The sequence below is a fragment of the Vulpes vulpes genome, chromosome 3 (genome assembly GCF_048418805.1).
Source record: "Vulpes vulpes isolate BD-2025 chromosome 3, VulVul3, whole genome shotgun sequence".
Lineage (NCBI taxonomy): Eukaryota > Metazoa > Chordata > Mammalia > Carnivora > Canidae > Vulpes > Vulpes vulpes.
Window position 1 is genome coordinate 66,775,027 of NC_132782.1, and position 69,877 is coordinate 66,844,903.

A 69,877-nucleotide genomic window follows, 5' to 3' on the forward strand; every position below is an offset into this window, starting at 1 on the left:
CCGCCGCCGCCGCCGCGGCCCCCGCGCCCGCCCCGCGCCGCCTGAAGGCCGCCCGCCAGGCCCGAGCGCCCGCCGCCGCGGCCTGCCCCGGCCCGACCCCGGCCCCGGCCCGGCCCGGCCCGGCCCGGCCCGACGGGAGCCGCCGCCGCCGCCGCCAGCCGCGGGCACAGCCCCGCGCGCCCGAGTGCCCGTGCGTCCGTCCGTCCGTCCGTCGGTCCGTGCGCCGCGCGGCCGGGCTCGGGGCGCGGCGGGGGCGGGGCCGCGGCGGGGCGGGCGGGCGCGCGGGCCCGCGGGGCGGCGCGTGGATGGATCCGCGCGTGGCCTGGATCCAGCCCGAGCAGAAGGGGCCGGCCAATGCCCTGTGGATGCAGATCTGGGAGACGTCGCAGGGCGTGGGCCGCGGCGGCTCGGGCTTCGCGTCCTACTTCTGCCTCAACTCGCCCGCGCTGGACACGGCGGCCGCGGCGGGAGGGGGCGCGGGCGCGGGCGCGGGGGCGGCGGGGCCGGGCGGCGGCGGCGGCGGCGGCGGCGGCCTGGCGGGGCCCGCGCTCCCCGCGCTCCCCGCGCTCCCCGCCGCGTCGCCCCCGCCGCCCGCGCCCGGCCCCGCCGCGCTGCCCCCCGCGCTGCTGACGGCGCTCGGGCCCGCGGCCGAGGGCGCCCGGCGCCTGCACAAGTCGCCGTCGCTGTCGTCGTCGTCGTCGTCCTCGTCCAACGCCGAGTCGGGCACCGAGAGCCCCGGCTGCTCGTCGTCGTCCTCCAGCAGCGCCTCGCTCGGCCGGGCGGGCGGCGGCGGCGGCGGCGGCGGCGGGGGCGGGGGCGGGGGCGGCGGCCGCGGCGGCGCCTTCTTCCACTTCGCCGACGGCCCCCCGAGCGCCCCCGGCGCGGCCAACGGGCACCCCGGGCCGCGCGGCCCCGCGCCCGCCGGCTCCCCGCCGCAGCACCAGTTCCACCCGGGCCGCCGGAAACGCGAGAACAAGGCCAGCACCTACGGCCTCAACTACCTGCTGTCGGGCAGCCGCGCGGCCGCGCTGAGCGGAGGGGGCGGCCCCGGGCCCCAGGCGCCGCGGCCCGGGACGCCGTGGAAGAGCCGCGCCTACAGCCCGGGCATCCAGGGGTGAGTGCCCCGCGGGGGGGGGGGCGGGGGTCGGGGGGGCGGGGGCGCGCCGGGGGCCGGGGGCACGGCCGGAGCGCGCCGGGAGTGTCGACTTTTTATCTTTCTGAGAAGAGCCTTTTGGAAAAGGATTCCTTGTGCTTTTTTTTTGTTTTTGTTTGTTTGTTTTCTTCCGGTAGTGATACAGTTTAACCAACAGGGAGTTTAGAAGTGATATTTTTTTTTTTTTTTTGGATGACGTCTTGTGCGTTGGGATTTGATTTTATGCAGAAATTTACATAAAAAGCGTCTTTTGCAGTCTTTGGAAAAAGCGTTTAATAGCACCCAGAAGAAAATAAAAACGTTTGCAGCACGTATTCTTTGGAAGATGCCACCTATGTTTTAAATCTTTGCATGTTAGTTCACAGGGGATTACGAATCAGATTTAGCTTTAGTGCAATCACAAATGACAAGGACGGCTTGAAAGAGAAAACCAAAAACCTGAAGCAGTTCCAGGTGAGGCTGCGCAGGTGGGAATGCCACTTACCCAGCCCTTTTGCTGCCCTTTTCTCAGCACCTGCACACAAAGCACTTGTCCATAGGTTTTATGTATTTCGAGACTGAAATCATGAACTTTCATCGCAAGTTGCATGCTCTTTGAAGAACTATGTAAGGATTTTCCAGGATTTTAGGGTTTTTACAAATACTAAGAGTTCTATGAATCTGGCAATTGCTACATATTGAAGTTACTTCTTAAAGTAACTTTGTTTTCTTCTAAAACGTTTGTTCAAGTTGGAAGACGCTTAAGTTGGTACTATTTTAAAGCATGTGAGATATACCCTCAGAGCTCATGTCCTACAATTTGTTTCACCTGGTTTGACTGAGAAGTGTTACTTTCTCTAAGTTCCCTGAAGCCCCCAGCTTGCATTTCAGTCCCAAGTGGGAGCCATTCTCCTCCCGCCTCTGTCTCTCTCTCCAGTCCTTACTTGTCAAACTGTCCAAGAAGAGGTGTTGGGGGAACTGATTTCTTGATGTATAGCATTCATACCTGAGTTCCTTGGTTTTGGTGGTGGTTGGGGGGTGGTGGTGCAGGTTTCCAGCTGATCATGTCACCGGAACTGACTGTGTCTTGGCACTAGGAAAATAAGACATGTGGTCTTCACTTGAAGAGCGTTTCGGGGGTCCAGACAGTCCCAAGTCTTGCTTTTTCCATGAGCTACTAGGCAGTGGCAGCATCATGCCCTTCCACAAAAAATTCAGGCCCTGGAAGAAGCTGTTTCCTTGCCCCTGGGCTTCTAGTAAGCTTCAATATATACGTGGCTGTTTTTTTTTTTTTTTTTTTTTTTTTTTTTTTTTTTTTAAGTAGAGAAAACACGAGTGGCTGGGCTGGGGTAAGGCAGTGGGAGAGAGAGAGAAGCAGTCTCCTGGGGCTTGATCCCAGCACCCTAGGATCTTGACCTGAGCCCAAGGCAGAAGCTTAACTGAATGAACCACCCAGGAGCCCCTGTTGCTTTTATTAGTAAACAAGCCCACCATGTACCACTTTCTTTGCTAGGATCTGAGGCAGTGGTTGGCCTGGAAGAGGATCAAGAGTTTCTTGATCCTGACTCTGAACCCTGCCCCTGTCCAGCACACACTAGCACGGTCTGTCCTGTGCAGGTGTGCCGACCTTCGCTCCTCCTGTCTGTCTTTCATCAGATCCTCCATACCTTCTCTTTATCCTCGTGCAGGTTTGTCCCCTCTGGTGGAGATTGCTCCAGTGGCCAGAGATGGTCATCTTACACGCACTGTTGCTGGTCTCTGGGCCTCTCCCAGAACTGACTGCCAGTGGCATATTATGGCATGAAAGAGGGCCAGTGAGATAATCTCTTCCATCAGGTTTGGTTAGGCCCTCCCCAATTAGAACCCGATGGCACCCAGTGTCCTCTTGAGGTTAAAGACTAAAGCCTGAGACTCTTAGCCTACCTCTAGGGCACAACTGCCTGGGGGTCTGCTGAGGGATCCTACCCCGTCAACCCCTGCTGGCCTGTTAGAACTCTGCTCAGAGGCCACGAGGAGGGTTGCAGAGTAGGTTCTGAAGCAGTGGAGGTCCACATTTTAACTTACCTAAGTAGAGGCCCTGCAGTAATGATCTTGGTATTAATGTTCCTTTTTTCTCCCTCTTTTGCTGCCCACCCTTCTTTCCTGTGTCTTTGGGTGCTGTGTACCGCTCCGGGTCTAGCCACTTATTGCCATCTCCGCCTGGAGGAGGAGCCTGCTAGGATTGTCTGCCATGTGTCTAGGAGGGTGGGGTGCCTCCTATTGGTTTGCTACTCTGAATGCTACTAGCAGGCCACCCTTTCAGGAGGGACAGAGCAGAGGAATAGTAAGGCAGAGCAGAACTTGAGCAGTTGAGCTGTGTCTGTAGTCAGAGGTGGGAGATGTTTCTCATGATCTTTCCGTTGAGGATCTTTCCGTTGAGGTTATTATGGCAGCTCATTTTTTGGTATCAAGAAATAGCTTAGTCTAGAACTTGCTCCTGGCCACCAGCTTACTCGGAGTGATGGGAAGACCACCACCGAGTGTCTGTAGTTTAGAAGGGGAAAGAACTGTGATGAGAGAGCCCTTAGCCTGGGCAGGAGAAAGGAAGCTTGTTGATGAGCAGCTGCTCAGATTTACCGTGCAGTCTCGGGACAGGCCATTCTGGAAGGACCGTGTCTGCTGTCCTCAAGAAAGGATAAGCAGTTCCCTGACGCTGTGGGAGGTTGAGTAACATCAGCCAAAGCCAGTTGGGCATTTGCGTGGTACCCCGTGTAGCAACCTGCAGTGTTTCTTCTTTTCTGGGGTGGAGGACTCTGCCCTTAGAAACGTGACTGGTGGTGTGGCTTCAGGAGGCTGCCAGCCGTTTCATCCTTGGCTGAGGTGAACGGAAAACAAGTGGAGGAGAGCAGGGATCAGGATGGGAACCCTCAAAGCAGTGAAGGTGAAGTGCTTGCTTTGGAGCCGCTCTAGTGCTCGTTCTGTATTTTGGTTGGACACTCAAACTTTTGTTTTGGGAGCCGTGTGAAATGTGCTCTGTACCTGGGCTTAGAGACTTAGAGACGTGGGCAGGTGCAGACTGGCTCCTGGGCCCTGTGCGTCCCAACCTCTGGCCCCTGCCGCTTTCACAGGCCCTCACCTCCACCACCCTGGCCCAGCAGAGTACTGTTACTCCGTCCTGGTCAGTCCTGGCAGCTTCAGAAACCTCAGCTTCAAGGCAGAAGTCCCAGGTGAGGAAGGGTGGGAGACTGGATCCAGCTACATTGCTGCATCCTTACTAGTGTCCCGTAGAGCCCCAGGAAGAGCATAGTGAGATAGAGGAGGCCCCCATGGCCCTGGCCAGGTATCCGAGTGGGCTTTGGCCTTCTGCAGGTTGTCCTCTGGAATGCTGATAGCGTGTAGCAGTCTTGCAGCATCCTTTCTGCAGGTGCCTCAACAGTGTTTTAATTTTTGACATCGTTGTACCCTCAAAGAAAATTCAGTTCTTCCTCTGGTGAGAAATGGACATGTGTCTTTCACAGGATGTGGTTAGCCACACCCCTCAGGACCCCAGGTAGTCTTACCCCATGTGGGTGTGTTCTCTTCACTCTGTTCCAAGAGTCGGAGCCTGGAGGAGGAGTGTCCAAGAACACCACCACTCCTCTCCCCCAACCCCCCCCCCCCATGCTTCCAGCCTGACTTGGCCCTTCCTCAAGTACCGTGCCTATGCCTCCCTTCCCCAGCATGTCCTCGTGGGGACCCAGTGGGAGGGCGCAGGTGAAAGCCCGGCAGGGCTCGTGGTAGACTACAGCATCGTCACTCCTGTACAGGCCTTGCTCTGTCTCCCACCTCTGCCTGTAAACATCGTGGGACACACAGGAGAGGTTATTGCGAGACCTGCCTCGTGAGGTAGTGGTGGCACACACAGGGTGTTGATTTCTCAGTGTGCATCATTTGCGACCCCACGGGCGTGAGATTGTGGATGGAAACAGCAATGACCACACCGTGCACACGTTAGCTGCTGCACTGACCCCATGAAATTAGCTCCTATTCGGAGGTTCCTCCCGCCCCTTAATAATAGCATTGCTTGTTTCTGCCCAGTCTACCACGGCCTGTCACTGCCAGGTGAAATCGAAAATCTAGCGCAGGATGCTGGTCATGACGAAGTTGGGGAAGGTTGCGCCTAGTCACAGATAAACGTGACCAGGGGCACAGTTAGGACTGCTGACGGGTAAATATGACCAGGGGCACAGTTAGAGCTGCTGACACACTGAAAAGGGGTTGCTGCAGAAGAGGAGGGCAGGATAGATGCTCTGGAACAGGATTGGAATGTTAAACAGGCTGGAGGGGATCCTTGGGGAAAATAGAGACCTCAAATTTTTTTTTTTTTGCAGAAAATGGCCTTGTTAATGCTCATGCTGTGGAAGTCAGAGTAGGGTGGAGTGGACCACATCTTGTTGCTGGGGGCTTGTGATGGAGAAGCAGTAAGCAGGGCCGTTTGCTTCTTAGAAATTGTGATCAAGTGCCGTTGAAAATAATCTTTACGTGAATGTTTTAAAGTATCAATTTTTTATAACTTTAAGATTTGTTTTTCAGGGTAAAGCCTCAGACCTTCTTTAGGTCACTATTTAATACAGAATTTTTGTCTCCCATTGTCAGTGGAGTCCTGTACCTGCGATGGGAGGAGGCATGATAGTTACCCCAGGAAAATGAGGACTTTTTGTGTGTTAGGGTAGGTCGGTATCGTTTAGGATCTGCTTTTTTAGTTATGGCATGAAAGAGGGCTGTAAACAAAACAGAACAAATAGCACACTGTGATGTTGAAGTTGAGAAACCTGCACAAGAACACAGCCTGACAGGTGAGGGGTCACGGTGTCGTGCTCACTGGATCCCGAGGAGATTACTGTTGGCCGTGGCTCTGGAGAGGCTGCTCGGGAGGCTCTGGTCTTGTAAGGCTGCCGAGGGGGTGTGGCACCAGAGTAAAGGCGTAAAGGCAGGTGGGTGATCTTGGTGATTAAGACGGTTGCCCAAGACACCTGCTCTCCACCCCAACCCCGTGCCAGTACGTGTCCCAGGTGAGGTGGTCAGGGGTGTATCTTTCTACAGTGTGGGACTTGCACTGCAAATTAAATGTCTTTCTCTGAGATTTCTGTCCCGCAATGGTAGTTTGTTGCTGTGTGACAAATGAGCACAAATTTAACGGTTTAAACCAGTACTCATTTACTCTTTTGCGGACTCTGCGTATCAGAAGCTGGGATGGCTGGGTTGGCTTCCTGCTCAGGCTCTCACCAGGCTGCAGGCAAGGTGTTGGCTGCTGTGTTCTGGGCTGGAGCTCAGGGTCCTCCTGCAAACTATTCCTGTTGGCAGAATTCAGTTCCTTGCTGTTGTAGGACTTAGGTCCCTGATTCTTTGCTAGCTGCCAGCTGGGGGCCTGTCTCAGTTCCCTAGAGCCATCTCTGCCTTCCTTGACTTATGGTTCCTCCATCTTCACACTAGTAATAGGGCTTTGAATCTCTCTGACCGTGTCCCTGCCAGCTGGAGGAAGCCCTCTGCTTTCAGGGCTTATGTATTTGCCTACCCAGGTCATTGTCTCTTTTAAGGGCATGCTGTAGTACAGCATGATGACAGGAGTGATGATGATTTTGTCCTGGCCACAGGTTCTGGGGATTGGGGTGTGGAATATCTTCTGGAGGCTTCCTGCCTCGCATGGAGGTGTGCTCCTGTAGGTAATGAGGAGGATGTGGTTTTCTTTTCCAGCAGTTCTCTCCTTTGACTGGACTCCAGCCCATCATGATGACTCTGGTATTGCTGGTCCTGTCCTCTGGTTTTGTCTTCACAACTGAACTCTGGCAACCAGAGTGACTAGCTCCCAGTGCTTTTCTGTGCCTCTCTCATAGGTCATCTAAGAGTGGTTTAATTGAAAGCCATGTGAATGAAAACATGAGAATGACAGCGATCGAAGAGTCCCATTTGTGAGACACCCTGCATTGGCCAGCTTAGGAAAGCTGTCATTCTTGTGTGTTGGGCAGGTAGGCGGGGATGCCAGGTGATTCATTCCAGTAGCCTCTGGAATTTAGGTGTAAGTACATAGTAGTCTGTCTTGGTTTGCACAAAACCCCACCAGTTGTATGGCAGCCCAAGTTAGTGGGAGAGCCCTGTGCCTCCTGCGGGCAGAGCAAGAACACTGCTCCTCTGCTCTTCCCTGGTCCCTTCCTGTGGAGTGACTGCTACTCTTACACAGGTGACAGCTGACCCTTGTTCTCTCACATCCCCTTAGGGTGAAGGGGCTGTGTCTTTGCCTGTACCCAGTGCCAAGCACGAGCTGCTGCTAGCTACCTCTGAGTAAGCGAGGAAGCTTCTGATGAACAGTGAATGAGCAAGCGAAAGGGTCTGCTAGCTTACATGAACACGGGAGGGGTGGCCAAGCTTCATGGTTTAAGTCAAATGCTAGAGGTAACTTTTGTTGTTTGTTTTGGAATTTTTGAAGACTTGATTGCCAACTCTGAAGTTAGTTAAAAGCAGAATGTTAAAATTGATTGCAGTTTATCTGCTTGTTTCTCCCAAGGAGTGCGGTTAAACCAGTTTTATACCTTGCAGTGCAGAACTCAAAAGCAGAAAGCTATCAAAAAATTCTGTATTTGAAAGACATCACCATTTAGATTTAGTTGGTTTCTCTGTTATTATAAAACTAATACCTATCCAGGCAAAGTTAGAAAACTCTGGAAAGTATGAAGATACGTTGCCTATCCTTCAGCCACCTGATGGGTGTCCTGTGATCGATCAAGCTAGGGGAGGCCTGAGCTCCATTTGCCAGAGAAAAGGAGGAGGCACCCAAGCTCCCTCCAGACACACCAGGTGTCTGCACAGAGGTTTGTCTGTTTCCACATGGACAGACGGGGCAGACTCGGTGGGAGCGTCTCTGAGGTTCCCGTTGTCAGAGAATGTCTTTCATTGTCAGCAACATGCCTTTTTATTGTGGGTTTGTGCTCTTTTTTAATTCCCAGATCAGCTGCTCTGCAGAACCATTTAGGCTCTCCTGTGGTTTAAGATTGGAGTTAATTTCCTAAGTGATAACATGTGGATGTAGGTGGTTTCTGTCTTTCTATATTGGAGAGAGATTTCAGATGATCATCATGTTTCTGGAATTCTGTGGATCTGAAGCAGTGGCTAGGATGCAGGAGTCAAAGGGAAATGAAAAATCAAATCATTTCATTTTTGCTTAGAGCTCTTTGGCTGGCATGTGTCTCCCACCGTTTGGGAGGCATGCCTGTGGCCTTGGGCTTGCTCCGTTAGCCTGCATCCTGCACCCCTGGAGCCTCCTTCACAGGCCCGTTTTTCACTGGTTGCATCATGGGTTCTGGCTTCTGAGGCTCAGCTTCTCCACCCGTGAAGCTAAGTGTCCGTACGACATCCCCCCTGGTAGGACACGCTACATAAAGGAGACTAGGAAGTGCCGTGTGAATTGTCACGTGGAGGTTTGAGAAGGCCACTCCTTTTCTTCCCCTTTCTCCTCTCTTCTCTGAGGAAATTGAAACCAAAAATTAGGTGGGGCTCATTGCCAACTGGACAGATAAAAGCTTTTTGCTCTGAGTTTGAAAATACAACTTTCCCTCTCAGGCTAGAGCTTTTCTCTGAGAAACTGTTAAAGCCTAAAGTTCCAAGTCTTCAGGGACCAATGCGATGTTGTGAGGATACTTCTCCCTTTGAGTCAAGGCATCCTTTTCTGATTTTGAAAATCTAACCAGTGCCCAAGTAATGTGTTCTGAAGGTTTTAAATACATATCTTTCCAGAGCTTCTTAGGCCCTGCTGTCATATTTCATCAGGTGTGTTATCATGTGTGACTTGTTGAAAGTTGTTGAGGATTTTTTTTGTTGTTGTCGTTCTGTGCACTTAGTAGGAGTGAATGTTATTTCTCTGAGCCCTTTGCAGCTTCTAACTTCTGTGTACAGCAAAGAAAACAAAAGTAAGGGACAGGGCACTGCAGAGCTAGAGCACGCTGGTAGCGGCTTGCTCTGTGAAGGTGGAAGAGCTCTGGTTTTGTGCGGTCCAGTACAGAGGCCACTAGGATATGTGGCCATTGAGCACCTGTCATGTGACTAATGCAACTGTGGAATTGAATTTTAATTGCATTTAATTTTAATGAAAACTTAAATAGCCTTATGTTTGGACAGCACCAACCTAGAGTAACTTTAGACTCTTTATTTGAAACACAGTGTTTGATTCAGTAACTGCTGCCTAAATAAATCCAAATGGGAACAACAGCAAAAGCTGTAGTACTCAGCAAGCCACCACTGGAAAGCTCTAGAACTGGTGTTTCTGAGTTTCTGGTGTATATTCTTTTCAAAGGGCTGCTGTTTCAATAGCACAGGAAGCATAGTCTCGGTTCATGGCAGAGGGCAACACGGAACAAGCTCGGTACGGCTCAGAGCATCTAGTCCAGCCTGGAGGTGGTGGCCTGGCGCTCCTGCCTACAGTCTCTTGCCGACCGCTCTTCTCAGGCACACAGTGGCTGCCACAGCTCCCAGGGCAGGGGGCTCTACAGGGCTCTGCTCTCTGCATCACTTTCCTCCCTGTGTTCTTAGAGCAGGCTCAGGAAATGGGTAGCACCACTCCCCTTCAGCAGATAGAAAACAGATGCCTAGCCAGGCTCACAGCCTTCCAGCGCTGATGTCTGGGAGCTCCAGCAGTGTTCACTGAAGGAGACCTCTTCAAGACGTGCGGGAGGGGGGTTAGCAACTCCCAGCCTCAGTGAGTCTATAGAGGGCCCTTTGCTTTTTTGTTTTTCTGAAGAGAGGTCATATTAGGGGAGAGGGAGCACTGAGGTTCTCCTGTAAGGACTTGGACGGTCAAATGACGAAGATGCTGGAGGTGGGGTTGGAGGAGTTTTATGCCAGTCCTGCTGCCATAGTATGCTGAAATTCCTGCTTTCTGCAGACACTCCAGGACTGGCCTGGGAGGTGAGGTGGTCCTGAAGGGAGCAGGACTCCTCCTATCTGGATTTTTTTCTTACAAGTTGTTATCTAGGAAAAATGGAGTATTTGATGAGTTGCTATTGTAACTGAAGACTACTGGGAGATGAAAGCAGGACTAGTAAGCGTTTGTTGACTGCCTCCTCCCATTTCTTCTTGTCAGTAGCTCGTTTTAAAGAGAGAGTAAGCTTTTGTAGATAGAACATCTTGCCCAAGGTGCAACCAGAAAATAGGAGAACTGTAGCTTCCCAGCAGGACCAGACAACAGCTTCCCTGCTGGACCGGACAGCCTGTGCCACCGCTGCCTCCCCACGATGGGAACAGGTGTGCCCGAATCCAGAGCAAGAATCAGGAACATGGAGAACTGGCAGAGATGGGAGCCATAGTGCAACGCAGTAGAGTATTTAGACACCTCTGAATTTAAGCAAAGAAATTTTAAAAATTGAAGGACAACTCTGAAGAGATAGCCAGCATATGTAAAAGAGGATACCTTAGGTGGCCTGTGAAATGTGGAGATCCTAAAGTGTTGTGATAAGTTATCTTGTGGAAGGAAATTGATGATGAATCAGTCTAGAGAGAATGTGGCTCCATCAGACACTGACTCACGGGAGACTGATGTACAGTCCTACGTGCAAGCATGATGTAAACAGAACATAGAACGGAGACCAAATTCCAAAGAATGGGAACCTGCAAGAATAGTCACAGGTTAAGGTTTGGAATGAACTGAAGCTTGCAAAATTGTTAAGAGTGAAAATGGCCTTATAGGAGTGCTTTTGGGGTAAGACTGTTGGAAGTAAGAAGTTTATGGTTGGGAAGATGGCCCCTTGTTCTCGGCACCTTCCTTTGCAGGTGGATGTGTCAGCCTTTCCTTTTTTCCTGTCAAGTGAGGGGTTTTCAGCACTTGTCACTGTCATCATCATCACTGGCCTGTTGAGCTCGCACCCCTGCATGCAGCATATTGGGCAGCCCTCCTGGTACGCGGGGGGTGGGGAGCATACTACAGAGCAGAATGGGCCCACTGCCTCACCCAGCTGGTGGGTGCAGTGCCGGTGTTGGATCCCAGGCAGTCTGTTTCCACAGCACAATTTTTTTTTTTTTTTTAAGATTTTGTTTATTCATGAGAGACAGAGGCAGAGACACAGGCAGAGACAGAAGCAGGCTCCATGCAGGGAGCCTGATGTGGAACTCGATCGTGGGTCCTCAGGATCACGCCCTGGGCTGAAGGCGGTGCTAAACCACTGAGCCACCCAGACTGCCCCACAGCACATCTTTTTAACCACTAGACATGTGGAGTAAAGAAGGGATTGTTCAAAGAGGTGTGGTAATAGGGAGAAAATAATTATATGAGTTCTTATCTCTGGGTAGAGGGACATGATCCTCTCAGGTTGCAGAGAGCATCGTGAAATCATTGGGCTCTAAACAGTGCAGGTACCCCAAAATGGACATCTTTGTCCTGATCTCCCCAAGAGGAGTCTGGACTAGTTTCTCACAAACCAGGCATGAGGCCTGGTGCTTCATCCTATGTTTCCAGAGTGACTTCTTTACGTGGTCAGTGATGCCACTACCCTGTGTGACACCGTGCATCTTATAGTTCTGTGTACTAATTGCTAAGAGTGCTTTCTGTGGATTTCTAAATCATTATTTTCATTAAATGGATTTGTGTGTGTGTGTGTGTCTGTGTGTGTTTGTTTGTTTAAAAAAAGAAAGCTTCAAAATCATGAGTCTACCACCCAGAGATCACCAAAGTGCTGTTAGGTGACTGCCGTTGTGGACCTCTCTCTAAGCCCACATGGATGAATCAGCAGGACTTCTTCTGTTACAATTCATGTTCTCTCTAAATACAGCTTGCTAAATTATTAATTTTGCTTGAAAGTGAAGGTAACATGGAACTTCCTAGATGGAAATACTAGTTTCTAGGAGGAATTGCTGAGACCAAGAATGGAAGAAAATGATGAAGGGCACCTGGGTGGGCCAGTCCATCAAGTGTCTGTCTGACTCTTGGTTTCAGCTCAGGTCATGATCTCAGGGTTGTGACATTGAGCATGGAGTCAGGCTGGGCTCTGGGGGGTGGAGTCAGCTTGAGACTCTCTCTCTCCCTCTTCCTCGGCCCCTCCCCCTCGGCTTGTGCTCTTGCTTGCTCTTTCTCTCTCTCAAGTGAATAAATTTTTAAAAAATTATTAAAAAAAAAAAAAAAGGCAGCCATCTGCAGGCCAGGAAAGGGGCTCTCGCCGGAACCTGACAGTGCCCAGGCCCTGATCTTGGACTTGCAGCGTCCAGAATTGTGAGAAATAAATGTCTGTTGTTTAAATTGCCTAGTCTGTGGTGTCCTGTTACAGCGGCCTGAGCGGACTAAAATAGCCTTTTACGTCCTGATTTGCGTTACATTATTTGTCACCATGAGTTAAGCGTTTATATTTTGTTCTGTAATTATAATTGCTGCCATTTATTGAGCCTTTCCGGAGTGCCAGGTCCTTTTCTGCATAATCTGTCGGGACTTACTAAATCTTGATGTCAGCACCCAATGGGGCACCATCCGTATATCCTGCTGGGTGTCTGACCCCGGGTGGCCTGGGCTCCTGGTGGCTCTGCAGTCCTGCCTGGACGCAGGAAACCAGTTTGCAGTTGATTAGTCTTGGTTTTGTCTTTACAGAGCCCTCATGCTCACCCCAGGCTCTTCTGGGATGCCATCAGATGTCTGGGTTCCCCGCATGGTCCCTGTTTCTGCTGGGCTTTGTTGAGGGGGCGTCTACCCCGCCAGAGCTCGCGGAGCCATCTCCTTGCCTTTGTGTGCTGCCGTGAGCCTTGCAGGGCGGCCTGTGTGCCGCTCTGGCTGTGACCCCGGCCTCACTCCCCATCCGCTGGCCAGGGCGCCCAGGGCCTGAACCTGGTGGAGCGCCTGGGGCCCCGAAGCCCCAGCCCGGGGCTGAGTCACCGGCTCTGCCCCTGGAGGCCTGTGTCAGTGTCTTCCTGTTGTGTGTGTGCGGTCAGGGTTGTAAAGGGAGCTGATGGTGCTGCGCTCCCTGAGGCCCGCCCTGTGCCTAGTACCCGTCTCCCTGGCTGTGAATGTCGTCAGGAATCTGAGTCCCCCGTCGGTGAAGATGGTTCCCGGAGGTTAATTTCTCAGTTGCCTTTCCGAAGCCTTCCTCCTGTCCACGCTGGCCCTGGGAGCAGCGTCTGTCTGTCTCAGCGTGGGCCCCTGATGTCACTCCTGCTCGGAGTGGAGCTGCACCCACAGGGCGGGCTGTGCCTTGGCTTTAGGGAGGCCATCCCCCCGCCCCCAACCGCCCTGCCAACCCATTCTGAGTTGTCTCCCTGTTACTGGCAGCGTGTCTGTCCCTCCAGGGGGACCTCTGCCCCTCAGATGACCTGAATCCTTTTCTGTTTCCTCTGCATTCATCTTGTTGAGCTCGGCTCTTGTTGCTCCAGCGCACGGGGCGTGTCCCTGTTCTGCTGCTTGTCATGGGGGGAACCCCGACGTTAGTGACGTGTCTTGACCGAGGTTGCTTTTCTGTTGAATGAGGCCCCATAGCAGGTTTTTCCCAGTTTCAGCTTTTGTGTTCCTTGCTGCTGGGTTTATTGTTTCTGTTGTGTACGGTTCCTTCTCTCTCTCTCTCTCTCTTTCTTTTTTTTTTTTTTTTTTTTTTTTTGCTGTGGTATGTTCATGGGGTTGCTGCCAGGGCAGACCTCACAGGCTGCCTTTATGCTGATGTGGCATACGTGTGTTCCTGCTGTGCCCTTTCCACCTCGCTGGGAGATTTCAGCCTGGGCTGCGGGCTTGAAAGGCTGGCTGCATTCTGGGCTGGCCTCTCTGGGACCTGGCAGCCCTATGGGTGGAGAGTATGGGCTTGGGGCAGCTGGCAGGCACCTGTGTCAGGGCCCGAGTCTTTCTTAAGGGCCTTGGCTTTCTCAGGCCTCTTTGGTCCTCTTCTTCCTGGCCACTGGGTTTCTTCCTGGAGCCTGACAGCCTTGTTTGAAGTTGTCCCAGGGTTGCTGCACCCCAGACCCAGGCACCCCTGTTCCTTGGGCCATTGGGCTTCCTCCCAGTTCCTGAAGCCTCCGGAGCTCATCTTTGCTGTGGGGGCCTTGGGCTGCTTACCCTTTTGCCAGGATGCTGTCCCCCAACCATTGCATGTCTGGCTGCTGCTTGCTCTTCCGTCAAGGCTCCAGTACCAGCTCCTCACCACCCCAGCTGAAGTAACCATGTAGATGGCTGTGGGTCACCATTTGAAGGCTGCATAGTGTACTCTGCTTTTTTTGGTTATCATCTCCCCTCTCCATGCTGCCCTCGGCCCACTCCCAAACTCATAGCAAGGGCCTTACTTACTTTGTTGTGTTTGCTACTCCGTAGCCAGTATCAGAATAGTGCTTGCTACATAGTAGGTCTACAGGAAATCACTGTAGAAAGATGAGTCACATTTGCTTTCTGCACTTTCATATTGACTTAAACCTTGGATCCGTTAAGTCCTTTCCCATTCTTATTCCAGTAGTGTTTTCTTTTCTCTTAAAACATTTCCTAGTCATCTTGGGTGGGGCCTTGGGAGGTTGGTGAGTGCTGGCCCCCCTCCTGAGACTTTAAGAGGTTGCCATGTCTAGTTTGTGCCCAGGAGAATTGGTGCAGATGACTTGTTTCCTCCTTAAACTGGATGGAAACAATCCTGGCTGATTGAATGAAAAGTAAACACGTGATAGTTAAAAGTTATATTAGTTTTTTCTGACAGTGTAAATTGAATTTTACCTGTACAGATACTGGGTTCAGTGAAGTGAGGTCAGTTCATTGCAGTAGACTTCCCAGATGTTACTGCACTAGTGTGCGGGGCACTGGCTCCCGCTGTGTGCATGTCTGCGGGCCCCATGGAACTGGACATAGGCTCTTCCAGGTGCTCTTCGAGTTTTGGTGACATGGAAGGTGATTGTTATGTCTTCTATTGGGGCGCTGGGACGCCTTGTCCCCTTAGGACGGCATCATCAGTAGTGAGACTGCTCGTGTCTGGCACCTGATATCTCCTGAGTGGTCAAGGCCAGGGAGGGAGCCAGTGGGAACGGAGCAGCTTAGGGAGGTGGAGGCAGAGTGTGGAGATTCCAGAAGCCTGCAGGAGGCAGACAGGGAGTGCGGTTGGTGGGAAATGGAAGCTCCAGGGAGTGCTTTGAGCATCAGGAGCCCACAGTAGAGGTGCTGCCCTGCCTGAGCTCTCTATGTGAGACATGCATCTCTGGAGGTGCTTTAACTACTGAGCCTTCCATAAGGAGGGGTGATGATGGTGCTTCTCAGGACCATGCTCAATGAAGTGTGTTGTGCAGTGCCTGGACAGAGCCAGCAGGTGGTAAATGTCAGCTAATAAGAAGAATATTGATATGATATGATCACCAACAAATGACAGGCTTTTTCCTGTAGAGTCTAAACGTAGCCTCCGAATCTTACTCAGCACAGCTCTTTGGCATTGGTGCTGTGATGAGAGTGGGCCCCTAGGAAGGCCTTAACAGGGAGCTAATGCTCTCTGGTGGGATGTAGCCAGAGAGAGTTGGGGTCCTTGAGAGAACACCCCCTTCCTCAGAGAAGTCTCCTCAGGCTCATTCTTCTGCATCTGCAGAGGATTTTCTGGGATTGTGGGGGTGGTGTTTTCAGGAGCCCTGTCTGTTGTGGGGAGTGAATGCTGCAGTCTAGAGTAGCTTCCTGAACTGGTGGCTTGGGTGGCACTAGAACCAGAATTTTAGGGTTGAAGGGGCCTGTAGCTTGCTGGACCTCTATGCTGAGCCATCAGCGGGGTTCCCTGGCCTCCATGGTCCTGGCCTAGCTCACTCGTGGGCTGGGACGGAGCCAGGAGATGCCTCTGCTGGAGTGCCCCTAACATAGAAGCAGGAGACCAGAGACTTAACACAAGCAGAAATGTCTGTCCTGTGACCTTTGGAAGTAAAGTAGTATCAATGAATGAAACCAAAGTGATGCTTTTTTTTTTTGGATGGGGGGTTATGATTATAAAAGCAATAATATACTTACTGAAGAAATATGGGAAATATGGAAGAGAAATTACCCATAATTTTCCTGCTAACACTTGAGCATATTTCTTTGTATGGTTTTTAATACTACTCTCAATACATTATACAGGTATCATTTTGTATTTATTTAAATCTAATTCAAGATAAAGTGGTTCCTTCAGTCATCAAATAGCTCTTTTAAACAATTAAATCTTTTTTTTTTTTTAATTTATTTATGATAGTCACAGAGAGAGAGAGAGAGGCAGAGACACAGGCAGAGGGAGAAGCAGGCCCCATGCACCGGGAGCCCGATGTGGGATTCGATCCCGGGTCTCCAGGATCGTGCCCTGGGCCAAAGGCAGGCGCCAAACCGCTGCGCCACCCAGGGATCTCTCTTTTAAACAATTAAAAAATATTATACAGATGTACATGATCCTCTAAATAAAGTTATTACATTTATGACTTTTTGCTCTTTATAAAGGGACCCACAGTGAATTTCTGCACATGTTTCTCTGCGCCAGGTCACCTGAGTGTGGCTTCCTAGCTTTGTGGCTAAACACTCAAGTTCCAGAGCTACGCAGCTCTGGATCTGAGTCTTGGCTGCATGATCTTGGGCTGGTTACCATCTGCCTAATGAATACTTGTTTTTTTCATCTGTAAAATGGAGACAGTAGTATTTGCATTGGAGACTATTTGGGGGGCTCTAATGAAAATGCTGGTAATGTGGCTGGTGCTGTGTAGTGTTCCAGAATACTAATGTTTTCAGACTCTTAAACACTAATCTTCCTTACAAGATTATCCCAGTTTGCCTTCCCATTGAGGGTAGGGATCTCTGGAAAGATGACAGATCATACAGCTATTTTCATTTTAAAAATGATGTAGCTACTTGAGCTAGCATACAAGGCTCAGGCTCTGACTTTTCGACATGGCTGTGTGGTTCCCTCTGAACACCTACAGGTGGCTGCAGTGGTTGGTAATTGTGCTGTGGCTGCCATGCATGGCTTGATGGTAGGTGGCCTGAGCCAGCACAGAAGAAAGCCAGCACAGTGAAGAGCCTTCTGGGCCTCTCCTTGCACCCCAGCTGCTCTCCTGGCTGTGAGCTCCTCCATAGGCTAGAAGGTCCTGGATTGCACTGTGGTCTCTCTAGGGCACCAGTGTCAGGAGACTGAGTCCTTTGGTCATTTTTGCTGCATGATGGGTTGTGGACATGCTAAAAGCAGGTGGTTTTTCTCCAGTTGGTACCTGCGGCATGGGGTGGTTTTGGGGGTTATAATGCAAAAGTGTAGTACTACTAATTCTATCACTGGACTGTCTACTGACTCAGGTTGTGAAATGCCGGGTTAGCTTCATTCTGGTCTGTAGGAAGCTCTCAGGTGCCTCACTGGTTCTCTCTCTAGAAGCCATATCTGAATGTCCTTTCTTCTCTAGCAGTAGATTCATAAGAAATACATGAAGTATTTTTGTCATGGCTTAATGATAAACTTTTGGTGTCTGAGTTCTTCCTGTTCTGAGGTGAAGAGAAGACTCCTGTGGTTCTCTGGTCCCTGGGCCTTTGCCTGGCACTTGCAGCATCCTTGGGTTTGCTTTGCTAAGGTAGAAGAGTATCATTTCCTTTGCTGGCCTTCAGTTTAGGTTCTGAAAGGCCCCAGACATCTATCTGAACCAGGGCTGAAAGTTACCCAGGAGGGGTTTTGGAGGGAAGGGGATGAAGAGCTCACTTTTACTGGGAGCTAAATGTGCATGGGCCAGAGTTATAGCATTGATGATTCCAAATGCAGAGCCTTACTGACCTGGCTGTTTTGTGAATGCTAGATGATTTTAGCTTTTTCGATCTGGGTTGGCCCTGGGTCATAGCAGCTGTGCCTTCCCAGTCCATCTTGCCTACTCCTACCCCAAAGAGGTACCCTCCTCTTCCTATCTGTTGCTTTCCATCCCCTCCCCTTGTGGCAGCTTCTCCCAAGGGCCTCACTCTTCCACTAACATTTTAAAAGCACTTGCAGGGGTAGCTTTGTTCAAAGCTTGCCTGGAGAAAGATGTGTACACAGGTAGGTCTCCGGAGTAGAGAGATGCTCAAGTGCAGGCCTTTACAAAGCAGCCTGATAGGGCAGCTGCCACATTAACAACATAAGTAGAGGAACGTTCTGGAAACAAACTGGGTTCTAATTGTAGTTTCAGGTGTTTTCATTCCATTTTTGAGCTTGTATTAAAAAAAAAAAAAAACTTTGAAGGCCTTCCTCAAGGTTTTCTGAGTAATTGGTGCAGATATTAATTGCCTTGTCACGTAATTAAAAATAAATAAAAATGATTTGTAATTAGTTCATTAACTGTATCAACACATGGGTAATTTAAAGAAGATCGTTCATGCCTGAAAATAGAAACAGCCATTCCCTCATGGATGTCTGCACTTGCCGCAGGCTCAGCAGTGGGTACTTCCTGATTAGGGTCTGTGCTGCGGGGTGGGCGTTCAGGTCCTCACAGCTCCCGTGGCTAACTCTACTTGGTTTCACTAAGGCATTGTTTGGGGCAACAATCTAGACCATGAGTGTTGTGGAGCTGAGGGGAAGGAGCTCCAGTTTCTGAGAAACCTGGCTTTTTAATGCCTTTGAAAGGCTTTAAGAAGAGTTGGGGGATCGGGGGAGATGGAATCGATTAACAGTTGAAGGTAGTTTCTGGTATTTTCTATTATATTTTGCATTGTGATGGAAAGCTTGATTTTTCCCAGAGCGTGTGAATTGACCAGGTTCGTGGGGGGCGTTAGGAGTTAGCTGACAGCATGGACAGGGACCATGGGGACAGGGGAGCCCCGGGAGCCAGTGGTCATGGTTTAAGGTCTCAGTGAGCTGGTAAAGGTCCAGCGTGGTGACCCTTCACAGCATGGCTTGTATTTAGAGGTTCAGGGACCAAAAGCTGGAGGCCTTGCTGGAGGCCATGCATGTGTTCATCTGCCTTCCCTGTTCCCCTAAAACAATGAAGACTAAAATCTGACCTCTGACCATGGTTTTCTGTAGAAGAAACGCTGGGATTTAAAATCGAGGGGAGCAGGCAAGCATCATTCACTTATAGGGAAAGGCGTGTTTCCTGTGCCCCCCCCCCTTCTTCCCACAGGGTTTTATTTTAAAATACAGTACTTTGTCTTCACTTCAGGCATCTTGTTTACCTGCTGTAGCGTATCTTCCTGTCCTTGGTGGGAACAGAGAAGTCACCTTTGGGCCACTTGCAGGTTGTGCCAGGGCTGGGGTTCGAGGGTTAGGGGGCTGAATGCCCGAGTGTCCCCAGTGAGGGTGCAGAACCAGCCAGCCCTCCCTGGCTCCAATTCAAAGTTAGACAAAATTGAGAGCCATGTAACCCCACCAGCTCAGCTTCTGAAATCAAAAATCCCACTCTTGCAATGGGTTGTCTGTGTTCATCAATTGCTCTATTAGCTGTGAAGTCAGATAGTTTGGTTTGCTAACTGAATAACATATCTTTCACCTTTTAAATAGCCCATGGAGTTGGGTTTCATAAATATTTATGGCAACCATATACCAGGTGCTCATAAGAGAGACACTAAATCGTTGCTGACCTTCATCATTTGGTACTAAAAGCAGAAATTAATTTGGAAATGTACTAAAAATTGAGCAGTCATTACTCTTTGAATGGAGTTGGAGTCTTATAAGAGAGCAACTGTAGATAAGAAATGTTTTTTTCATTTTTCACAGCACTTTATTTTCTAGTACTTAGTTTAAAAGTGCATTGGAAAATCATGCTTCAGAAGTCTATGATTTTGTGATTAAAACTGAAATTTATGGGATCCCTGGGTGGCTTAGCAGTTTAGCGCCTGCCTTTGGCCCAGGGCAAGATCCTGGAGACTGGGGATCAAGTCCCATATCAGGCTCCTAGCTTGGAGCCTGCGTCTCCCTCTGCCTGTGTCTCTGCCTCTCTCTGTGTGTCTTTTATGAATGAATAAATAAATAAAAATCTTTAACCCCCCCCCCCCAAAAAAAACCCCTGAAATTTACTGAAAACTGTAATCTTACCATTGCCATCTTAAAATACCCAGAAAATGAATCCTTTAGGGCTCTATTCACTGTGAGGTGTCAATTGAGATTCTTCCAGACGGAGTCTCAGAGTTGCCCCTGATCTGTACAGGCCGTCCCCTCGCTGGAGTGTCGGCATTCTGCTTCTCAGAGAAAGCCACCAGAGGTGTGCTGTATCTGCGCAGCCAGGGCCCGCAGCCCTCGCGTACACAGGGCAGCCGGCGTCCTTTCCCACTGCGCCTGCCCACATTGGTGACCCACTTAGCATGAGGCTGAAGCGTCACCACAAAGCAGCAGAAGTGCCTTCTCTGCCCGGGCCCCAAGCAGCGTGTGCACTTGGCTCCACGGCTTAGTAGGAGGGTTCGAGAGTTTGTTTTCACAGCTCCCTCCAGCTGAGAGCAGCAGTGCAGGCCTCACATTGCCCTGGTTCTTGCTCTACTCTCGTTGCCTCCCCAAGATGCCCTGTGGTCAGGTTCTGAGGCCATATTTTGTTGAATCCAAGGTGCCATTGCATGCAAAGAGTTGAACCATTTGCAGTTGTTTTTGTGGGTCAGAAATACAAACTTCCTATAGACAACTTCCTGTAGAGATCAACTGACCTAAAAGGATGCACCATTGTGAAATGTACACAAAGGAAGAAAAGCGTTTAATTTTGAGCTGATCTGATGCCCAGCCATTGATTGAAAATTGCATCCCAGTTTCAGACATGTTAGAGTGTTGAGGGAGAAAGAGTGCCTTCTAGTGAAGATGAAAGAACAGTCTTTGCTCAATTCCATAATTACATCAGTTCCTTTTGGAAAATGCCCTAATCAGGCACTATTGTTACTAACATCTCGTTACGCTATTAAAGCATGGTTTTGTAAATGTAGCAGTGAGTATGTGTTTAAATTATATCAAGAACTAAAATGTTTAGCTTTGACAGACATGGCTCTTTTTTGTCCATATTTAGCTCCAAGGTTTTAAGATGTTTATTTTAGAGGATGTTTGGAAAAGAGAGTTCCAGGACCTATTAGAAGGTGTTTTGTTTCTTTTAATTGCGGTAGAGTTGGCCAGCAGGTTACATTACTTTCAGGTGTACCGCATGCTGCTGGAGGAATTCCCTGCATCACCCCCTGCTCCTGGCAGATAACGTGTGACCACCATCTGTCCCCCATACAGCATTGTACAGTATCACGGACCGCCTTCCCTGTGTTGTACTTTTCATTTCTGTCACTTATTTTATACTTGGAAGTTTGTATCTTTAATGCCCTCACTTACTTGCTCAGTCCCCCTACCCCTCTCACACTCATTTCTTCCCTGTGTTGATGAATCCACTTCTGTTTTTTTGTTTGTTTGCTGTGTTTTAGATTCTACATATAAGTGAAATCATATGCTATTTGTCTTTAACTGTCTTGACTTCACATAATACACTTTTAGGTCCAGCCATGCAATTTCACATGGCAAGTGTTCATTCTGTTCTGTGGCTGAGCAATCTTCCACTGTATAAGTGTGCCACATCGTTACCCACTCCTCTGTCATTGGACACTTGAGTTGCTTCCATGTATTGTCTGTACAGATGGCCAACAGACACGTGAAAAGGTGCCCAGCATCAGGAAATGCAAACCAAAACCACGATGAGAACCTCACACCAGTCAGAATGGCTAGTATCAGAAAGACAGGAAATAACAGGTGTTGGCAGGGATGTGCAGAAAAAACCCTTGTGCACTATTGGCGGGAATGGGAATTGGTGCAGCCACTGGAAAACAGTATGGAGGTTCCTCAGAAAATTAAATACAGGGACGTCTGGGTAGGCTCAGCGGTTGGGTATCTGCCTTCCACTCAGGGCGTGATCCTGGGTCCTGGGATCGAGTCATACATCGGGCTCTTTGTGGTGAGCCTGCTTCTTCCTCTGCCTGTGTCTCTGTCTCTCTGTCTCTCATGAATAAATGAATAAAATCTTTAAAAAAAAATTAAATATAGAACTATCATATGGTCCAATAATTTTACTGAGTATGTACCCAAATCAAACAAAAACAATATTTTGAAAAGATATGTACACCCTCTGTTTATTGCAGCATTATTTGCAATAGTGTGTTTTTATCAAGTTTGTCTCCTATTGGAGGGTATGCAGGTGGTAGAGCTCTGCAAGTGAGCCTTATCCTTGCAGGGGGTGGGTGGGGATGGGGGGGCGCACTTCTGCTTTTGTGCACTGTTAGGCCTGCAGGGATGAGAAGAGGGAGGACCTGGGGAAGGAGACAGAGCCCAGGTGGCCAGTTCTGGAAAAGCTCGAGAAGTGTGCTCTGATGGGGCTGCCCCATTTGCTTGCTGTTAACATTTTGCCTGTCTTAGGTGAGGTTAAGGAAGAAGCAGCCAGATGTACCGCTGGTCACATATGGCTCTTTGGATTTAAATTGAGTCAGATTAAAAATCCAGGTCCTCAGTTGCAGTAGCACATTTCAGGTGCTCAGTAGCCTCGTGGACAGAACATGTCCATCCCCTGGCAAGTTGTGTCAGCTGCACCCTGCTGCAGAGCACGTGGGTCTCCGCTCGTGTCCCCACAGTGGACTTGCTACCTGTGCTTGGGGCCTGCTGGTGAGCCCAGACCCACACAAGCCAGCTCTGCTCTGGGAGCTTACTGCCCTGGCTAGGGTGGATGGGAAGAGGCACCAGGGCTTTGGAAACCTCACTGACTTGATACTTTGTTTTTTTTTTTAAGGAATCTATATTTATCATTAAAATTAGAAAATGTGTACAAGCAAAAGCAATATAAAGATCACAGTCTTGTCAAGTTGTCATCTAAAATGCAGTTGGCTTTTTCCTGTTTATTTTTTAAATTTATGTGATGAGCACATTCTTGTAAAAAACAAAAACACCTCAAGCAGTATAGAGGTTCTGAAGTAGAAAGTGGAGTGTTCTCGCGCCAGCCCATCCTGGTGTCCAGGGCATGAAATACTGTAGGTGTTGGCATGTGGCCTTTTAGATCTTCGCATGTATTTGATGCATATATGGGCCAGACGTTCGTATGAAGTAGGCCCACATCTTTTGTCTCTGTACCAGCCGTCTGTCCTGGGCATCTTCTCATCAGCTCACCACATCTTCTTGTCCTTAATGAGTGGATGGTGTCTCGCGGGGGACCATGTCTTATGGCCAGCACTCCTGTGGTGAGCATGCACTGCAGATTCTCCTGTGTGTTTCAGCGTCTCCTATCACAGTTTCCCAGAAGTGATAAATTGTCAACTTACCCCAGAGAATGCTGCTAGGGCCTGGGTCTTTCTGCAGAGTCCGATTTGTCCTTTTTCTGCCATGGGCAGTTGTCATTTGGTTTTTAATTTGTTTATCTTCAGCATGTGTTTTGGAAAGAAGTTCTGCATTCTTTGTGCTGTGATTGTCGTTTTATATTGAAGTCTAGAAAAGCCTCTTCCGAGTCCAAAATAGCATTTGATTCCCTGTGGGTTTTTCTTCTCTTTGATTTTTTTTCACCTGAAAAATTCAACTCTGCATCTGAGTGATGTTTTCAAGTATAGAACAAGGTAGGAGTCTCACACTGTTGTCTTTAGGTTCCTATGTCAGGATTTGGTTTAGCTACAGAGAACAGAAGTAATAGAGTGTTGGTGGTCCAGTCTAGATCATGGGGTTATTCCTCTGTTTGCCTTCCTTCCTTGCTCTACACCAGGGGCCTTTCCTGGATTCTGTGGGCCTCCCTTCCCTTAAGAAACCTGAGGAAGTCTCCTCAGCCTCTGCCAGGGCTCCCTGGCCACTTGAGGCTGTGGGAGGGGCCCCTCAGTATCCTGGTGGACAGCCAGCCGTCTCTGCCATGTGAGGCTGTGTCCCAGGCCCTCCCATTAAATAATCAGTTTCCTGCCGGTTTTGAGATGCCACCTCTGTGATCTATCGTAGAGGAGAGTTTTCTGTGATGGTCACAGTGTGGAAATTGTCATGGGAGATTTGGAGACTGACTGCTGGTGGGCTGACATTGAGTTCTATAAGGTAGCAACTAATTTTGGATATAAGGAGACTTCAGTGTGATTTTATGTAGACTTCTTGTCTGCTGTGAAAAGCTGTTGAGGTTTTGTTTTGTTTTTTTAATTTTTATTTATTTATGATAGTCACAGAGAGAGAGAGAGAGAGAGGGAGAGAGGCAGAGACATAGGCAGAGGGAGAAGCAGGCTCCATGCACCAGGAGCCTGATGTGGGATTTGATCCCGGGTCTCCAGGATCGCGCCCTGGGCCAAAGGCAGGCGCCAAACCGCTGCACCACCCAGGGATCCCTGTTGAGGTTTTGATATGTGAGAAGAGTGCATGTTTGTTTCTGAGCAGTAATGATTATCTGGACATAAATGATTATGGACGTACCTATGAACTGCTTTGGAGCATTGAATATGTGGGTGTACTCAGGATGGGAAGTCACAGACTCATAGAATGACCTGTGTTGTAGCTGATGCCTGCGATTGGGCATGTGGTTAATAGCATTTGATTGTGAAAGTGCGTTGTCAAAAACATAAAGTGCAGCTTCTTAAAGTGATGAGAACTATGTGTAATGTTAGTATCGAGTAAAGTAATGCAAACTAGCACTGCTTGGGATGTGAAGTTGGGATGTATTTTAGGGAGAGTGTAGATCTTAAATGACAAGGTCATAAGCGAAATATTTTTTTAACCCAAACATGCTTTGGTTCATCCCATTCACACTGGTCACACGAGCAAGCATTGTTTTGGTGCCAGGATCAGGTGGTGAGCCGTGAGCCCCTCACCGTGCTGTGGGAAGGGCACAAGGAAGAGTGTGGGAGTGGCGTGGGGGGCAGGGGTGCCTCCCCAATCCAGCATGGTCTCTCTCAATTCCACTGTTCTTCCTGGGGTGGTCCGCCGCCCCAGACCCCATCCTTGGTGCTTCCTCACTTGTTGGAGGGCTCCTTGAGGAGCCCACTGAGCAGGAGCAGGCAGCTGAGGGGCTCTTGGAGTTTGCCCAGATGTCATGCTGGTTAGACCTTGTGTCTTTCTGGGGCGATGGTGCCATCACACCATGGAGCCCCTGGTCTTGGGGCAGCTCCGGGACTCAGGCAGCGTCTCGCCTCACCTTGCTCGCCTCACCTTGCTTGCCTCAAGGAAGAGCCAGCAGGGCTGCTTGTCCAGCCAGTGGTCTGGGAGTGCTCCTTCTAGTCCAGAAGGCAAAGCAAAAATACTCTTCCTGATACTCGTTACAGCAGGTCACTTTTAGGCCTGATTGAATATACCTTTCAGATAGGTGTGTCATTAGCGTATCTGATTGGCTGGACGGGACCCTTGAAATCAGGAGGCCAGTGTGTTCTACTTGGCATCACTTCTGCTCTGGGAACGTGGGCGTGCCTCGACCTCATTACTAATCTCTTCTGAAATATGGGCAGGGGTGAGGTGATGTGATGCCCCTTGGCTTTGTCACTTGACACCAATAGGTCCTGTTGAGACGTATTCCCTTCTGGTATGTGGGCTGTTTTGCTAACTATTGAGCTAACATTATTAGGTTATTATTGAGCAAATTTTATTTATCTTCTCTTTGTTTTACTAATCAAACTTAGAGTGGAAACAGGTGAATTTGATTTGTTTTATTCCCAGAATTAGATTACTTGCCCCCTAGAATTCATCCTCCAGACTGACTGGAGATGACCATCTTTCCTTCCATGGAAGGAGTCTTCTGTGTAGATCCTTGGCTGGTCCTGAACCTGAACTCCACAAGCCCTGGCCTGCCCCAGGATGGGCTTTTTCACCCTGGTCAGGCAGACAGTGTGAGAGGTGGCTCCTGAGGCAACCGGACGAGGCAGCTCTCCGAGCTCCCCTTCTGCTGGAAAGGCTACAGTTAGATGTCTCTTAGGAAAAGAGGGCCACACACACTTGTGCCGCACCTGCATTGGCCCCTGGACCTCCTGGGGGGCTGGCGCCTTCAGGAGAGGACAGCTGCCTGGCGGCCTCGGGGCTTGGTGGCCTGCAGGCCCCGCCCCGCGCCCCTGGGATGCGCTTCCCTTGGTTTTCTGGCTCAGGCTCCCAGGTGACCCACGGGGACACGGCCTTCAGGGCACTGGCAGATGGGGCTGCGGGGCGCAGCGAGCCGGGATGGGGTGCGGTCTGCCCCGAGCCGCCCCTTTATCCTGCGCCTGCGGAGGAGATGAGCCGTCGTGGCTCGCGCAGCACAGCACGAGGGCTTGGCTCTTCCCGCTAACTTGGGCGTGTCTTTTCTTTTGTCCACCAGACTTCATGAGGAAATCATTGACTTTTATAACTTCATGTCCCCTTGTCCTGAAGAAGCAGCCATGAGACGGGAGGTGGTGAAGCGGATCGAAACCGTGGTTAAAGACCTCTGGCCAGCGGCTGATGTGGGTTCACTCTTTACTCGCGCCCGGGGCTGGGGTCATAGGGTGTCCCTGGCCCTAGGCCACCCCCCCCCCCCCCCCCCCGTCCCCACCCCTGCCTGGGCCTGGCCCTCATGGCAGGACTTCTGCAGGCGTGGCCCCGGGGAGGGCGGTGGGGCGGCAGCTGAGAGTTTGGCATGCACATTCCCACGCCCTGTACCTTCCCAAGCAGCACCCCTGGGGTTGGGAGGGTGGGCCTAAGGGAATTTGTTTCTGGAATAGTGTGATTATTCTTTTAAACTCACCTTGAGATTAGAATTCTACCCATTGCCCTCATTCCACAACATAGTGTATGTTCAATTTTGTAGAACTGGAAAAGAATTTCCAAGAATTACCTGACATGAATGTGTGTTCCTTGAGAAGGGGGCCGTGGGCACTTGGGTGCTTAGCACAGGCAGTGCGACACATGTCCTGTGACCACCAAGTTGGTGATGGCCCAGGGTGCCTATGCTGATCAATCACTCCTACTCATGATGGTGACAGGAGACTACCCAGTGATGGATGGATGAGCTGGGCTGGTGGATGGCTCCCATGCTCCCAGTGAGCAGGTTGCAGTACCTTGAGTCCCTCTGCCTTTTTTTTTAATTTAAACTTTATTTATTTATTCGAGAGAGAGAGAGAGAGAGAGAGAGAGAGAGAGAGAGAGAGGCACAGAGACACAGGCTGAGGGAGAAGCAGGCTCCATGCTGGGAGCCCAATGTGGGACTCATCCTGGGATCCCAGAATCACGCCCTGGGCCAAAGGCAGATGCTCAGCCCGCTGAGCCACCCGGGTGTCCCAAGTCCCTCTGCTTTTACAACAACATTCATGACATTCCACGTTTTTGTACTTAAACTTTAGTGCCTGGGGGCAAAGCCCTGCCTTTGCACCTTAGCTACGAGTTTGAAAATTGTCAGCTTTGAGCAGTTGTGGGAAAGGCCAATAATTGTTTCATCTCTTCATTTGAGTTTTTAAAAATTCCCATTTCGGGTGGGTCTTTAACTTAAAGGGTAAGAGGATTTTGATGGTGTTTTGCCACCTTTCCCCCTTGCCCCGGCTTGCAGGGCAGTTCTAATTTTTCCCCAGAGTAGGGGTGTGGCCTTTCAGTGAGAAGTGGGAGAAGGCTGCCTGCTTGAATTGTCCTGTGTCATGAGACAACCACTGTTCTCTTTCAGGTACAGATATTTGGCAGCTTTAGTACAGGCCTCTATCTTCCAACCAGGTGAGTACTAGATCCGAACCGCTCGTGTTGTGGGGATGTGGGTCTAGTTGGGGTGGGGAGTGTCTGCGTGCCTGTGCCTATTAAGGGCTAAAAGTAGGTCCCTCAGCTTAGGAATGTAAGCTAAAGGAAAAGACTGGAGTATAGAGGAAAAATTGCAGGAAATAAAATCTAATTTAGTGTTACGATAACTGTTGTATTTTTCCTCTTGCACGTCATTTGTTGTGTTACAAAAATGCTAGACACCAGACACATAAAGAAAGACGAGTGGGAGGGTCATGGGAAGAAAATGCGGTGCAAAATATTCTGAAAGTTTTGGGTATGTTTTTGAAAATCGATCTTCTATTTTAATGAGGATTCAAGCAAAAAGTCTATTTAAACAGAATTTTGTATTTTTTAATTGAAAAATAGCTAACAAATTTGCATCCTAAAATTGTTCTTCAGTGTTTCCGCCTCAAGAACTATCTTGATCCCAGAACAGTGTTATGTGCACTGTTTCCTTAAAAGCTTACTCTCCTCTAACCCACTGTTAGCATTTGGACACTGAAGAGACTGTAATCTCAGGATTTGGGACTTTAATCTCAGGGCCAGTGGGGAAGTGACCAGATCCCAGGTGCCCAGGAAGCACAGGTTGACAAGAGTGATGCAGTGTATGTAGACAGCACAGGAGGAAGAGCCAGGAAACGTCAAAGGGGCAGGCATTTTCATTTCAACCTCCTTGATTACCTGGGGATGCTGGGAAACTCTTTCAGCCTTTGGGTTCTCCATCCTTGTGTTAACCAATAATTCATAAACTGTCTTCCCTCCTTCAGAGGGATATGCTTAATGGGTGGTGTGTATGGCCTGGAAGGAGATGGGAGTATGCAGGCCCTAGCACTGGTCCACCCCAGAGGTGTGTGTTACTGGATAGTGATGTGAGCCAGGGGTTCATGGTCACTTCTTCTTCTGTCCAGTGACATCGACTTAGTGGTCTTTGGAAAATGGGAGCGTCCTCCTCTGCAGCTGTTGGAGCAAGCCCTGCGGAAGCACAACGTGGCTGAGCCGTGCTCCATCAAAGTCCTTGACAAAGCTACAGTAAGTGTAGGGGCCTTGGCCCGCAGCCCCAGCGGAGGCTTTCGCACACCTGCCAGCAGTTGTGATTCACCCATGTCTTTAGCTTATGTTTATAGGAGTTGCTGCTTAAACTTTTGAAGACTTCTCTCTTGGTATAAATGTATTTGTATTTCTTTTGAATAGTTAGGATTACCAGCTGAGAACGTATTTCATGACAGTCTGAGCTACTGCAGGGTGTGAGAGCATCACGCTGTACTTGGCACTAAAATACATGATTGGTCAACTTTTGTTAGGATGTCTTTATAAGAGAAGGATGCATCCAGGTGCTGCCTGTTTGGGTACAGGTAGTACAAAAAATGTTTACCATTTGCCAAGTTCTCTTTAAGAAACAAAACTTGCCTATGCCTTTCATTGATTAAAAATGTATCTATATAAAAACCTTTTATCTTAGAGAGAAGTTGGAAGATGAGGGTGCTTTGATGTGTGCTTGTCGAGGTGTGTGCTTGTCGAGGTTCATCTAAGTCCCGGATTAGAGATGCCTCAGAAACTGTAAGTCACTTGCCTACCGGCAAGTGGCCCTTAGTAGAAAGCCCCCACCATGCCCTCTTAGGGCTCTGCCATTTGTCCTGTGGTGTTGGCTCTTTGATGAGAACAAGGGTGGTAGTTGTCTCTGACCAGGTATGCTGGTTTGGATGTAGAGGCCAGGCCAGGCTGGGGAGCAGGAATATCTTCATGAGGGAGTTAGCGTCTTGTGGAGGCATGGGCTCCTTCTGAAACACTTTGTGGTAAGTTCTTTGGGAAAGCATTTTGTTTTTCTGTCTTCTTGACCATCATGCCTGGTGGTCTTGGTGATCTCCAGGAGTTGCTGACATCCCCTGCTGCCCATCCCTGTCACATGTGTATCATGGGCAGTTTGCCACCAGGTGTGTGTTTCAGGACCTAGATGAGGTGTGCACTCTGTATTCTACTAGGAGTTTTAAACCTTCGATTAGACATCACTTGTTTTTGGTAAGGGAACATCCTTTTACATTCCTTAGAAGCTGAAGGAAACAAAGTCTTGCCTTTTGTTCCTGGAAGAACATGGGTTTTGTGTGGGGGTAGGAGGGAGTGTGGTCTGTATGGCTGCTGGGGCAGCTTTAATGAGGCTGGTTTTGAGCACCTTGTGGTGATAAGTCTTTTTGATGAGAATCCTTTCAAAATAGCTGCTTCTCTGGTTTTATAGGGAAGTGGTTTTTTTGGCTCTGTTTTTATTTTTTAAATTGTCTTAGTGAAAACCCAAAGTAGAATTGTTCAAGAGAAACAACATCAGCACAACATAAAATTGAAAAACTGGCTTTGAAGTTACTCTGTTTTCAGAAATTCTTTCAAACGTAATTTGGGGACCTGGAGGCACCCCTGGGGGCACAGGGACTTAGCCAGCTTCTCCTCCTGGAGCCCAGGACTTCCTGTAATTAGTGGCTGATGCTGAGTCTGGCCAGGAGGGCTGGGCAGAGGTGAGCAGTAGCTCTTTTCGGGGGCGGGCAGGTGGAGCACGGGGCTTGGGTTCAAGGGACTGATGAAGTCGACATTGGCAAAAATCCCTTTTCTTCTCATTTTTAAAGTCTGGGGTTCATGATCTCTCAGCCCTTTGGTGAGTTAGGAAAAAACCCCTCTGTACAGCATAGGAAACATTTTGAGCCAGACTGTGGTGAATGTTGGCCATTAAAGCATAGTTTTTTTTCAATTAAATCTTTGCAGGTACCAATAATAAAACTCACAGACCAGGAGACTGAAGTTAAAGTCGACATCAGCTTTAACATGGAGACTGGGGTCCGGGCAGCGGAGCTCATCAAGAATTACATGAAGGTGCAGTTGTCAGCGAGTTAGCACTCACTATAAAATTGGGGAACCTGTCGTGTCGGGTGTCTCATGAAACTAAACTGATAGTTTAGTCTTTAATGATAAAGACTATACAATTGAGTTGTTTATCATACAATATTATTTCTAGAGATGCTTTGAAATTCTTTAGCTGTTTCCTTGGCTAACCATAAAGCTGAGTGATTTTTAGAGAGCTTTCTCACTATTACAAAATGACTCTCCCTAGAGCTCAGTGTGCCTGATTTGTGAGTTTAGTTTATTGCAAGTGGAATGCATCACAATGTAGTTTTTGCTTGCTTTGGATCGTCTCCGTGCCCAAGGGTGGGGTAGTGGACTTATTTATTGAGCCAACCCAGGTGCGTGGTCCAGTTGAACAGCTGGTCTTGCCCTCCTATTTTAGGGAAAGTGGTAAAATCCCTATGGAGGTAACCCCAGTGTCATAATCTGGATAGTGCCTTTTCCCACAGGTTCAGGGACCTTGCTCCTTCAGTTTTTCCCTAACCCTGCAGTAGCAGGCTTGTCTGAAGGATCATTTCTGTGCCCAGCAGAACACAAGAGCCTCAGAAGCTTCCAGTGCCCTGCCCCTCCCCACTTTACCAGCCTCTCTCCGTTTCCTCGTTACCTTCACCCTGCTCTCCGTGTTCTTCTGGTGTTGTCCTCCTGCCCCACGAGCTGCTCACCTCCCCACCACCCTGATGTCTCCTCTCATGGGGGCCTCTGGGCATGGGGATCTTGTGCATTGCCTCCAGGACCTTCCTGGCTCACTGCCCCATCCCCTCCTCTGCTTCCTGCTCCCAACCTGTACCTGTCACAGAGCAAGCTAGGCCATGGGAAGTAATTTGAAGGAATACACTCATTCATTCTTCCTGAGCTCCTCTTTGTTTGTTCTTCACGTAAGCTTCCTCATTTCCTCCCTGCTTAATTGTGGCCTGGGGTGTGGCTCCCAGTGGGGTCTTAGCAAGCCCCTCACATAACTAACTCTCAGGCCCCTGAAAGTTGAGGATGATTGGCTTTAGAGAGGTGTCAAGAGGATGGAGTAAGCTTTTCTTTATACTATGGGAAATTTGCTATGTGAGAAATCTTTCAAGGTATATTAACAATTAACAGAAAAATTTTTCTTTTGGAATTTACAGAAATATTCATTGCTGCCTTACTTGATTTTAGTATTGAAACAGTTCCTCCTGCAGAGGGACCTGAATGAAGTTTTTACTGGTGGAATTAGCTCATACAGCCTAATTTTAATGGCCATTAGCTTTCTACAGGTGAGTGTGCGTTCTCTTTAGAGACCTTGACACTGAGACTTAAATTGAAACACATTCTTCCTTGACGTTGTGAAGCCGTTGCTTCATGGATTCCAGCAGTCCTTGCTCTCTCTCCACTCTTCTGTTTTGGTTTAGTGGAAACTGACTTCTGATTATCATAATAAAACTATTTTGGTCAATACTTACTCCTTTTTCTCCTTTATAGCTTGCTTTTGAGATTGATTGAACGGTTTGAGGAAGGGTGAGCTCTCCTGGTCCTGTCCATAAGGGGTATACCAGTCTGAACTGAGGACCCTGTACATGTAGAGACTTTCATGCCTTGATGGACAATTAAAAAAAAACCTGATTTTTTGTTTACTGACTGATTGATAAAAAATTTGTCTCAGAAGAAAATTTGGATACTATATATGACAAAAAATACAAATTGCTAAAGAGAGAGCCTTTCTTCTCAGATTGACAAGAAATAAATATTTTGTCTTAAATTTTATATTGCCCTTACTTTGTTGAGTAGCTTAGAACAGCTGTCCTGCCTGTATGTGTTAAATGCTGTGGTGTTGATGAACCATACTTGCATATTTTAATATATTAAGTAGTTCCTAAGTGAACGGAAACAGTAACTACCCCATTTATATTTTCTTGAATGAAGAAATTCAAGCTTTGTTTTTCACACAGTCTTCCCTGTATACTCTAGCTGTTCTTCCAGGTGTGTATCATTAATTTTGTATTTTGATTATGCTTAGGGTTTAGAATTTGGCCAATTTCCTCACCATTGATATGGCTGATGGAAGTAGTGGTTTCGCCATCTTTCATTATTTTGACTTCCATGGCCCGTCTTTGCCAGAGACTCTCGAAGAATAGTGAAAATGGAACCCCACACCTGTTTTCTTAGTTTCTTATGGTTTAATCACGTTTCTTTGCCTTCCACGTTTTCCTCTGTGAAGTTATCTTGGTGCCATTCTCCCCTAGTTTTTGGACATTATTTTGAACTAAAATACAACCTGCTCTTTCTTCATGTTTTCCTGATTGGAACCGTTTTAGTAGCCTTGCTATCTTGTCTGCTGCTTGTTCCTGTGGCTCCGGCCCCGGGCTCAGTGCCTCCTGGCCCCTCACCCCTGGGGTCCTGGCAGCAGTCCTCTGACCCCACGGAAGGCCACACGTAGCATGGCTGGGCTGGCCGCTGACCTCTCCATGCCCCTTGCCCATCCTGCCTCAGAGCTGTGCCTTTCTTGGCTAACTAAGGTAAGAGAGCCCAGCCTTGTGCTGGCAGCTCTCACGTGTTTGATTTTGGCTAGAAGGCTGGCAGGAAGGGAGTAAGGTAAGGCAAAACTCCGAATGCTGCCCTTGAGCCTCTGGCACATGCAGATCCTCAGAAGCTGAAGTTCTTGGGAACCCTAAAGTACTTATAGTAAGCGTCAGGAGATGCTTCTCAGGGAGTTGTATGTTGTATGTTTTCATGCTTTGTGCTTCCGTCAGGAACTGTGCTTTCCCCTGGACATGACTGTCAGGATCCACACCTGCACTGTCCAGTAGAAGTTCCTGCGTGGCCAGCAGGGCGGCCACGATCCACATGTGCTTACTGAGCACTTGCCATGTGGCTAGTAAATGCAGTTTTTAAGTAATTTGCTTTAATTAATTAAAATATAAACACTCGCCTATGGCTGTTGTAATGGGCAGCGCAGGTCTGCTGGTGGGCCTCTTGGGTTAGAAACAGATCCATAGACAGCAGCTTAGGTTCAAAACAAGTCCGTTACCTGCTTAAAGAAACCGTGGCACCAAATGGGAGGCTGGCGCTAATCTATGTGACAAGCAGGGATGTAAATTTGGTGTAAATATTATGACACAATACTAATCACCTGTACACAGTTAAAATTAACCTTTCCACACGCTGTGTTTGTCACACTATGACACTGTTCAGTCTAACACTGCCCTCTATGGGTTGTCTTTTGCAATAATGGGATTAAGGTTAGACTCTTAGAATTTACCATCTAGGTGACTTTACATTGCAGAGAACGTGGTCTGCTTATGGATCAGTTTTTGGTAACTTGTGGTTAATCAGATGTCTGTGCTAGTAGGAAGACCCTCAAGGGATTATTAATTTTGGAGAATTAAAGTATAATAAAAAATTCGGATTAGAAGGTTTTATTTTTTTTGAATACTACATCAACAAAGGCACTCCAGGCTATTTTGCCTGTAGTACCCTCACAGAGCTGGTGACTAAGCAGGTGCCACAGATAGCCTGTCCTTGGAGAGACCACTAGGTAGCAGATTGCATGCGGTCTTCTTTAGAAAATGATTTGAATCCAAATTGTGGATCTGTCGCTTTTACAGTTGCATCCAAGAATTGATGCCCGGAGAGCTGATGAAAACCTTGGAATGCTTCTTGTAGAATTTTTTGAACTCTACGGAAGAAATTTTAATTACTTGAAAACTGGTATTAGAATAAAAGAAGGAGGTGCCTATATCGCCAAAGAAGAGATCATGAAAGCCATGACCAGTGGATACAGACCATCGATGCTGTGCATTGAGGACCCTCTGCTGCCTGGTAAGGGCGCCTTGCTCCTCACTTGCTGTGAGCCAGGGGACGTGGCGCAAGGAAGGGGGTGGGTACCTACTATCCCTGCAGCCAAGGGTGGCCCATCTCTCATGATGTGGGGTCCCACAGTCCTTACAGTTAACGGGGACACCTTCAGAAATCTTTCTTTAATGCTCCTAATTGATTTCTTATAAAGTTGGAATTTTGTTTACATCTCATAATTAACCAGAAAAATGTAGAAAATGAAAATTAAGGAAAAGAGCTTATTTTTTTTTTCTGATTGGGAAAGTATTTGTCACATATTCATCATAAACCATTCACTTCTGAGAAGTATGTCACATAGAAGAGCGAAGCGTGTCATAATCCCCTTGCATTCCCTGGATGTGTATTTCTCCAGTTCTTCTCTACAAGGATATTAATATTTTTATTGGTGGATAAAAATCTTTATTAAGTGGATCACATAATACAGTTTTTCGGTTTGTGTTTTCAATTAACCACAAATCCTAGCCCCCTTCCCTGTGTGTAAGGCATGTTCCATTGTGAGGATTGCTGCATTGACTGTCTCAAGGTGGTCTGTGGTCTCCCTGGTGTTAGTCCCATCAGCTTAGTGAGGGGTGCTTGTTCCCCTTCCTTTAGGGACAGTCTTTTTAGTCTTTGCCGATCTGATAGAGCCGTGCAACATACATGTTCGTTTAGTTTACATTTCTTAAATGATGAGTGAGGTGAAGCAAATTTTTATTTATCCATTCCACAAATGTTTATTGAGCATCTATTAGGTGAGACACTGTTCTTACTGTTGGTGATAAAGTCAGTGACGGACAGGTGACAGAAAAGGTGGTGGAGAATGTCCGCTCCAGGTACACTGCCCTTGTATTTCTGTTGTGCGAGTTCACATGCTCTGTCCATCTGTCTGCCGACTGTTTCCTGGTGACTTGTGAGATCCTGCGTGTGTTAGGGAAGCCTCCTTGTTGTCATGCTGTACATTTTCTCCCCAGTTTGTCCCTTGCATCTGTATTTGCTATTTTTCACTGTTCAGTTCCTATATGTATATTTTAATGTCCTCAAATTTAGTGATTTGTTTTGTTTCATGGCTGCTGGAATGTGAAATTCACTTCTTAAAAATCTTGTGACAGGAAACCTCCTGACTGTTCTGTTGTTGATAAATGACAGGACTTCGGCCATGCTTCTTCAGAAGGGCTTTTCTTGGCAGCAGAGGAACATGTTTTCACATCTGTTTGTCTGTGTTCCATCAGTGAAGTTGGAGGGATTTCCAGTGTCTTCAGTGTCTGTTTAAATGTACTTGAAAGATGAAAGCCCACATTATTGCTGGATTGTACTATCAAATCTAGAAAAGATAAAATTCCAGAGCTTAGAATGGCTCCTAAAAATCCTGCTCACTTGAATTGTGAGGAATGTATATGTGAGTTAAAATTCCAAACTGTGCTGTTATAAAAAGTTAAGTTCCTCGACTGGGGCTCACTTGGTGACTTCAGTGATGGCTTCATCTGATTTGCCACCTGTCTGGTCCTTAAAACGGGAGCAGTCAGCCCTGGAATGTCCTACCCTAAAGGACTTGCTTCCCGCAGGTCCCAGTGCTAACTGAGCTGCGAGGTGCCCTGGCCAGGTGCCCACCGCAGTGCACACGCTTGGTCAGCGCGGCTGGGTCTCACAGAGGCCGCCGCCCTGGCTCTCTGGTGTGTTCACCACCTCGGGAGTCACCAGACTTCAAGAACTGTCACTCTGTCTCTGTGAATGACATCTCATGGAGGTGGACCCGGATCTGAGGCTGCAGGTCAGGCCCCGTGGCCGTCGGGAGATTTCCCAGGTGCCTGCTGCAGCCCCGCTGATGTGGTCTGGGAGCCTGTCAGCAGTGAGGGCCCGCTTCAGGATAGCTTACGTGAGCAGATCAGAAACATCTGGATAAAGGGCCTGGCATCTGCAGAGTCATATAGCCGTCTTTCTGTTTCAGGAAATGATGTTGGCCGCAGTTCCTATGGGGCCATGCAGGTGAAGCAGGTGTTTGACTACGCTTACATTGTTCTCAGTCACGCAGTGTCGCCCCTCGCGAGGTCCTACCCCAACAGAGACTCTGAAAGGTAACTCACACCCCGGGTCGCTGTGCTGGGCTCCCAGCCCCCGTGGCATGGCAGTTCCAGGCCTCAGCCTCTATGCAGCTGGCACCACTTACCTGTCACGGGCTTCAGGAAGTGTGTTAGAGGATGTGCCGGCACGTGCTAGCTGGACGTGGAGCTACTGATAAGGAGGCCTTGCGGGCATATGAGGTGGCCATGTTTGGTTCATCCGTGGCTGAGCACTGAAAATTTCTACTTTGGGGAGTTGACCGTTTCTTCAGGGTATTTTATTGGGGAAGTGATTTCTGGCCTTTTAACGCTTTGGAATGTGCTGCTTTCTCTTCAGGCCGTCCTCACGGTGCACATGTCGCGTTCTAAGTGAGTGCTCGTGGGTCCACAGGCCCCACCCCGCCTCTCCTGCAAACTCATCCCTCACTCTGCATCGCAGCACACTTTTGCAGTGTACCCTTCTGTTGGTAGTGAGAAATACTTGCAGAGTGGTTGGGAGGTGGTGGGATTGGGGGGCGGAGGGAGGGAGTGAAGGGGGCGGGCAGTGGAAAGGAAGAATAATCAGAAGGTGGGAAGTGGTCATCTACACAGTGCAGCACGGTGCTTCTGAGGCCTGGCACCCCTCTGCTTGCTCGCAGTGCTTCCCAGCAGGGTGGTAGGCCCTGTGCTGGGTGCTTGGAGTCTTGGCACCCACCACGTGCCTGTGCCAGACCTTCGAGAGTGTTGGACAGGGGCGGGGGATGCTCCCCTGCTCAGGCCCTGGGTTGAAACAGTCTTTCGAAGTAGCTAGCTGTAGGTTCAAGGATGTGTGTGGGAGGGAACCCACTTCTACATGGTGAGCTCAGAGCACATTTGGGCTCAAGCATCAGAAATTATATGTATTTTATAGAATTATTTTAGCTTTTTTCCTCTTTCACTTGGCAAAGTGATATGTTGTTAAAAATACAAAGAACTGGTCAGAAGGGTTTGTGGGCTCTGTAGTAGCTCTGCGGCACGTTGATTCCCCGCTGTGTCCCTTTGCAGTACTCTAGGAAGAATCATCAAAGTGACTCAGGAAGTGATCGACTACCGGCGGTGGATCAAGGAAAAGTGGGGCGGCAAGGCCCCCCCGGCGCCCGAGCTTGGTGAGTGCCCATCTGGTCATTACTCCTGACCTTCTGACACCTTGACGTGGTAGCGTCTCTTTGTCCCTCAATGCTAATCCTTCACACTAAGGAAACACTGCATTTTCTCTAAGAGTTTACAGCTGGGAGATTTAGGCCAGTGGGAGTACAACGCATGCCACACGTGGACTTTAATGTTTCTTCTAGTAATTACATGAAAAATGCGAAGAGAAACTCAGGCGAAATTCATTTTAATGTATTTTATTCAATTTAGTGTTCAAAATAGTAACATTTCACCATGTAATCAGCATAAACAAGTTTGGAGAGATTTTGCCCCCATTCTGGCGCTGGGCCTTTGAGACCACAGGTCCTTGCAGCACATCCTGCCCTAGTTTCCCCAGAAACGTGCACTGGGTTTACATTTTGTTAAGATTTACAGTTGAAAACTGTTGACGTATCCAGGTTGTTCTAGGCACATTTGAAGGTTTTCCAATAACTGAAACAAATATAATTTTAAAAATTGAGTAAAATTAGAAGTTCAGTTTGTCAGTCTGGCTAGCAGCATGTCTAGTCAGTGGCAGCTGTGGCTGGAGGCTGTCCGGTGGGGTGTGCACATCCGTCCTACGGTAAGGGACTCAGCCAGGCTGTTTTCCCCACAGATAACAGGATCAAGATAAAAGAGCGAATCAGTGCATGTGATGGGGATCAGCCGCAGCGCCGAGACCCAGAGTCCCCCTACAGCCAGCGCCTGACCCTGTCTCTGCCCAGCCCCCAGCTGCTCTCGTCTGGCTCCTCTGCCTCCTCTGTGTCTTCGCTTTCTGGAAGTGACATTGTGAGTGTGCGTGCTGGGGAAACATCCGTGGTGGGTGTTGAACCTCTACTGATGTGCTCATTTCTCTCCCTTCCGTGTGTGTGGGGGGCACCCCAAGACTGCACCGAGGGGTCCCTGCTGTGCCTCGAGTGTCAGCTGGCAGTCAGGGACTCCGTCCCTGGAGCCTGGGAGCAGCTGTGCCGCTCACGGTACAGCCGTGGGAGACTTCCTTGGATAGTTGTTGTAAACGCTTGTTTGGGGCTGAAACATTGAAGTGAGGGGTCTGTCCTGTGTCACTTGAACGTTCTTGGGTTTTGGGAGGACTTGAAGCAGCAGATATGGCCGCGTGCTCGTGACCACACTGCAGACACTGCTTTCCTAACTGAGAAGCAGTGCGCCTCTGTGCAGCTCTCCCTCTTATTGTTTCCACTCACAGGATTCTGACACACCGCCCTGCACAACGCCCAACGTTTACCAGTTCAGTCTACAGGCGCCAACTCCTCTGCTGGCCAGCTTACCCACCGCCTTGCCCATGCCGAGTGGCAAACCTCAGTCCGCTACTTCCAGAACGTTGGTCATGACAACTAACACTCAGGTACATGGCTGGCTGGCCCCCCCTCCTGGAGATGGGCCCCTGGGAGCCACGTCTGAGCTGTGACAGCTGCTCCAGGAGTAGCCGATACTTTGGATTAGAAATAGATCTTTGGAAATCTTTTGAAGGTACATTTCTGTCTTGCAGGACATGCTTGTCCTTTTTTTGGGCCTGTAGCATGTAATTCCTGTCATTCTGTAAAAGACCGTGTCCCCGAGGTCCTCCCTGCCCAGTGAGGGTCTCTGAGCTCACGAGCTTTAGACAAAGTCCAGGGTGAGCATCTGACCCCAGTGTGACATGTCCAGGACAGGCTGAAGATCAAATGCTGGTGCCCTGGTCTCATAGGTCACTTTGCTAACAGCCAGTGAGATTAAAGCTAAGATTGCTCATATTTTAAGCCAAGGCTCAAGGCCCACTTTCTCATTTTATTTCTAAACTGCAAGCTTGACTTTCTAGTGTAGTAACTAAGGAAACGCCCACCATACAGCATCATGGGCGCTCTCTCCCATGAAGCTCACCAAGAGATGAAATGCCTTGCTCCGGATGAAATGGGCACTGAGAGCTGGGGACACCAGGGGGCTCTTTCTGGTGCTGCGGTGCCTGGGGGGAGCCAAGCCCCCACCGAGGAGAGGTCCTGTGTGCTACAGCCCCAGCGGGGTCTTAGGTAAAGCGTAAGGAAGGCTCCCTGCATGTGCTCTATAGCCCCTGTTGCCCTGCAGCTGCTTGGTCAGCCCCCCTGGAGCACCATCTGGGAGACCCCAGCTCCTGTGGTATCACTGCTCTCAGAGCGGGGGCCACAGTTAGTCTCCTAGATGTGAGCAGTGCGGTTCTTGGGGGCCTGAGAGGGATTTACACCGGCGCCCGTGTGCCAGTGGGCACCGTGATGCAGAGATAGACGTCGTCCAGGACCGGAGGGGCAGAGGAAGCAGGGTTACCAGCCTTATCCCGCATCTCTCCACGGGCCTGTGTTGTGGTGTGGGGGTGGGGGAGTGGGAGGGGGGTGGTGGCCACGCTTCTGTTCTTTCCAGAGATCGAGGGATGAGTGTTAGTCTCAGGACTGATTTATTGAGTTGTTGCTTGGTCTTCAATGAATAATGACACTTTATGACTTGGTTACTTTCTATTGTAATTGCTGTTTGAGAACGTAGAATGTTTCTGATGCAAAACAGAATCCTGTGGGGTTGTAGTAAAATGCAAACTAACTGAAAGCAGTGCCCTCCGTTGGCGGGCTTGGCGTGGGGACTGTTGACCTCTGTCCACTCGATGTCTCACTGACGTCTCTGGTCGTTCTGTTCCTAGACCAGGTTTACAATACCTCCGCCGACCCTAGGAGTGGCCCCCGTCCCTTGCAGACAAGTCAGTGTTGAAGGGACTCCAGCGTTGAAAGCCGTTCACCACATGTCTTCCCCGGCCATTCCGTCCGCCTCCCCCAATCCTCTTTCCAGCCCTCACCTGTACCACAAGGTAGGCCTCCCCCCACCTGGGCTCCCCGCACTCTCCGCCAGGCACAGGGCTCCGCAGAGATGTGTTTTGAAATGGAATTTGTTTTCTCATCATTTAGCTTCATTTTTGCTTTTCTTTGTGGTGCATCGTGTTCAAAAGTGTTATTTTAAATGTCCTACGGTTTAGTATCACTCTTCATTTTTCCATTGAACTTGTTAGCATAAAACTAAAGTTCAAAATAAGGTTCAAAGTGAAGAATATTTTGTTTTCCCATTTATCTATTGAATTAATTTATATGCCAGCTACCTTGGTTTTCAAGAAGCAAATGATACCATCAGGAACAAATGCTGGTGTGACCCGGTGCGCAGTGTCACTGGGCCTGTGGGGTTTCACCCCCCTCCCCCTTCTCTGGGGCGCTGTGGGGCAGAGGGTGGCGAGGCCTGCTGCCGGGGCCTGCACCTGGGGTCCCCACGAATGCACTTGCCTGCTCCCTTGTGGCTTCTCTAAGTCCAGATTCTGCACAGGAGAAGCTGTTCTGTAGGAGGAAAACAGGTTGTTACTCATTTCCTGTGCTCTCGAAGGGTCCGAGTATTTCCGAGAACTGTGATGGACCATGCAGGTTCTGAGGGCACATGTTTTCCCTCAGGTGCTGATGGTATCGGGGACTCTGACCTCCAGTACTTCAGACGGTTCCTATGTTATTTATCTGATTGTTTTTTGCCAGTAAATTTTTAATGCTTAAGGGTTGGCTCTTTGAAGCTATGTCATTAAGTCCTACTGTTACTCTTATTTGGAGCTAAGTAATAGAACGTTCCTCCTCGGATCTACCCCTCCTGTCACCATGGGGTTTTCAGTGCCCTGCCAGGCATATCACGCCGGCCTGCTGGAAACACTCAGGGGGAGGTGATGACTTTGCAAACAGGAGCTCGAGCACCAGCCTGCTGGACGTTGGAATTCCTGCAGGTGTTTCCAGAACATCAGAGCTGAGGTGGGGGAAAGAAAACAAGGGCCCGTCTTAGTTCTGTGGACTCATAGGACCAGTTAGAAGTATGATGCTCACGTCTGCGGATGTGTGCATGTGTGCTTTGATCCAGGTGTACGGCCTCTACCTCGGTGGGTCACTGAGTGGGCAGGGTACTTGCCATGTCACGCGTGGTGGCCGCCGTGACCTGTAAGCATGGCTTGCTCTGAGCTCCTTCACATTAAATGTCATGTGGATGCTGCACTTGCATTGGGGATGGGACCACTTTGTGTGAGCCCTGGGCAGCCTCTGTACACAGTTCCTGTCCACAGGCCGGGCCTTGTCTCCAGGGAGGAGGGCAGGGACGTAACTCAGGGACACCGAGGCTCGCTGCCCAGCGGTGGGGGCGGGGTGGTGGTGGGGGACCCACCAGCGTCTCCAGTGCCACCTCCAGCATCGCTGTCCCTCTCTGTCTCTCTAGCAGCACAGCGGCATGAAGTTGTCCATGAAAGGCTCGCACAACCACAGCCAGGGGGGCACGTACGGCTCTGTTGGCAGCGGAGGCGTGCGGCCCCCGGTGGGCAACCGTGGACACCACCAGTACAACCGCACCGGCTGGAGGAGGAAAAAACACACACACACGAGGGACAGCCTGCCCGTCAGTCTGAGCAGATAATGGCCCCTGAGGGCGCCGCCCGGCCCCCCGCTCTTCCACAGACTAGCGCCCCGCCGGGACCTGAGACCAGCATCCAGCACGTGGGCCCGGGCCCCGGGGGCCGCCCGCCGCTGATCACTCTGCATGTTCCTTGTGTGGTGGTCACGTCCATCTTAAAGAACAGCTCCTTGTGCTCATCTGTGAAGCCTTATTAAACATGGACGCAGTTTTCTGCCTTCCCGGATCCTTCCTCCGTGCCCGGTCAGCTCTGGACCGGGAACCGCAGGGATGGGACGCAGGCCTCGGCGCTTCTCAGCAGCCAGTCTGGTTCCTTCGCGGTTTGGGTGTTTTCGTGTCACGTCCGCCAGAGCAACAGAGATCAGCCCCCGTTCTCGTTCCTTCCCCAGCGGGTAGGGTTGGGAGGTCGCCATTGTGTCACTGCCCTCACGTTTTGTTTCAGATTTCAGAACTGTTTTTCTATGTAAATATTGAAAACTTATGGTTTGTGCAATATCAGATATTTTTATTTAATTCATATTTTCACATAAGTTATATTTAAGGGAGGAGGTTTTTTAAACAAGCTTAGATCCTTTCCCGAGTCGCATTTTCTAAGTTGGGTTCATCGTGTCGGCTGGTTGAGGAGCACCGCTACCAACACCGTGAGTGACGGGCTCGGGGTTTATTTTTGTGTTTTTCCTGTGGTCAGACACAAGGCCTCCGAGTTCGTGGCGGGGGGGGCGGGCGGGTGGGCGGGCGGGGGGCGCTTCCTTGCAGGGGGCTCGGCTCCCCGGCCTTCTGGCCAGCTGCCCGCGGCCCTGCCGGCCGGCCTGTCTGCTGTCTCGCTCTGACCGCAGAGCTTTCACGTTTTGGTTTTCGGTTCTTTTAAAGTAGACAACAAATCCAGCGTTTAAAGTGCCAGAAGTATAACTTTCTAAGGGGACGAAGGGTTGTCGCATTATAAAATCTTAAAAAAAACAAAAAACAAAAAACAAAAATGTGAAGTTGAAGTGCTCAGTCCGTGTCAGTCACAGAGCCTGTTGTACGGACGAGGCCGGTGAGTACCCGTCCGGACAAGGGCGCCCAGATTTAGGAATGTGGAGAAAGGAATTATGTTGATTCCGTTGAGGAATCTGTATAGCAGTATGTGTTCGTTCTGTTAAGAGCAAATCTACGAGAAGTACTTCAGCTGCTCATTGCACCGGGGGGAGTATTTTTACCGTATGGCAGGAGAGCACAGCCCAGGGATGGGCCGGGGCAGCTGGCGCCCGACCGCAGAGGCGTACAGGAATACTATGCAAGTGTAGTCCGCCATGACAACCACTGTCTTTGTTACCTTTTTTTGAACAAGAATATATCCATCCTGCCTAACCCTGAGTTTTTGGAGCACCACAGTTGTCCTGGGTGTGAGTTGCATCTCATAGGTCATCTGACTCCCCATTTTTGAAATGGGGGGTTCTGGCCCTGCTGAACACTACAGGTAGGTCGGTCTTTGAAGTCCACTAGTGGAGAGTGTCGCGTTGAGAGACTGAACTACCATGACGCCTGGTTGATGTGCAGAGTGGGGAGCTCTGGAGTGCGGACTGAGGGCCAGGTCCAGCCAGGACGCCTCTGACGTGCCCGTGGCTGGCCTCCGCCCCGGGACCGGTCCCCCGGCGCCGTTGGGAGCTGCGAGCTGTGGCTGCGGGTTCTCCAGGGGCATTCCAGAATAGAGTAGCACATGTTGTCTGCAGTTCTTGATTGAAAGTTATCAAAAATATTTAAAGATATTTAAATTGTGAATCTATTGATAAAGAAATATTTATAAAAACTGATACGTAGGCCTGTACTAATCTCCACACATTAGCAATATTGACTCACCCTACATTAAGGAACCCCCTGCGGGGCGAGTGTCCCGTGGGGTGTCCATTTTAAAGCTCGATTCACAGACACAGGCGCCATGCTCCATCCCCGTCATGGTGAACCGAATGAATTGGCCTGGCTACCACTGTGGTCACGCACTACAGGTTGAACAAAACGATATCATGTTTCGATTTTTTTTGTGTGTGTAGACAACAATGTGGAAGCTAAAATTGACATATTTTTATGTAAAGTTTTTCTATTCTTTGATTTTTAATAAACTTTGGAAACCAGGTGGTGTTTGGAGTGTGTGCTTTCCTTTCAAGGGGAAGGGCAGCTTCTACCATTTAATGTTCTTGAACCTTCTAAATAGAGCCGTGAAAAGTAATGTTACGGTCGGCTTAGGAAATTCAGGATCTAGCTGAGGTTGCGGACTTTGTACAGAAGAATTACAGCTGACACCCCTTGTTTGCCCTCACGTTCTGTGCCCGGGGGGTCACTCACATCACTGACGTGACACTATTGATGTGCCGTTCCTGAGAAGCCAGCTGCGGGATACTGTGCACCAGTGAGACTCTCCAGGGAAACCGTGCCTCTACATCTGGCTTACATCAAATTAGATCACTTAAAAATAACAAAAACTTTTTTTTTTGTTTGAGAGACGGAGAGCATGGGGGGGGGGGGAGACAAGGACACCCTGCTGAGCAGGGAGCCTGATCGGGGGCTTGATCGGAGGACCCTGAGTTGATGACCTGAGCTGAAGGCAGACACTTCACGACAGCCACCCAGGCGCCCCTGAGAGTAACCCATTGTAAACAGCCAAGCAATCAAAAGTAGCTTAGAATGTAACATATTTAGAATTTGTGAGGAAGTATCTAAAAACTCACAGAGCAGTGAGTGATGGGAGGGCATGCCTGCTGCCCAGAGTGTGTGCTGGAATGCTCCACCACGGAGCCTGGGACAACCCTTGTTCATCTGCTTCTGCAAGGGTGTTGGGGGTGCTCCTAGCAGGTGCTGCCCTGAGGACACAAGGCCCTTTCCACAAAGACAGGGCTGCCGAAGACCCCACAGAGCAGGAAACAAATGTGCCAGGTGTCAGTGCTGTGAACAGTGTTGGAGGCAGAGTGACAGAGTGTCTACGGGTAGGACACTGGAAAGGCCTTGAGCTGGAGCTGAGTGGCCCACGGGAGCTGGCACGGTGGTGGCACAGCAACGAGGCCCGGTGGCCGGGAGCAGGTGCAGAAGCAGAGGCTGGAGGGAGGTGAGCCGGGATGGGAAAGCAGGGGGCTTCTATGTCCCCATGGCCACTTATGGGAGGATGGCCTGTTGGCGGGTGGTTCTGGGGAGCAGCGACTGCCACGAGAGGGCCCTGGTGGGCTGGGGCTGCCAAGGCCCTCTGATGGGCTGGCCAGGTGGGAGGGCAGTGGCCCGGGCCCCGGTGGCTGGCGGCCCACAGCCCTCTGAATGGCACCACGTGCAGGAGCCCCAGGCCTCCAGAAGGAGTCCATTGAGTAGGTAAGTCACACCTGTGAGCTGGAGCCCCAGGGAGGGGGAGACCGCATTACCTGCAGTGTCACCCCATCTGCTCAGGGGAGGCGAGAGGGGCGGCAGTGTCCCTGTGTTCCCGCTGGACTGTCGGGAGGGGCCCAGCATGGCCGCTCGCCGCTCACGCCGCCCATGCTCAGCTTCAGGTTGGTCACCTGCAGATCGCAGCGATCCCCAGCCACGGGGGATCCGAGGGTTTGGCTGCGGCTCGGGGACGTCCTAGCAGCTTGATCCTGGGCCTGGGCGCCGCTGCAGGGGCACGCGGGAAGTGGTGACGTCCCAGCGTGGACAGGCCAGTGCACGTGTGCACATTTATGCTTCAGTCGCCCTGTGATGGCCTCACTGGAGCCTCGACGAGTGTGTAGTGCGTCCTTGGAGCGTCCAACCTGCGAAGCCCGGGCCAGTCCTCAGGTACCTTGGACGAGCGCGGGGAGCTGATGGAGGCAGGGAAGCGGCTGCTGAATATCCCGCGCTCGGGCTCGTTCTCTATCACCAACGGCTCGGAAACAGGCTTCGGGTTGTTTCTGCGGCTCCCGGGGCTGGGCAGTTCGTGAGCGACTGGCCACGGGGGCCCTTGGACTGAGCTCGTCCCGCCAGTCTCCCAGCGTCACTGGGCCCTGCAGCTGGGCCCGCCGTGACTTCCCAGGCCCCGGGGCGCAGTCCAGGCCACATCAGTAAGGCCGGCCGGGATTCTCCCACACGCCGTGCTCAGCATCCGCACCCTCTGAACAGTGGAAGCACCAGCAGTGCTGAAGGCCATACAGAGGCCCTCTGGCGGGTCACTTACAGTTTGGAAACCAGTGTGTGACCCGAGGCAGATTTGGGTCCTGCCTGCCTGTGTTTGCAGAGTATCTTCGTGGTGATGACTGAGTGGCTATGGCAGGTGGCAGGTGTGAGAGACCCTGAAAGGTGGCCGGGCTCCAGAGCCTGGGGGGCAGCCCTGCCTGGGCGAGGACACCCCAGCCCCCCGACGGGAGCGGTGCCCCAGGGCCAGGCGTGCGGCACCCCTGGAGCCCCCAAGCCGGGACCAGAGTGAGAGCAGGCATCCTGACTGCGGAGGGTGGGGGGCCTGGAGCCTGACACCCCCTCTGGTTCTCTGATGATGTGAGAACAGCTGCTCATTTTGGGTGGAAAATCTTCACTTTACATTACTATTGAGCCTGTTCACGGCTCCCCACAGAGCAGCCCACTGGGCAGCAGAAATTGCTCGGCCCAGCATGCAGGGTGAGGAATCCAGGGGCCACGCTGGGCCTGGGCCATCTCATGGGATGTGAGCTAATGACGTCAGGGCCCGGCAGACGGGTAGCGCTGTGGTTTGCACACCACCACCACTACCACCAGGGCGCGGGTGTCCTTCCCAGCTCCAGAGGGATGCACCAAGGCCCAGAGCGGAGCATCCTCTGCTAGCAGCTCTGTGAGAGAAACTCAGGTGGGCAGAGCCCACAGAGCCTGGCCCTTGGAGAAGCATCTGCGTGGTCAGGGTATCATGAACGGTGCTGAATTCTTTCTTGAGTTTGTAGAACAAAGAGCGGTTGGGGTGTTTTGGGCTGGCCTCCCTCCCTCTCCGTGTCCTCAATTTTCAGCTCAATGCAGTTTTATTTTTATTTTTTTTGTTATTTTTTTAAAAAATGCTGTAGCCACTTTTTTTTTTTTAAGATTTGTTTATTTATTTATGAGAGACACACAGAGACAGACACAGGCAGAGGGAGAAGCAGGCTCCCATGAGGAGCCTGACATGGGACTTGATCCCAGGACCCCAGGGTCATGCTCTGAGCCGCAGGCAGATGCTCAACCGCTGAGCCACCCAGGGATGCAGAGTATAGAGGACCCCAGGGATAGGTCTGGTGCAGGGAGGGGGTCCTGCCCGAGTTTGATCTGCACCTGCGCGTGCCATGCCAGGTGGAGCAGAGTGATGCTGGCCGTCCTTGGGGGTGACTCCATCCTCCTCGATTTCCACCCTCCCTTTTGGGACTGGCCCCTTTGTCCATGTCAGGTGGGGCCCTTCTCCCCCCAGAGCCACCTGGAGGGAGCCAGAGGATCCTTTTCCTCTCTTCTAATGTCAGGTCCTGGAATCCTCACTGGTCAGTAGTTAATCAGCTATTTCTGACATCTGCTCTGTCATGGTCAGAAACATGTGGATCGTCTTTCCTCCGTACAGATCGTGAGCCCTCTGGAGTGTGTACGTGTGCCTGTGCGTGGTGTTCCTCCCGGGTCAGCTCCGTGCTGGACCCCTTCCCCTGTCCTGCTACCACGTGTCACAGAAAGTCTGCAACAAACAGCAGAACTTGAGTGAAGGAAAAACATGTTTTCACGTTAAGAAGAACAGCCGCAAATCGGTTAAGACTCAAGGTATCTTTTTTTCTGTAGGAAACTTGGGACCTGGATGTGTACCAGACTTTTTAAATATCAAGTCCTCCTTGCAGGCTGTGGCTGGAGGGTTGTGTGTGGTGCTGTGATCGTGAGCCTGCCAGCTGTCAGCCCAGGAAGGGGGAAGGCTGAAGCCACAGCAAAGCCCCATCATTGCCAACATTTTGTTTTGTTGTTTGGCGTTATCCTGGCTCCCTGGTGTCCTGTGTCCTGCCTGGATGGGGCGCATCTACTGACGAGTCCGTCCCCTACCCCGCAGCGGGGCCCACCTCCCTCCCTGCTGCTGCCTGCCCAGGGAGGGCCAGTGCCCTCCCACTGGGGTCCTACAGCCGGTGCCCCTGGGCCCTTCCAGAGGGAAGTTCTGACTGTGGGAGCGGCTCAGCGCAGGGAAGAGAGGGGGCGCTCCTGCCTCACCACTGGGTTCCTCAGCCCTGCGAACCTCTTCCCCGTCCCCACCGCCCCTTCCCTTCCTCCGCAGAGCTCGCACACCTGCACATCAGCCCCGGGCTGGAGGGTCCCCGGAGGGGGTGGGTGGCCCCCCAGGTAGCCTGTGATTAAGTTAATAGTTGAAACCGTGTGCTCTGGTTAAAAAGAAGGACCGGGAAATAAGGCTGCCACTTGTTTCTCCTGCTGGACAAAGGAAATATCTGTGGAATCCTAACAGTGGCAACGGGGTGGAGCTGGAGACCTTGGATGTGGGAGCGGTGGGGGCTGGGCCACTCTTGCCACCGCTGCAGGGGGTGCCAGGCTCCCGCTCGCCAGCTCGGTGCAGCACCTGTAGCTGCTCTCAGCCCAGGGCAGGGGATTGTCCTTCTTGTCACCCTTGTCCCCAGTCCCCAGCGTGCTGAGAGGGGACCTGCACACCAACCCCCAAGCCGTGGCTTCTGGGGGACTCTGGGGGTGTTGGAGGGTGGGAAGCAGAGCAGGAGCTGCGTACAGGGCTGAGGACGTTCCTGATCCCTCGCCCTCCCTCAGTAGCCCTGTGAGCCCCCCCCCGGGGCCAGGGAGGGACTCTGTGTCTCAGCCCCTCCACCTGGGGACGCCTGGGGACAGGGCATTGCAGCCTGCATGGGGGCCAGGGCAGGGAGCCCGCATGGGAACCTCTGCACCAAAGCACTTGGCACAGCGCCAGCTGCCCCGCACACCTCTCCTGCCCGGGCGTCTGGATCCTGGGTCACAGCTGCTGCCCCCCACCGCCCCCCCCCCCGGCTCTCTGTCCAGCTGCCTTGGGCCCAAGTCCAGGGCAGGCCTCGTGGCAGCGACCCCCAGGAGCTGCACGAACACAGCCAGGTGCCGCGCGGGCCTCAGGGAGAGGTTGGCCGGTGACCAGGGCACTGAGGCCGGGCCCACCCCTCCCGCAGGGAGGCCGCACGGGCCTGGGGAGGGGTGGAGTGGCTGCCACACCCTGGGGACAGGACGGGCCACCCCTTTCCAGTCTGTGGCCGCAGGCGTGCGCTGGCCAGCCGTGGGTCCCGAGGGCCAGGAACCTGACCGTTAGGTTTAGGGCCCCCTACAAGAACGCTCTACACGTAGACACTGGGAACCTGCGTAGATGCGGAAGAAATATTCCTCCTTGTGTGAGGACAAACACCACAACTCGCTTCATAGCCTGACTCTGCTCTTCCTTCCGGTCACGGCCACCTCCATCCGCCTGCGTCAGCCCTGAGGGGTGGGGTGCCCTGTGGGGTGAGCTCCCTGGTCCCCACCCCCCGCCGGTGGATGCCCCTGGACCTCCCGACCTGCCCTCCCCTCCGGCGGGAGGGGACAGGCCAAGACGCCACGGGGATGGAAGGCCACGCACAGCTCAGCAGGTGGACGTGCCTGGAGGTCCCTGAGGTTCCCGAGGCATCTGGGAAATTCCTGCTTTTTCTCAGAAACCCACCTTGTCCCCAGAATCCAGTTTTTTGTGTATCTGACAGTTTGAACTGAATGATCATGAAAGCTGTTTCAGCTCAGGAATGGGCAGCTCTCCCAGCTTTTGGTGATCCAATCCGCGTCACCACTCACAGGGGGCTCCTGGTTCCCCCACCGGCCCCCCTGCCGGCCTCGTTCACCCCTCCTTCACCTCACGACAAAGGTGGGGGTGGCACCCAGGCCCCCCGGGGGCTGCATAACAGTTGGGAGGGTGACCCAGGAGGGCAGGCATGAGGAAGTTCTGTGTAGACAGGAGAGTGGGCTTTCCTGAATATCGCCTATTAGGGAACAGGTGACGAGATTTCAGAAGCGGACACCAGGATCTAAGTCTTTGGAAGGTGTTGGGGGGAACAAGCATGGCCTGACCCCTTGCCTGAGCCAGGAAGACTTCCTACCGTGGCTAACATGCCACCCTGAGTGATCGAGGGTGCCGGGGCCCTTGGAGGTTCAGCTCGCAGGGGCTCCCAGGCTGGGCCCTGACTGGGTGCCCTGCACTCCACATGGGTGGTAGGTGTGGGTGACCGCGGAGTCCACCTAGCCTCACCTGTCCCAAACTAAGAGTGCGTTTCAGATCTGTTGCCCGGCCCAAGGGGCTTCTGGTTGGCAGAGGGGTGGGCTGGGGGGTTCCTGGCTGTCTCAGATCCAAACAGCTCCCAGCCCCCACCAACACCTCCCATGAGGCCCCAAAAGCCAGCCTCAGGGAGAGGGGCCTGACCAGGCAGGAGCCGAAAGCTCTGGCCATCCTGCAGTCCTCACTCGGAGAAGCTTCCACTGGGCTCGAGGGTCCCCGACACCAGGGTGGCAGCTGACGTCCAGCGTAGATGGAGGTGTGGTGTTCTCACCTGCCTCATCACCTAAGTCCCCTCATCAGGCCAAGGTCTTTAAAACGCTGCCAGGTGGGTGGCGGTGCGTGTGCTGCCAGCTTCGTGATGTCAGCGTTTCCCAGCCCGTGCAAGTCCCCCTCCGCGTCCCTCTGCCTCTGGCAGCTTGTCCTGCTGCTACCCTCGGCTGCTTCGTAGGTGCTTGGGCAGGTGGCTCTGGCTGGGCGGGGTCAGGGGCTGCCTGCCTTCGGGACGGCAGCAGGAGGCTCAGCCCGTCTCCTTAGTGTCACAGCACAACGTCCTGTGTGGGGCTCAAGCCCACGGGCACGTCCTGACCACCAACCGCTCCGCTGGTGTGGGTCCCCCGATACTTGGTGATCATGTGGGGTTTGTGGTGAGGTCCGCAAGCCCATCCCGTGTCACAGTGATCTGCTCAGAGGGCCCCAGGCTGCAGCAGGGAGCCCTACTGACGGCTAAGATCGATTCCAGCAGAAGGATTCAGAGCAGAACCAGCAAAGGGAAAAGGTGTGTGAAGTCCAGGGGAGACCAGATGTGAGCTGCCAAGAGCCCCCTCTCCTGGAATCCCACAGGACGGGCTTCATTCCTTCAGCGAGGAGTTGAGGACACGGGTGAGATGCCGTCTACCAGGGAAGTCATTAGAGTTCAGGGGGTTTTCACGGAGATCTGGCCGCGTAGGCTCCTTCTGCCCAGCAGGGACCAGCGTGCCAGACCCGAGGGAGGAAGCAGGTGTTGGTCTAGCCTGGGCACAACCAGTCCCTCCAGTCAGTCGGGGGCTGGGGGGACCAGGGAGACACAGGCGCCGAACCTCATCCTCGACCAGGAGAGAGGCTTGTCTAGGGCACTATCTGCAGGAGCAGAGTGGGGCGGGGAGCTTTTTGAGGCCCCTCTGACCTGATTTCACCAGGTGTGGAGGTGGCCCTGAATGTTGAGTCTGAATTTTAGGCTTTAGCCCAACGCACAGCAGATGCTCAGCAGCTGTTTGTCGAGGGAGGGCAGGAATGTATGGTGTGGCTTCCAGAACTCTCCCTGGGGACTGCTCCTCCGCCGTAGCAGCTTGGCAGGAATCACACAGCCCCCAAAGCCCAGCTCGGGCGGGCCTGACCTCAGCTGGATGGGGAATCTCGGACCACGCTTGACTCACTGGTCCCCTTGACCTGACAGGGGCGCCGCGGGGGCTGCCTTGCCTCCCATGAGAGCAGGACTTAAATCCCGTGACTTTGCGTTTTCCGCTGCTGTGTTCGTGTTCCCGGAGTCCTGAGCGGTGCCTGGTGCACAGATGCTCCTTAAGCATCTGCTTGTTAGGAAGGCCCAGCCCCTAAACCAACCTCTGATTAGGGGAGAGCATGGCCCAGTGGGCTCAGCTTGGCCTTCAGCTGCCCCCACCGCTGGAGGCTGGGGGAGCAGGGTCCCTTCAAGCACCAGAGATTCCCAGGGGGAGGGAGAGGGGAGGAAGGGGAAGGGGGAGGGGGGAGGAGGTGGGGGCCATCCCTGGGAACGCTCCGCCCCCGAAGGCACAGCCATCTGCACTTCCTCTGTGGTCAGTGCCTCTGGGCCAATTTCTGCGCTGCTTTCATGGGGGGGGAGGAGGGAGCAGGGGCTGCTGGGGGCAGGAATGGGGGAATGACGGAGGCGTCATTGCCTCTGCACGCAGGCCACTTGAAATCCCATCACCCTTGTCCCTGGGCCAAGAGCCATGCCATGCTGGCGCTGGGGTCTGTCCTCGCTGGACCAGGCACAGCTTCTGTCCTGTGAGCTCAGAGGCGGGGCCAGACTCAGTCTCCCCACCTGCCCTTCTGTTTCTCCGAGGCTCTACTAGGTGGACCTTGACCCCAGAGGGCTTCTCTGACGCCTCTGAGGACCGCCCTGATCTGCTAGGATGACACTGACCCCCCCCACTGGGGCAGGGCTCCAACTTGCCTGCCCCAAGAGCCTCAGATACCTGGGAGTTTTCTGGGCTCCTCGGGGCCACTTTTGGGCCGTGCGGGTGGTTCCTTGCACCCGGGGCTGGCACCGTACCTGCCTGGAGGAAGGAGCACCTCCTCCTAATTGTCACAAAGGCCCTGTGTAGACTAGCTGGGTGGGGGGACCCAGGCACAGCCACAGTGTCACGGCCTCCAGGACCAGGACTGGGTCCTCGGGGCTCCCGGGGCTCTCAGAGCTTTTCCTCAGCGCTTGCCAGCCGCGGGGAGGCACAGTGCCTGATGTTGCCAAGGGTGGTGACTGGAGGGACCCCAAAGGGATGAGGAGGTTGGGCATGGCGGTTTGCAGTGGCCGAGAGGCTTGGTGGTGTACGGGCCTCTAGCTACGCTGTCTGGGCAGGGCTGCAGGGAGGGCTCGCGTCCACTCCGCCCCGAGGTCCAGGGTCTTTCTCCAGGACACACGGGACCTCTCTTGTCCATCTGGAAGCTCTACCGAATCTCCAAGACCCTCCCGATGTCACCGCCTTCATGAAGCCCACCTGCTCCCAGCCTCACTCTTACCCACAGGACTGATGACTCGTGGAATAAATGCCTGCTTGTTCCCAGTGCCTGGGACAGCGTCTTGCTGCCATGTGAGTCTGGAAAGGCTGGAATGATCCGTCTGACCGGAGAGGTGGTGGGATCGCTGGTGTGCGTGTGTGGCGCGCAAACACAGTTAAACTCCTCAAACCGCACCAGGCGGCCTGCGACGGGGCCTGCGACGGGGCCTGCGGCCTCTGCCTTCCTGGAATTGCATTTTCTCCCTGAAACCATGTCAGTTAAATTTCCATTTGACACGGTGCCGAGTGGACCCCACCTGCCCTAGAAAATGGCAGGAATGCTTTGAATCTCTCCGACTTAACCTTTTCATCCTGACTGAACCTTTCCCTCCTTAGTGTCAATGAAGAAATTAGGGCTCCTGACAGTGCTGATTTAGGGAGACTCCACAGGCCCCGCTCAGGATGGGCTCCTTGGCGGTTGGAAGGACGTGCTCTGTACGTGGGGGTGCCCCTATGTGGGGGCCTGCATGTGGCGGTGCCCTGTATGTGGGTGCCCCATCTGTGGGGGTACCCCGTCTGCGGGGGTGCCCCATGTGTGGGGCTCAGGCCTCTGAGAAGTGTTCACCCACTCTATGGGGCCAAGGACCCAGCCGTCCTTGGCCCCACAGCACCCTAGGGGTCTGGCCCTGGGCACCCCAGGAGACAGCTGGTGGTGTCAGCACTTTGGGGGGTGGTTGGGGGTACCCCAGCTGCTCTGGGCCGCACTCCGCCTCTGCCCCTGGGCTCACCTCCCGTGTCCTCTAGCACAGCAGTGCCAGGGCGGGGAGGGTGCAGCGGCCCTGGCAGGTGCCCCGTCCCCGCTTGACACCCAGGCCCACGCGGCTGTCCTGGGGGGAATGCCTGGGGCCCGGGGTTAGCGTCCCCAGGCTGCTGGGACAGCGCCACAGAGACAGGGCCAGCACGACCTGATTCTCCCACACTTGCGAGGCTGGAAGTCTGAGGTCCCAGCGTGGCAGGCCCATGCTGTTTCCCGAGGTCCCCGGGGAGCAACCTTCCTGCCCTTCGGCTCCTTGTGGTGGCTTGGTGGGTACTGGTGGTCCCCGGCCTGTGACATGTCCCTGAAACCGCCACCTTCGTCTCCCCGTGGCCGCCCTCCGTCTGTGTCCGTGGCCAGATGTCCCTCCCTCCATCAGGTTTGGGGTGAGGGCCCAGCCTCATCCAGGGGACCTCATTCTAACCTCATTACCTCTGCAAGGCCCTGTTTCTAATCAGCGTCATATTCTGAGGTTCGGGGACAGGAGTGTGTGGAGGCCACTGCTCCACCCTGTACCCCAACCCACGACTCACTCTGCCCTGTCCGGGCCAGCTCGGCCCTGTGACAGGTGCCGTGGCAGATGTTTCTCTCTCACAGCTCCGGAGGTTGGAGGCCCAAGGTGGGGTGCCGGTGGCTTCGGGTCCTGGCGGGTGCATGGCTGCCTCTCCCTCGTCCTCGGGCGGCCTTTCCCTGGCGCAGGCCTGTGAGGACAGGTGGGCCTCCCTCTTCCTACAGGAAGTGCACCGATCCTGTCCTGAGGGCTCCCGCTCATCCAGCTGCCTCCAGAGGCCCCGGATGCCATCCCAATAGGGGTCGGGCTTCCACACAGGGACCTGGGGACACACACACACAGCCACTGTGCCCTCCTGCCCCAGGAGGCCAGCCGCCCAAAGAGGCCTCCTCATGCTGGTGAAGAAGGGACTGCCCAGTGGGGAGGGCTGATGGTGGGGAAGACCTGGGGCACAGCGGGGGAGCGAAGGGGAGCCAGGTCACCTCTTCAGCTACTCATTACTTGGGGTGCCAGCAATGCTAAGGCCATGACATGTCACCAGCCTCCTGGGGAGCAGGACAATGGGGACCAATCCAGCTCAGGGACCATGCCCCTGCCCCTGTGGGTTTCCCAAGAGAGAGCTTGGGGGTTGGGGGCGGTGTCAGGTGGGCCTCGCCACTGGCCTGGAGGGTGATTGCAGACCTGGGGGCGGCTATGGAGGGCTCTTTCCCTATCCCCTCAGGAGCACATTGCTCTGGGCTTGAGTTCTGCAGCCGGCCAGCTTGGTTGGGGGGCCATCCAGCATCCCCTAGACCAGGTCTTGGCCTGGGATTGTTTTTGTCTCTAAAATGGGGATGGAATACTCTCTGCTTCAGGGTTGTGGTGAGGACCGAGAGGCAGCACCTGTGCAGAGCGAGGCTTCGCTGAGGCTGTTGCTGTTACTCCTACCTACCCCCGCTCTTTCCACTCACGGCCACCTGCTAGCATGTTATTCCTGTGAATGGGATCCTGCAGGACATCCCCTCTGGTGTCTGCCCTCTTTCACTGAGCAGAAGTTTATCCCTTTTTATGGCCGACTGACCCTGGATTGTATGGGCATGCATTTCATTGATCCCTGCATTGGCTAATGGATATCGGGGTGGTTCCCCCCACCCCTTTAAGCCGTTTTGGACAGTGCTGCTCTGAACATTCATGTACAAGTCTCTGTGGACATCTGTTCTCATCTCTTGGGCACACCTATGGGTGGAAGTGCTGGGTCATAAGATCATTCTATGTGCAACCCATTGAGGAACAACCCTGTGTTTTCCACACTAGCTTTGCCATTTTACATTCCCAGCAGCAGTGGAGGAGGGTTCTGGTTTCTCCACATCCTCGCTCACACTGGTTACCGTCAGACTGTTTGATCGTAGCCATCCTAGGGGGTATGAAGAGGTATCTCGCGGTTTTGAGTTGCACTTCCCTTATAGGCAAACCCACGGACGTAGAGCAGGGTCGTGTTTGCAAGTGCAGGAGGGGGAATGTTCTGGAGTTAGATGGTTATCATGTTTGCATGACACAGCCAAGATGCCAAAAACCACCCAGTTGTGCAGCATGTTAAGATGGTAAACTTCATTTTGTTGGACAAACAACTTATTCCTCCCATGCTACAGCCTCCAAGAGCCTCAGAGGGTCTCTCTCTTCCTTGTTTGTATCACTTGTGCTGTGACCCTCCTGTCACTGTGCTGTGGTGTGGACAACGGATCCCTCTCACCTATAGATTCAATGCCCGTGACTTAGCTCTTCACTGCTGTCCCCACACGGCAAGTGGGAAGTTTCTGGAAGCATGACCCTGGGGGCAGGAGTGTGGGAGCAGTGGCTAGCGTAGGGGGCTGGCCACACTCTGCCCAGCATGTCCTTGCCACGACTCCCCGCAGAGGGACCGAGTACCTAGAAGTAATGGAACTTGGGTTTCTTTGTAAGAAAGTTGCTGATGGAAACCAGCCACTCGTGGCCGAGTTGGACGCCACATAAGAGCATGATGGTTGTGGGCCAGAACATAGAACTTTTGGAAAAGTGAGGCTGACATGCCACATTGACAGGTGACTTTGATCTCGGGTTGCCCCGCACAGTGTCTGCAAAAGCAGCAGGACTTGTGAAACCCTTTGTTGACTTGAGAGGTACAGCTCTTCACAAACTAAAATGTTGGCAAGTGCTGAGCGGAGCGTGTGCACAGGAAGCATCAGCTGGGTGGCACAGGACCCAGGGGAAAGCCTGGGCGGAAGCCCCGGGGAGGCCGCGGGGCTGGGGCTGGGTGCGGCTTGAACCCCCGACTCTGGGGCGAGGGCACCGGGCCAGGTGTCGCCACCGGCCGGCGGTGCTCAGGAGACCTGGGGCCCCAGGGCGCCTGCATACACCTGGGCTGGGATGGGGCGGGCGGGGCCGGAGAGCCTGTGCAGCGGCTGAGGGCTTGCCGGTCCTGAGGCCAGGGAGCAAGGGGCCGCCCCAGGGGCCAGGGCGGTTCCACCGCCGCATCCCTCTGCGTTTAGAACCGAAAACCTTGGAAACAACCTAGAGGGGCCTCCAGGGGGCAGTGGTGAGGCAAGCCCGAGCGCACCCAACCCTGGAAACGCTTCCTGGCCTTTAGGGACAAGGAAAAAGGCCCAGGACTTTTCTTCTTTTAAGTCATAAAATGACATATTGGAACATGCAGTGGACATCGGTGGATGCTTTACTTTTTTTGATAATGTGAATGTGTTCTTTTTTATTCCTGTAATAAAACTATAGTTAAGGACCTATGTACTTAGGAACTTCCCCGCCCCGCCCCCCAAAGGTCTTACTGCATGTGGCTACCAGTTTCATGTGTGTAGGGGGAGTGGGCAGCCTGGCCTTGCCCTCAGGGCAGCCACCGAAGCACCTTCTTCCCGTCTGTTGTTAAGCACGGGTGCGGCCCAGAGAGGTCCCTGCCTTCCTCCAAGGACACACAGCGAGGCAGGGAGAGGGCTGCAGGAAGGGGCCAGGTGGGCAGGCAGGCCGGGCACCCAGCCCTGCAGGCAGGAGCAGGGGTTAGGCGCCAAAGACCAGCAGGTTGGGTGCAGCGGCGGCCTCAGTGATGCTGTTCCCATTTGCAGGCATCCAGTGTTTGCCCCCAGACTCGGGGTCGGCAACAGGCTGGTGGCCCCCAGGGACCCGGCTTCCAGTGCGCACGCACACCCCACAGCTGGGAGGGGATGCCCTTGTGGGTGCCCTGAAGCCCAGGTGGGCGGATCCAAGTGGGGGTGGGGGCGGGGCCTGGGCAGAGGTGGGATGGGGTGGGGGCGCACCCACCTGGTAACTGGAACCCCATCCTGTAATAGGGAGGGAACACACCGAAGCGCTCTTTGCCCGACTTTTCGAGTCTTTAGTGAGCATGTAACATGCAGCATGAAATGTTCTGTGATTGTGCCGAACCGACCCTGCAAACCCAAAGTCATGTCAAATGTTAAGTCACCGTCATTGACATTTGAAGAATGCTAGTGGCAAAGAGCACAGGCCCCAGAGGAAGCTGCCCTGATTTGTATCCTGTGTGACGTCGGCCAAGTTACTAAGCTACTCTGTGCCACCTCCATGCCTTGTCCGTAAAATGAGTGTAGTACCTACCTCTGTGGATTTGTGTGAGGAGCTGAATCATTCTATACAAAGCTGTCGGATGCTCCCTGGCTCACAGGAGAGGCTCAGGAACACAGCAGAGGGAGATCAGGGGACAAGCCTGGAATCTCTCTCTTCTCTGAGGGCAGAGCTGTGACACGTCCCTGTCCCTGGACTTGCAGACAAAGTGCCAGAGCCAGTTCCTTCCAAGTGCGATGCTGGTGACCTAGGTTTGCCAGGCGATGAAGTGGAGGAAGGCACCCAGGGTGGCTGTTGCCTGGCTGTGTGCAGCAGAGATGCTGGCTTCTGTGGGCAGCATGGGGCACATCCCAGCGTCCCCGTTGTTGGTGCTGGGGATCCTCCTGCAGAACTTCTCCTTGTGGCTGAGTGTTACTCCTGACTTGGCTCTCCGGCCCTCCTGGGAATTCTGAAAGCGACCTAGCACCTTCTAATAAATCCTAGATGCTAGACTGGAGCATCAGCCATGTGCGTGCAGGTGACACAACAAGCAGGCATCACGTGGCCCTTGGAGCATAGAGCCGGGGGGGACTGCAGTTCCACTTCTCATCTCACAGGACAGCTTCACGGGTGATACTGGCAGCATAACACCAGCCTGATAATATCTGCCTTTTAAAATGTGAAGATCAGGCGGCTTCCGCCTGCGCCGGCCCCCGTGCCTCGCCGCCCTCCCCGCTCGGCCGGGCCCCCGGCAGGCAGCCGTGGAGACCGCGCAGCGCAGGGCAGGAGGGAGGCGGGCTGCCAGGGGACAGCGTTTCCCGCGAAGGCTCCGGCGTGCAGGGCGGTGGCCAGGCCCAGGGCGAGGCGCTTGTGCTCCGCGAGGAGGACGGCGTTTATGGCACCAGCGCAGCGGAGCTGGAGCCGAAATAAAGCAGAATGAGTTATGCAGAAAGACCCGATGAAATCACGAAAGATGAGTGGATGGAGAAACTCAATAACTTGCATGTCCAGTGGGCAGACATGAACCGCCTCATCATGAACTACTTGGTCACAGAGGGCTTTAAGGAAGCAGCAGAGAAATTTCAAATGGAATCTGGGATTGAACCTAGTGTGGACCTAGAAACACTTGATGAGCGGATCAAAACCCGTGAGATGATCCTGAAAGGCCAGATCCAGGAGGCTATTGCATTGATCAACAGTCTCCATCCAGAGCTCCTGGACACAAACCGGTACCTTTACTTCCACCTGCAACAACAGCACCTCATGGAGCTGATCCGCCAGCGTGAGACTGAGGTGGCCCTGGAGTTCGCACAGACCCAGCTGGCCGAGCAAGGTGAGGAGAGCAGGGAATGCCTGACGGAGACGGAGCGCACCCTGGCCCTGCTGGCCCTTGACAACCCAGAAGAGCTGCCGTTTGGGGACCTGCTTTACATGATGCAGAGGTAGAAGGTGTGGAGTGAAGTTAACCAAGCAGTCCTAGATTATGAAAATCATGAGTCAATACCCAAGCTGGCAAAATTACTGAAACTACTCCTTTGGGCTCAGAATGAGCTGGACCAGAAGAAAGTAAAATATCCCAAAATGACAGACCTCAGCAAAGGTGTGATCGAGGAGCCTAAGTAGAGTCCGTGCCGGCGGCCCTGTGCTTCCCCAGCAGGAACTCCTCAGAGCAGCCGTCTGTGACTCAGATTTTTACTGCAGTAGAGAACTCTTTTTTCCCCTTTTTATATTTATTTATTTATTTATTTATTTATTTATTTATTTATTTATTTTTTATTTATTATTTATTTGACTCAGCATCTTTTTTAAAGGGAAATGTGGCCCTTTTAAGTGCTGGAAAACGTGCAGTGAATGGCACCGTCTCTTTGGCAGTGTGGTGCAGACTCTGCACCCCGGGCACGCTTTGAAGGCGAGGACAGGACGCAGGGCGCTCCTGCTGTTTGGCTCCTGAAGGATCGCACCCCCATGGAGTGCTTGGTTAGGAGGGGATATTGTTGAACTGAGGCTTCCCACTCAAACCTACGAAAAGCACTGGTCATTATTTTGCTTTGTTAGCTTGTAGGCAGAACATATGTTTTCTTAGATCTCCCAAGACTCGTCAGGCCTTTGTGGAGAAGTTTTCTCTTACCCCTTGGTTTTTTGTTTTTGTTCTTTCGTAGGAAAGACTATATAAATTTGTAAATCCTAATTCAAAGACTTCTTTTGTGTGAGGGCATTGAGTTTGATTTGTTTTGTTTTCCCTTTTGGTCTGGGTTGTGTGGCTTTTGGGGTAATGTGTGTGTGAGGGGTGGGGCTGTGTGTTTTTTAATTTCTTAAATATGTATTTTGGTGCTGGTTGTGGTGAGCGAATTTCCTAGTGGATCAATGAACCTTCTCTTCTAGGCAGTTTTGTGGAAAATAAAGGTTTCTCTTTGATCTCAAGAATGACAAATAAATAAATGAATAAAATAAAATAAAATAAAATAAAATAAGAAGATCATTATTTTTGGAACAAGGGTCAGATGTATATACTTTCAGATAGCTTGTGATAAAAAAGTCTGATAAATATTACTCTACACCCACAAAGCAAAGGAAAAAAAACAGAGACAATCCCAGAGAGCATACAAGAAGATAATAGAAGACCATCAGTTATAACAGTAAATGTGAATTAATGAGCTCTCCATGTTAAGAAAGATTAAGATATAGTTTTACAAAAGATAATAGAGAACTTTATATTATTAGTGAGAGACATATATAAAGTTAAATGATTTATGTTAAATATTTTCTGGAAAAATATCAACAAAAGGAAAGTAGCGACATGATGATGAAAGAATTCAAAGGAAACACTTGAAATAGAAGAAAAAGAGCTAAAATGGGAAGGAGATATGACAGAGAAACCACAACGGATATGTTTTTTCTTTTTTTTTTTTTTCCACAACAGATATGTAAAGGGCCGGTCAATGTATGAAAGTTGAAATAGCTCTAGAAATCCAACGAAAATTAATCCTATCCTGAGACCACATTTCCACCATCAATGCGGCAAAGATAAATAATGCCCAATGTTTCCACACGTTTCCCGAAACGGACCCTCAGAGCTCCTGCCCTGTGTCAGAGTGTGAGTCGGGGCAACCTACCTTCTGGGGAGGTGTTGTTTTAGGACATTCTGAGGGAAAGGTTCACTCAATCTTCAACACAAAAGTGTCTCTTGGAAGTGATCTTAAGAAAATTCTCATCCATTTTATAGCCACATTTCAGAGATTAGTTACAAATTTGACTTGTGTTTGTGAATGGCTGGCTGTAATGTAACTTAGCCTAAACATAGGAATCTCGGTTAGAGTCTGGTCAGGAGACAAGACCCACATTTGCCCCCTGGATCGGGGAAGCTCCACGGTAAGAAGCACTAACTAGTGGGCGGGGAGTAGCTACCTAGAGGGACAGGAGGCCTTGGAAGCGCTCCTGAAGCAGCAGACGCAGCAGCAGCCACTGCCTCTAGACCGCGGGCCCTCCCTCCATCAGGGCACTGTCGCCCGACAGAGACTGGCTTTGGCCGGACACATTTTTGGTTGTCACAGATGGGAAGGTTCAGTACTGCTCTCTGGGAGGCAGAGGCCACGGATGGAGCTAACATCTTGCAGCGCACAGGACAGCCCCATGACACAGCCATCCAGCCCCAGTGGCAGGGGTGCCTCTGCTGAGAACACTGTGTGTGTGTGTGTGTGTGTGTGTGTGTGGTGCGTATAGATGAAGCTGTGGGGTAGTGCGTGTGTGATATGTGTGTAGTGTGTATGTATAGTGTGGTGTGGTGTGTGTGTGTGTGTGCTGTGTATGGTGTGTGTTATATGTGTGTAGTGTGTGTGTATTATGGTGCAGGGCGTGTGTGTGATACGTGCGTGTGTGTATGTGTATTGTGTTGTGCTGTGCTATGTGGTGTGACGTGTGAGTTGAAGGCAGGCGAGGGCCCGCCGAGTCCACCAACAGATGCTGTTTCCTTCTAGAGACACTGTGTGGCCCTTGTCACCTTGATCCTGGTCTTGGAAACATCAGAGAGTCACAGAAACCTTCCTCGCACAGCATCAATTAAGTGTCATTATTCACCTTTCTGCTTCTGGACCGAAAGCAGCACAAATAAAATGCTGCAAAAAGGCTGATTAGGGAGCAGAAGGGCCCAGAAAACAGGTCAGAGCTGGCTGTAATGTGCTCTGCAGCGGGGCTGAGGCTGAGCGGGTCAGCACTCCCCTTACAGGTGCCGCAGCCCTGCCCCCTCGCGGCCTCCCCCTCAGCCTGCCCTCAGGGCTGTGCACCTGCGCCTGACAGCGGCTCCTCCTGACCAAGTCCCCCAGGTTGCTGGAGGGTCCCGCAGGCCCCTCCCTAGTCAAGCGCACAGGGCTTTGATTGCAAAGGCCCGCTGCCAAGTGGGTGCGTTGGTGGCCTTGAGGTGCTGGACGTCGTGCCTGCACACATCTGCTTAGATGCATGGACAGCACTCCCCCGCTCCCGCTGTCACCTCCTCGCCCGCACCCCAGGTTCCCAGAGGGTCATCCCAGAGGAGAACCTACCCAGAGAAGGCTCAGGAAGGAGGGGTCTGCTGTGTGACTCCCACGGTGCCTTTTCTCAGCACGTTGGGGGTTGGGCTCAGTGTGAACAAGGATCTTCTCAGTAACTGTTTGTAGGATGGAACAGCGCGTCCTAGTGCTAACCTAAATTCTCAAAGGCTAAAATTTAAAATATGGTTAACTGAGTTTCCTGGTATAGACCACTTTGTCAAAATCTTTATAATTTTGAAATGATTATAAATTGATAGGAATTTGCAGAAATAATACAGAAAATTCCCCTGTGCCCTTTTACTCAGTTTCCCCCGTGGTTACATTTCACATGACTCTAGTTGAGTATCAAGTCCAGGAAACTGACATTGCTACAAGGTGTGTACACAGCTTTATGCTATTTTACGAGATGTAAATTTGCATACAGTTTAATTCAGAGCAGGGATTCCCAAAGTTTGACCCGAGGGCCAAATCCAGAAGGTCTCCTGTTTGGATAAACAAAGTCTGATATGAACACAGCCATGCTCGCTCATTCGTGTATTGTCAGCGGCCGCTATGATGGCTGAATTGAGTCCCTGTGACAGAAGCTGTATGGCTTGCAAAGCCTCTAACATTTATTTCCTGGACTATATAGAAAAGGTTTGCTGACCCTTGATGGAGAGAATCATTGGATTTTTTTTTTTAATCTGGAAAGAAATTCGGAGCCCCCACAGTGCAGCCCTTCCTTTTGTAGGGGAGGAGACTAGGGTCAGATGAGAGACTAAGATCCCCTCTGGCCTCCCTACCTCCTCTCTCCAGCAGCCCACTCACTGGGTACTGGGCCATTACAATGGATTTTACTGTTGGAGCACATTTGAGATAAGTTTGTCTTCTAAATTTCTCCTGCCACTTGAAATTTTTTGGATAATTCACGTTTGTTTGCTTACTTCCTTATTTTAGTAAAAGAAACTGTGCCGCAGCATTAAAAATGGTGCAATGATTGTGTCCACCTGGGCTGGGAGCTCAGTGCCCTCAGGCTGCTGGATGCAAACAGGGCAGGCAGGCTGGGTGCCCCGCCGGGGGCATTGAGGGCAGAGTGGGGGAGAGAGCGTGCCCAGGGCAAAGGGCAGCAGCCACCCACTGCTACTTCACTGTCGAATGCAAGGCAAGCAAGAGTGGCCAGACCTTCCAGTTTTTAAAGATGGTAAGAAAGCTGTGACATTTCCTAATTTTTACATGGTAACAACAAATTTCAAAACTTGTGGACCTTTGTCAAGCCAAACAGAGCAGGAAGCAGCCCAGAGAGTCAGCTCAGACTTATAATTTAGTGTTGTCTGTTCTGGGGTTGTCTTGAGGAATCTTAGCCATTGGAGGCATCAGACTTGATGGGTTGAAGGCGAGAGATGGAGTGGTAGAGATGACCTATCACTATCTTTAGCAAAGCGAATTCAGTCTGTGGTGGACCAGGGGCGGGTGTGGGCATCATCTTCATAGGTGGATGGTCATCCATCGTCACAAGGTGATATGCCATTATTTCCTATCGGGACATCTCCCCAGCAAGCCTGTGGGCAGATGGGCTGGCGTCTCCCAGAGGAGCCCTGCTGCTGGCGGACACAAGCTCATTGGCACGGCAGGAAGACAGGCGGTTGCCTGGATACAAGAAGGCTTTATCTCACCAAATATGAGCGCCTTCATGCCTCCAGGGTGGGTTTGATCAACACTTGCCAGTTATTCCCAATGGGATGACACCCCCCCCCCCCATACACACGATCCCTGGGGACATTTAGCAATATCTGGAGATACTTTTGAACATTACGAGGGGGGCCACTAGAGGCATCTCGTGGGTACAGGCCTACAATGCACAGGACAGACCTCCACTGCAGAGAATGATCTGGCCCCAGAACATCTGTGGTGCCCTGGTTGAGAAGACCTGAACCGGAACGATGACCTGGACACCCCTTAGTTACACAGCCACGTGCCTGAGTGACGCAGCCATCAGCCTTCAATTCGGAAAGTGCGATGGGATTGAGCATGGCAGGTGTGCTCTTTGTCCTCTAATTCACTGTTCCATAACCTCCTGCGAGGAACAATGTCCTTCTCGTGCTCACCACCTGTCAGGTGGTGGGAGAGCTAGCAGGTCCCGATGCCCAGTGACATGCCTCACTCATGGCACCTGCAGGCCTGGCCTCTGAGCAATGTTGGCATTTTAATCCTCTGAAGAGAAAGTCCATTATTTTAAAGGATTTGCTTAAACTTTATATGTGAAAACAGTTACCCTGCGGGATCCAATTGATTGAAAGTAAAAGCAGCGAATGACAAAATGAATACGAACGGCTTTTTCCGTGTGTCAGCAGAACGTCGGAGGATGGGACTGGGTTGTCTCCAGCCTCGCGTGTCATCGCAGGCGTCATGACCACCGAGCCCTGTTCGAGGGGCTGCCTCAGTGCGGTGGGAGGCAGAGCAACTGTGGAGGGAGGAAAAACAGTTCAGCTTGTCTCATTTTTCTGTTCCTGAGTTTGTGGTGTAAGACAAAAAAATAGTTGGCTTTTTTTTTTTTTTTTTTTTTTACTTACACGGCCAATAAGACAAGGAAGTCATCGGAGGAAAATGTATTGAAAACCGGAATTTCATCCCCTTCCATGAGAAAATCACTGTGTGTGTGTGCATGTGTGTGTGTGCATGACTGCATGTGCGCATGCATGTGTGTGTGCATGTGTGTGCAAGTGTGCGTGTGCATGCATGCGTGCATGTGTGTGTATGCATGCATATGTGTGTGCGCGTGTGTGGTGCCAACACACATGCAAGTGTCTGCACAGATTAAGGACAACAAGTGAAATAAATAAAAATTAAAGGAGCCAAGTATTAATTGACTAATTCCAGGCTACTCGTACACAGTATTTGGTTTATACCAAAAACGATCTCTGATCGGGGCAGTTAACCTTAGTCAATACAGCGGATCAACACATGAGCCACTAATTACTGGTATTAACTTAAAGCCCTTTTCAGATTATAACTATGATGTGCATGTTCATAATAACATACTTGGAAAATATAGAACGATACAAGGAGTGTTGAAATCACCGAGAATTCCAACATCCGGAGATCCACCATTAACCGTTGGTGTATTTTTAGGGCCTGGCTCGGGGAACTCTGGCCCATCGGCCACATCCAGGCTGCTTGTAAATACAGCTTTATGGGAACACAGGTGTATTGTTCACTTACCATCCAGGGCTCTCTTCATGGCACAATGGTGAAGTCAAGTAGCTGTGACAGAGGCTGTGTGGCCTGCGAAGTTTGCAAAGTTACTATCTGGCCCTTGACAGAGCAAAGTCTGCAAGTCCTGTTCAGGGCAGCCTTTACCTGCGTGTGCGTGTTGGGTGCACACCTGACAGACTCATCAAACTGACACTTAGTGGGTCCCAGTGAGGAGATATCTTTTCAAGATTTCCTTTTTTTTTTTTTAAAGATTTTATTTATTTATTTATTCATGAGAGACACAGAGAGAGGCAGAGACACAGGCAGAGGGAAAAGCAGGCTCCATGCAGGGAGCCCAATGTGGGACTCGATCCCAGGATCACAACCTGAGTCAAAGGCAGACGCTTAACCCCTGAGCCACCCAGGCGTCCCTAGTTTCAAGATTTCTGAGCACATCATGGGCTCAGCTTGGCCATGCTGAGTGTGAGGTAGACACAGAGGAGAGAGCCCGGGACATCCTAGGGGGAGGTGAGGATTGTTGTCAGGGATGGGAGGGTCTTGATTACCATGGAAGCCGTGGGCACAAATGAGGACAAATGTCCAGAGTGAAGGGAAAGACCAGTGATGGGCTGGGGAGGAGGGGATGCTGTGGTGAGCTGTCCTTGTGGGGGCAGGGGCTCAGAAAGGAAGGAAACAGGGGATACATATGCCTGGGGAGGGGACTGTCACCAGGAGGGACAGTTGCTGCAAGCATGGTATGGTGGCTGAGCTGAGTGCACAGGGGCCATCAGGCTGGGAAACGGGCAAGTGGTAGTGACATGTGTGTGCACACGTGCTACACAGAAAGGGGTGGGGGACAGGGGTGCCCAGATGGGGAGATGGGAGCGAGGTACCTGAGTGCTCTGGAAGATACGAAGTTTGTGGATTAAAAAAGTGCAGTAACAATTTTGTGCACATATACGTAAAGATCTGCCTGTAAAAGATTTCTTCCACTGGGCTAAATTTAATTCTATAATTATATAAGACCCCAAGTTGGTGGCACTAGTGACTGGAAAGTTCTTTTTTTCCCATTATTTTAATATAGACCTGAGAATAATCTTACACAGGATTTATAGATTTTTTAAAAGATTTATTTATTTATTTATTCATGATAGACATAGAGAGAGAGAGAGGCAGAGACACAGGAGGAGGGAGAAGCAGGCTCCATGCTGGGAGCCCGACGCGGGACTTGATCCCGGGACTCCAGGATCGTGCCCTGGGCTAAAGGTAGGCACTAAACTGCTGAGCCACCCAGGGATTCCCGATTTTTTTGAATATAGATGCTGCTTCATGTATGTAAGAAATTTTAAAATAGCATTATTCATCAATTTATGTATAGGGTATGTTGCCTTGATGTGTATATAAATTTAATCTGTCTCTCTATATATATTTTTAAAGATTTTATTTATTCATGAGAGACACACAGAGAGACAGAGACACAGGCAGAGGGAGAAGCAGGCTCCTTGTCGGGAGCTCGATGTGGGACTCGATCCCAGGACCCCGGGGTCACGACCTGAGCTGAAGACAGACGCTCAACCACTGAGCCACCCAGGCATTCTCCCTTAACCTATATACTTAATAGCCATAAGGAATAACAAGCCCTAGGGAGAGAAATTTAGTTGGAATCATTCTACAAAGTCAGTAACTGCCACCTAACATTGTGTGAATCTGTATCTTCAAGAGATGCCTATATTAAACATCTTTAAGTAGAGATAGTAAGTGCTTACCTCCAAGAAAGCTTAGCAAAATGTTTAGAATTTCATGAAAAATTATCCTCCATTTTCAATAAACTAGAACCGAAGGCCAATATTTTGGCTGTCTTATAGTTTAGGGTCATTTGGTCAGGTAGTTGTGTGGTTTTTAGCTGGGGGAGGGAAATGGTGGAGTGAGAGATGGGGGTGGGGGAGGAGGGGAGGGAGAGGGAGGACTGGGGGAGAAGGAGGGAGGTCAGGGGGGAGACGGGTGAAAGGCCTCTGAGCCTCTGGACTAGGGTGGTATCAGGACAAAGGCCATCTCAGGAGCCTGACGTGGCCGGCACAGGGACACAGGACAGGCGGTCACACTGATCGGGGCCGTGCTGGTTCTACAGGCCCCCGATGTCACTGTCCCCGACGTGTTCCCAAGGGAGGGACAGTGAGGGGCAGGGGAGGCCCTGTGTGGTAGCAGGAGCCCCACAGCCAGGCTGAGTGGGGACCTAGGGGGAGTGGGGCACAAGGAGGCACTTGCAGGCAGAGGCGGGAGGTTGGAGGTGGCCCCGAATCCTGACCTCGTCCCTCCTGCTTCCACCGCTGCTCTGGGCCAGGCAGTGCCTGTGCCCCTCTGCTGCCCAGGCTCACGGGGAGCAGGTGCCTCGTGCTGCGCTCCTTCGGTCCAGGATGATGGTCGTCCTGGGGGCTGCATGACCACCAAGCCCCGACACGCCGGAACAGTGTTTAATTAATCTCAAGTCTCATGAAGTTCTAATGAAAGCCTGGAGAAAGCAGCAGAACATTCAAGAAAATACAGTCCATAACCGAAAAGATCTGAATCCAAGCCCGGATGCTGCCACTAATCTCTGGGTAATTTCTCAGTGGGGTCTAGACTTTGGTAAAATATTAGCAAATGGCTTGGGAGAGTCTCAGTTGCAGACCTGCCAGCTGCCTCCCCGCTTGCTTGAGGACGTGCCTGCCGGGGGGCAGGGGGTTCGCACCCATGAGCGCAAGTACATTTGTTGGTGGCATCTTTGTACAGGTAGAGAAACCCCAGAGATGCTGTCTGAGGACATCTCCTTCCCAGACGCTGCCTAACTTGTGTTTGGCTGAAGTCCTGTATTTGGGTGTGAACCTCCCGCTCGGGAATTGTGTGTGTAGTTTTCGGAGCGCAGCTGAGTTGGAGTCATGCCTCTGCCGAGAGAGTTGCAGATCTTCACTAAATTTAAACTGAATTTCCTGCTGTGCCAGATCCATTTAGACTTTGAACTTTAAGAAAGCAGCTCCTTGGGTTATGTAACTGGCACCCCACTGGATGTGTCGGAAGGAAGTGATGGGAACCTCGCACCCAGGAGGGAAGAGCTCTGCTCCTGTTCCAGGGCAGCTGGTGCTGGAGGGGTGCAGGCCAGGTGCTGAGCGGGTGGTGCCTTCCCCCTGGAGCCTCTCTTTGGCGCCAGGACTCCCCGTGCTGGGCTCTTCCTCTTTCCCATCTCCTCCAAGACCAACAGAACTTAACCCTCTGGGACCTGTGGCTTCGGGGCCCTGCAAGGGGCCTGGCAGGTTGATCCAAAACATAAGGTGCAAGCACTGTGAGAACGTGACGTGGTCATTCACCACCCTGGCTGCTCCTCACACTGGCCTGGGAGCTTGTAAAACTCTTAAGGCTGGGACCTCATTCCCAGAGGTCAGGATATAATTGGGTTGGGGTCGAGCCTGGATATCCATGTTTTAAAGTTCTTGGCATTCTTGGTGTGTACCGGGGCTGGGCCCCACTGAGGGAAGGTGTTACTTTCCCAGATAACACCTGTTGACTCACAGAAGCTTCAGAGCCGTGGCTTCCGAAGCTGTAAATGGACAGGCTTGACTTACGTGATCTCCTCGATCTGCTGGTCCCAGTGTTGTTTGATCCTCTGGGACCCCTAACAGTGCTCGAGGCCACACCACACTTCCCCATATGGCATTGGAATTTTGGCTGCGTTATACCCGCGTCCAGGAGGGGTGCCTGCATGGAGTTTCAAAATTCCTGATGAGCTCATTTATTCACTGTTGGCTTCCCTGGCCACTGGGCGTGCAGACCATGAATTTTCACACACCGAGCGGGTCCTTGTGCGTGACCAGCAGCCAGAGCAAGCCGCAGAGTTGGTCAGCCCCCTGCAATTCCTCCTCGTGCTCCTTGGCAGTCACTACCCTCTGCCACCCAGGTGTGATGTCTACCTTGACCTCTATGACGGCAGATTGGCTTTGCCTGCTCCTGGACTTGGGGTCAGTGGCATCACACAGTAACTTTTTTATTTGGCTTCTCTCACTTCACTCTGGCTTTGAAACTCATCCACGTTGTTGTGACTCGAGTGTGACTCGGAGTCGGCCATCCACAAAGCAGGATGCAGGGCGCTGCGGGACACCACCTCTGCTGGCACCTTGGTCAAGGACTTCCAGCTTCTAGAACTGTGAGAAATTCAGACTTGCGGTTTAAGGCCTCCGGTCCTTGCTATTCTGTAACCACCCTGAACTGACAAAGGCACCGTCATCTTCCATTGTCTGAACTTACCAGTACAGAGTCATCTTTCTCTCCATGTACACTTGGGTTGTTTCCAGTTTGGGGCTATTCTAAAGCTACCAGGAACACTTCTGCATTCATCTCTGATTTTCATCAAATAGCATTAACTTGGATCTGTGTC

The 69,877-nt window shown here is 51.6% G+C and overlaps 1 protein-coding gene and 1 pseudogene across 4 annotated transcripts; both read left to right on the forward strand.

The window, feature by feature from the left end:
- The first annotated feature begins 217 nt into the window (after positions 1 to 217).
- Positions 218 to 42,486, forward strand: TENT4A (terminal nucleotidyltransferase 4A). Of its 4 annotated transcripts, none has more exons than XM_072752682.1 (13): positions 218 to 1,114; positions 26,243 to 26,366; positions 27,557 to 27,603; positions 28,554 to 28,674; positions 30,391 to 30,498; positions 31,644 to 31,772; positions 34,101 to 34,314; positions 36,275 to 36,401; positions 37,410 to 37,510; positions 38,149 to 38,327; positions 38,737 to 38,895; positions 40,192 to 40,356; positions 41,781 to 42,486. In XM_072752682.1, the coding sequence occupies exons 1-13, from the start codon at positions 306 to 308 to the stop codon at positions 41,970 to 41,972; spliced, it is 2,475 nt and encodes an 824-aa protein (XP_072608783.1). In that variant the 5' UTR covers positions 218 to 305; the 3' UTR covers positions 41,973 to 42,486. The 4 variants fall into 4 exon arrangements, with proteins under 4 accessions (XP_072608783.1, XP_072608782.1, XP_072608785.1 ...); XM_072752681.1 differs by having other exon boundaries at positions 221 to 1,114; positions 41,778 to 42,486; XM_072752684.1 differs by having other exon boundaries at positions 225 to 1,114; positions 38,149 to 38,321.
- Positions 42,487 to 58,694: 16,208 nt separating this feature from the next.
- On the forward strand, positions 58,695 to 59,401 carry LOC112934259 (glucose-induced degradation protein 8 homolog pseudogene; annotated as a pseudogene).
- The last annotated feature ends 10,476 nt before the right edge of the window (positions 59,402 to 69,877 follow it).

Bases quoted from the DNA above. Each gene is read 5' to 3' on its own strand.
- TENT4A (XM_072752681.1), top strand. From the start codon at position 306: ATGGATCCGCGCGTGGCCTGGATCCAGCCCGAGCAGAAGGGGCCGGCC. The intron at 28,675-30,390 runs GTAAGTGTAGGG...AAATCTTTGCAG, and splicing joins AAGTCCTTGACAAAGCTACA to GTACCAATAATAAAACTCAC. The intron at 30,499-31,643 runs GTGCAGTTGTCA...TGGAATTTACAG, and splicing joins TCATCAAGAATTACATGAAG to AAATATTCATTGCTGCCTTA.